Below are 72,089 nucleotides of genomic sequence, written 5' to 3'. Positions count from 1 at the left end.
ATGAAGCGTTGGACAACACTGTTGGCCTGTGACCAGTAAGGGGTACTTTTTTGATGTTTGACATTTATGTTAGTGAGAAACTCTTTAAACTCTCGGCTGTTGAACAGTGGGGCATTTTCAGACTAAAAAATGAAAGGGACACCATGTGCTGCAAATATGTCATTTAATGTCCCAATGACTTTGCCATATGTGTTTCTGGGTTTAGACTTGATACCTCCTGAGGCACAGCCAGGAGTAGGTACATTTGCTCGCATTATTTTTTTTAACATTTGTGTGATACTGTGTTTTTAAAGCACTTACTGCCTCTTGGCACTTGATCTTCTGGGGTAGACAGGCCCGCACAGCGGAACTAGCGCTGACGCGGGAGAGTCTTTCCCAAAACTTTTCGCCGCCATTGCCCACGCCCAGACAAGGGACACGCCCACTCTGAGGCCACGCCCCCGCCACATCATTCATAAGCACGCTGATTACAAGCGGCGCTGTTTAGACTTGATACCTCCTGAGGCACAGCCGGGTGTAGGTACATTTGCTCGCATTATTTTTTTAAACATTTGTGTGATACTGTGTTTTTAAAGCACTTACTGCCTCTTGGCACTTGATCTTCTGGCGTAGACAGGCCCGCACAGCGGAACTAGCACTGACGCGGGAGAGTCTTTACCAAAACTTTTCGCCGCCATTGCCCACGCCCAGACAAGGGACACGCCCACTCTGAGGCCACGCCCCCCGCAACATCATTCATAAGCGCGCTGATTACAAGCGGCGCTGTTTAGACTTGATACCTCCTGAGGCACAGCCGGGAGTAGGTACATTTGCTCGCATTATTTTTTTAAACATTTGTGTGATACTGTGTTTTTAAAGCACTTACTGCCTCTTGGCACTTGATCTTCTGGCGTAGACAGGCCCGCACAGCGGAACTAGCGCTGACGTGGGAGAGTCTTTCCCAAAACTTTTCGCCGCCATTGCTCACGCCCAGACAAGGGACACGCCCACTCTGAGGCCACGCCCCCCGCACCCTAACCACACTATAAATATGTGCTGCAGCCGGAAGCGCAGCGGACGAGCGCAGCGGGCGTGACGTCTGCGCGCCAAAGGCGCGCTTAAGGCAAGCTCGTCTGCGCTCGTCCGCGCCCGGCCGGGCCCAGGGTCCACTTCCCCTGGTCGGTGTGACGGAATTAGGCGCGCCTATAGCTCAAACTTTTTACATCAGCTACGCCCACCGATTTCATCCAGATGTGGCCTTCCTAGACATCCCCTGGAGATCCCTCGCTGCTGCACGCACTGTAAATCAGAGTTAACTACTATCACTACTGCCAGATCTGAGGTAAAGGACTACTCCATGTTTCTGCTCAATTGCAGGTCTCTAGTGAAACATTGCTCAGAAATCTCCTTGCTTTTAGATGAACATACACCGGATGTGATATTTCTGACTGAGACCTGGTTAAATCAAGATTCTCAGCCGGATCTGGCACAGGCCATTATTCCAGGTTACCAAATAGTGCGGGCTGACCGCCTGCTGGGCAGAGGCGGCGGCCTTGCGATCATTTATAAGGAGAGTTATGTCTGCCGCCGCCTGACGGAGGAGATTGAAGGCTGTGAAAGTTTTTCTTTTGCGATTGAGTTCTCCCTAATACCTGTTTTACTGGTATTCTTATTTATCGTCCTCCTGGATCTATTGGACAATTCAACACCTCCCTTTTGTCAGTGGCATCCCAGCTGGTTGTCTCTCCCTCTAACTTCACCTTACTAGGAGATTTTAACATCCATTTCGACAACCAGCTGGACCCCACGGCATTAGAGATGTTGTCAAGTCTAGCTGCCATCCAACTAGAGCAATTAGTTCCCTCCTACACGCATGAAAAAGGTCATCTTCTAGACCCGATTTTTAGTAATAGTGACCAACTTAAAGTGGGCACTATTAGTAGCCTTCCTTGGTCGGACCATTTCCTGATACCCTTTACTTGGACCACTAGTAAACCCCACCCATCCTCTTTTACATCTCGGAAAACCCGAAACTGGTCCAAAATTTCTATAGATAACTGGACGAAGGCTCTCAGCACCCCCAGACCTATACTCTCCCATGACCCGACGGCAAACAATAATAAATACAACGAGTGGATCACTGCCTCTCTTGACCTAGATCTCCCTTCACATCTATGTGGATCAAAGAGGCTGAGTAAATCAGCACCGTGGTACACCGAAGACCTCAAGGACCAAAAGCGCCTCTGCAAGAGACTAGAGAGGAAATGGTGTATGACCTACAATCCTACTGATAAAGCTACTTACAGGGAAGCCATCAGGAACTACAAATTGACAATAAAAACTTCACAAGCAGCCTACTACAATGATAAAATAACAATGGCTAAATCCAAGCCAAAAGAAATATGTCGTTTAGTAAGCTCTCTGATAAAACCTCCTCCGCCCGCCAAAGATAATAGTAGTTCCCCCTCTAAATGCAACGAGCTGGTTGATTTCTTTTTTCAGAAAGTAAATACAATTTACCTCTCCTTTCCTGATCCAGCCATTCTCTCACTCTCACATCGCTCGGACTCAGCCTCTGATACGGTAACCCCCTTTCACAACAAGCTGGAGTCCATTCCACTGTTGAACTTGGAAACATTGGAGTCGTTGGCCCATCAAATACAATCCCGCTCGCCGTGTGACCCTGCCCTCCCGGATTCGCTGGGGTTGGCCAGTAAAACCATTTTCCCTGCTCTCCTGGAATTGTTGAACTCCTCCATCTTGAGTGGGATGGTACCGGCGACATGGAAGCATGCAATGGTACGGGCCCTGTTAAAAAAACCTTCCCTCGACCCAGCTAACCCTAGCAACTATCGCCCGATTTCTCTGCTCCCATGGGCATCTAAGATCCTGGAGAAGCACGTCAATACCATTCTGACGAAGTTCCTCGAGGAAAACCATCTCCTCGATGCGTCCCAGACAGGTTTCCGCCCTAAACATGGGACAGAGACTGCTCTACTGGCTGTGACTGAGGAGGCGAGACGGATCCTGGACCGGGGGGGGGGGGGTCAGTGGCAGTGATCCTCCTCGATCTAAGTGCCGCGTTTGACAAGGTACATCACAAAATTCTGATGAACCGTCTCGCCGACCTGGGAGTGTCCGGAGAAGCCCTGGTTTGGTTCGAGTCTTTTCTTTCGGACAGAACCTTCCAGGTCTTTGACGGCACATCCATGTCATCAAGCAGGCCTCTGGGGTGTGGAGTTCCGCAGGGTTCATCCTTGAGCCCTACGCTCTTCAACGCATATATGAGGCCGCTGGCTGGGATTGTTCGTCCGCATGGCATCAACATCATTTCCTATGTGGACGACACCCAGCTGGTGGTCTCCCTTGCGCAGAAGAGTGGCCTCCAATCACTGCCCAATCTAGCGGCGTGCCTGGAGGAAGTAAGGAGTTGGATGATGAGCTCTTGTCTGAAGCTCAACGACGACAAGACCGAGCTCATGCTCCTGGGCCCGGCGGCTCCCTCTACTATGGATCTGTTATGGCCCGCGAGCATGGGGGCGGCTCCTGCCCCCAGAGATAACATCAAAAGTCTGGGGGTATGGTTGGACAAGTCGCTGAGCCTCAATACACAGTCCACCAAGGTGTCGGCCACCTGCTTTGGCCTCCTCAGGGTGATCAAAAAAATTCTCCCCCTTCTTCCATTTGAGGCCAGACAAATAATCATACAGGGCCTTGTCCAATCCCGCCTGGACTTTAATAATGCCCTCTATCTTGGAGCCCCCGACTATACCCTGAAAAAACTCCAGCGCGTTCAAAACTGTGCTGCCCGTGCGCTACTGAGAGTTCCACGAAGAACTTCAATAAAAACTGGCCTAAGAACTCTACACTGGCTGCCTGTTAGGGACAGAGTGAAGTTCAAAGCTCTGTGCATTGCTCATCAGACCCTCTGGAAATTGGGTCCGGGAATCAATCGTCCCCTGATTTCTCCTTACCTGCCCAACAAGGTGCTTAGATCCTCGACTGCATCGCTGGCCAAGATTCCTAGAATCTTCAGAGCCAGAGCAGGAGGATGCTCGTTTTCGTATAATGTGTCAAGATTGTGGAACACCCTTCCTTTGCACCTGAGAAGCAACCCCAACTTGACCAGTTTCCGGAAACAGCTTAAAACCTTTTTGTTTCAGTAACTACAAACCTCCTGTTCCTCTGAGGGTTTCTTGTTTATTTCAGCGCCTGGACACCTCAGGGCAGCTGTAGCGCTTGATAAATTTTATTTTCATTTCATTTCATTTCACGACAGGTCTTCCACAAGGGGAAATCAAGAGTACTCATCAACAACTACAATTAGATTATTTCCATTGTTAAGGGGCACAATGAAATCAACTGCAATCCTCTCTTACACCTGCTTCAGGATGTCAGACTTAACTAATTGATGCTGCATTGTTTTGGGAGATAAGCAGCTACAAAAATGACATTCCTTTAATTATCTTTCAACTCTATTGTCAGTATGAGGAACACACACTAGTTCTCGAAAAGATCTCTTGGTGGCAACAACCCCACGATGACCCTCATGGGCTTTTTCAATGACTTATTGTCATAGACTCTCTAAAATGACAATTCTAAAACCTCTTAATATAATGCCTTCTTGGGAAACAGAGAGTTCCTTGCTCACATTTTTGAACTTTTGCTATTTAAAATCAGCCGTAAGTAGTTGAGTGTGTTTCTTCCAGGATCGCTGAGCAGTAATGTCTTTGAGAACACACATATCATGAACTGTATTTGTAGCAGCAAGAATTTGCTCCACTGAAAGAGCTGCCAGTATGCTAGACTTGACTATAAAGTTAACATAGGCATCAACCACTTTAGAGTTTGTACTGTGGTATTGTACTAGCACTCGTGATTTTATTCTTTCTTTGTTTGGCCTATGCACATTAGAGTAATAATACTCTTGTAATTGCAACCCCCACCTCTCAATGCGAAGGGGCATCTTGGTCTTCGGATTCCCAAAAACAGTGAGTAAAGCCTTGTGGTCAGTGACACAGGTAAAGTGCTTTCGGTATACAAACATATGGAAGTGTTCACAAACCCACACTATAGCTAGACTTTCTTTCTCAGGTTGGGAATAAGCATGTTTGGTCTGCAACAGACTTCGGTTTTGCATAAGCCATAATGGACCTTTAAGAGTAGTCATATCCAATGTACCGGGCATGGATCGCATCCAACCCCACTGGTATAACATCTACTACAATCTTAGTTTACAGTTTTGGATCATAATAGGCCATTTCACTAGCGTTCTAAATTGCATGTTTGATTATCTGAAAGCCTTGATCACATTCAGGTGACCACTTGAACACAGCATTCTTTTTTGGCAAGTCTCTCAGTGGGGGCACCTACTGGAAAAATCATGAATGTACCTGGAACAGTTACTGGCCATGCCAAAGAAGGATCGCAGCATTATCACATCTTGCAGTAGTGGACGAAAAGGCTTGTATTTTACAAAGTGTGCAAAAGGCATACTTGTGTAAGGGCTTTGTCATGTTTCTTTCTAGTGCCCCAAATTCCAGTATATCATTGCTATAATTAAGAGCATGTGTGACAGGCTGCATTATGCGGCGAATTACATCCTGAAAAAGTTTGGCAGCTGACAACACCCCAAAACGTAGTCTTTTATATCTGAACAAATCAATATGGGTCAAAAAGGTGATAATATACCTTCAGTTTTATTCAGATTGAGTTGATCATACCCCTTGCTTAGATGAAAATGAAAAAAGACTTTGGCACCATTCAGCTGTGTAAACATATCTACAATGTGCAGACCTGGAAGTTGTTCTCTCTCAATTGCCTTGTTATCTTGGCGCATGTTAACACAGATGCTCATGGCACCTCCACTGTCCTTTTTGGGCACTAACCCTAAGGGTGAAACCCATGGTGTTGGACCAGTAGAGCGTTCAATGATATCATGCTTGAACAGCATTTCCAGTTCTTTCTCAACAGCTTCGCACACTTGAAAAGCAATCTGACTATGTCATGGAGCATTAGAACAAATGTCTTCACTGATATGAAGTTGCACTTTCACAGTCTTAAGGTTTCCTAGTCCATGAAACAATGACTGGAATTGGGAAAAGGGTCAAACCGCTCTACTGGTGTTGTTGGACCTAACAGCAGCTTTCGACACCCTGTCCCCTGCAATCCTGGTAGACAGGCTGAGGGCGATAGGGGTCGAGGACAACGCTTTGAATCTCCTTTCCTCTTTTCTGCATCAGAGACAGCAGAGAGTTAAATTGGGCAAATTTCTGTCTCCCTCCCAGGCGGTGCAATGTGGGGTCCCACAGGGCTCAGCTCTGAGCCCTGTATTATTTAACATATATCTGACCCCCCTTGCTAAAATTATAAGATCTTTTGGGTATCAGGTACTCTCCTATGCCGATGATACTCAGATCATTGTCTCTACTTCCCGACCCGACACAAGACTCTGCCCCTAAATTTTGAGCTTGCATGGAAGAGGTATCTGTATGGATGATACGTAACCAACGTAAGCTAAACGGAGAGAAGACTGAGGTCTTGGTCTTTGGTGGGAGCCATGAATTGTGGAATGATGACTGGTGGCCTGTCTCACTAGGGGACTGTCCCCAACCGGTACGAGCAGCCAGGAATTTAGGTGTCATAATTGACCCGCCCCTCTCCTTCAACCGTCAGGTCAATAAAACAGTGGCCACATGCTGTACTATTATTCGGACATTGAAAAAGATCGCCCCCATCTGTCCCCGGAGGCACGTAAACAGTCAACGGTCGCCCTGGTATCTTCCAGGCTCGACTATTGTAACGCGCTATATGGTGGTATTAACAAGAAAGCGAGTCAGCGACTTCAGGTAGTTCAAAACGCTGCGGTAGGCTGGTTCTCAATCTGCCCAGGCGCTCATCGGCCACCAAGGCGAGAAAAGACCTCCACTGGCTGCCAATTCAGGCCAGAATTTCTTTTAATCTCCTCTGTCTGGCCCACAGGGCTGTATATGGACCAGGTTCCGAAGGGATTAAAGCTTTAGTCAGCCCCTACATCCCCAGCAGATCCCTTCGCTCATCCACCAAAAACCTGCTCACCATCCCTAGATTCAATAAGGTGAAGTGGGGAGGAAGAGCGTTCTCCTTCTTGGTGCCCAAACTGTGGAACACGCTCCAGCCTCAACTCTCCAGCCAACCCTCATTGATGATTTTTCGTAAACTTTTGAAGATATGGCTCTTTTCCCAGGCTTATTAATTATTAATTATTACTATATCTCCTTCCTGTTTTGCTGTGCCTATCTGTTTGTTATCTGCGCCTTGATGCCCCTTGGGGTTAAGTTATGCGCATTATAAGACACCCATTCATTCATTCATTCATTCATTCATTGACTAACTATGTCTGTATATGCATTTATGGTGTAGTTGACGAAAATCAGACCACTGCCTGCACCAGTACTGCCACTGAGTACCTTTAAGAACATGAATCAGTGCTTGTCCTTAAGTCCTTAAGTATACTTGTGTTGCATGGTTGCTACAGATGATCCTTGACTTTGCAATGGCATGGAGGCAGCTCACGGGTATACTTTTGTCTTCGAAGGTGTGAGATGAGGGACTGGTGACCGATTATTATACTTCTGTGCCGGCAAGATGTTTATTGATGCACCACTGTGGATGATAAAAGGTATGGAGCAACCATTCACCTATAATGTGATCTTGGGGCAATGTCCAAAGGAACATGGTTGTTTCATGTGGCATTCTTGCTTGGACATGTACTCTTGTCTGCATTAAGCCAGTCCACATGCTCACGTTGTTTACCAGTCGGCATCATCATGGCACTGCTGCCATCTTATTCACTGTTGCTCGACAAAGAGATTGAGGAACCTTTGGAAGATGAATTCGATGATGGTCGACCTCGTTTAGTTTCCACTTGTTTCAATTGGTGTCGCAGCTTGGGCTTGTGGGGGTGACTGGAGGGTTTCTGGAACTTTCTGCTGTCCATTTTTCTTCGCAACATGACACAGTTTCTCTTTCGCTTTGCAAACCCTTACAAAATGGTTTTCATTTCTGTAGCCTTTGCATGTTTGTCTAATGGCGGGATACTTAACTTGGTGCAGAAAGGAGAATCCACATCAGAAACACAATTTCTTTTTCCTTGGAGACATCAATTTATTGCCCTCAACCTTGTGTCTCTGCTTAATTTTCATGTTCAATGCTGATTCACTCTGGGCTACTCCGACTTCCATATCAGCAGCTTGTCGATCTACACATTCTTCTGCTCTTGCAGCCATGAGCACTCTCTCCTGACTGAGTATCTCGTGCAGCATCCGTCATGTGAAAGAGTCAGAAAGGCAACCATCAATGACTCTGAGACAGATGACTTCTTCATCATTGAAATCATTGAACTTGCAGTGCTTGGTGAGGGCTTCAAGTCTTTCAGCAAAGTCATCCATCATTTCTCTAGCTTGCTGTCTGGCTTGGTTGAAGATGTACCTTTCATTGTCGAGGTACGGCATTGGATTGATCCTGATTCCTAATGCCACCTTAATCTGCCTGTAAGATGTTTCATCAGCTTGTAGTATTTTCTTTAATGGTTCTTTCACACTGTCACCTGCAGCGTTCTTTAAATATTTGATGATCATTTTATCATCTGTTTCTCTAGAGTGGTGATGAAATCGGCAACTTTTTTGATCCAGGCAGTGCATCAGTCACAAATATTCTGCTTTCTGGCAGTATCGAATGGAAGTGGAGGTTTCAGGAAGCGGTAATGTCATAGCCAGTTGTGTACCTCACTGACGTTGAGAGTAAGGTCCTCTCCGGCGCAGTCAGCTGTCTGCTTGACTGGCACTATCTACAGTACTTGTAAGCCCCAGCCACAGGCCTGTATCAGTGTTGTTGTGGCCTCTCTGATGTCATTTGGCCTCTTTTTCATCTTAGGTAGCGAGTAATTGTTTAGTCTCCTGTGCCTGGCCGTCACCATTCTTGACCTTCTGCATTGCACCTGCTTATCACTGCCTTTAGTGTTTTTCGCTACCTGAATGATTATGCTTTTGCCGTGCTTTTGCACCTGCCTATCGCTGCCTTCTGTGCTTCTCTGTAAATGTTGTTGCTACCAACAGTGCTATCGCACTATATGTATGCTGGGTCTTTGTTATGTTGGGGTGCAGTACCTCTTCCTTCGGCGTTACCAGCAGGTTCTAGGCCGAATGTGACAGAAATTTCTACAGGGCCTTCGCCTTCTTCAAAAGCCTTGCACTGGCTAGAGTGTTTGCTTTCACTCCACATACGTCAACCGTCAACTGCTTCACTTCGACTGAGGCGCGCATGACACACACTAGCAGTTTGCTGGATCTCAGCAAACTCTCAGAGTGAGCACTCGTATTACTTGAGTATGCAGATCCCTTAACCAGTTATAGCATTCTCCCCATCCTTGTAGCATGCAAATAACCATGCCACACACAGAGCTCTGTAGTGCACGTCTTTATTCTTCAGAGCACAGCCTTCAACTAACTATGCGCCCTGCAACATAAACTTTATTAACCGCACCAAGACACACAAACAATGATGTCATCCTCCAACGGAGTACATCAGGGACCAGTAGGGTCCTGCTATTCATATTTACAAGACACTACAACACAGATCATACTTGTGTGCTCCTTGTAGGCAAAAATGTAACATGTGAGGTACAAGTGAAATTCATCATCTTTCTAGCGCCTTCAATTAAAGAGTGCTGCTTAATTTGAATAGGATATTAGATTGCCCCTTGTGGGGGAATGATCTAACAAATGCTTAGTGCAGAAATATTTTCTCAAACTGCTGCTGATTCTTTGTACTGCCAGAGACAGATACCACGTTTCAAAAGAGGACCTGCTTTCAGCGTGAATCAGCTTTTAGATGTTTTGCAGCTGCGATGCCAGTTGTCATAAAATGTATATGCTGAACCACTTGAGCCAACTAAACATCTGTTAGTTATCGGGTCAAGTTAAGGCGGGAAGTCTGCACATTATGTTGGAGATCGTCTGCTACAGAAAATAATGCACTCCTGTAGCAGCTTTCCAGACCTCACAGAACAGCAGATTCCGCTCTTCTTTGAGAAAAAATGATATATACACAATATGTTTTAGGCTGCTGTAAAGGACCCTGGTGTTAAAAATCCTAGCAAATGCTTTTATTAGCCATTGAAGAATCAGTAAAAGGGAAGAAAAGTTTAAAAGGCCAAAGACTGATCCATAAAATAAAATCTCAGTCTGTCACACAGCAAACCTTGAGGAGGGCTGCACATAAGCCAAAAAAACAGGTGGCTCCATTCATTTGTCAAAAATAAACAGATTTCAGAGACTTGAGGCTTCAGAATCCATAGAAGTGACATTTATGGGGCTGGAGAAAAAGTTTCGGATTTTGACTAGAACAAGGAAACAAATGTTCCTAGCCCCAATACTTTTTAAAAGTACATTCAAAGCCGTAAGATAATCAGATCTTACCGCTTTGAAACGGTATCATATGCCGATGATGATACCCAATTGCTGATAACTTTCGTCCCTGACCCTTCGGACACTATCATCCGGTTCAAGAATTGTATGACCCACATTGACAGCTGGATGGGTCAAAACAAACTGCAACTGAACAAGAGTAAAACGGAGATAATTCTGTTTGGCAGGGCTGAAGACCATTGGTCTAGCGACTGGTGGCCCCAGTCACTGGGCCTCTGCCCATCTCCTAAATCAACTATATGTAATTTGGGAATCACTATCGACAATAAACTGTCGATGAAAGCTCATGTAAACCGTGTCATGGGCACCTGCTATGGCATCCTACGCAATCTGCGTAAGATTTTCAAGTGGCTACCAATCGAATCTCGCAAGCCATTGATTCAGGGCCTAATTATGAGTCGAGTGGACTATGGCAATGCCCTACTGGCTGCTATTAACAACTATCTCTTTGCCAAATTACAAACCAACCAAAAACACTGCTGCCAGACTTATTCTGGATCTACTTAGGAGATCATCTTCCTGTGCCAATTTGAAATCTCTCCACTGGCTACCAATCAGGCTGAGAGGCAAATTTAAGCCTCTTTGCTTCATACATAAGAGTCTCTATCACATTGGCCCAGGGTACCTAGGCAAAAAGCTGCGTAAATACCAGCCCACCAGAACCTTGAGATCTAGCTCTAAATTCATTTTAACACCTCTAAGAGTGCACACCGCGAGACAGGGTGGTCGGTCTTTTTCTTATCTCGCCCCCCATCTTTGGAACAAGCTTCCCCCACATATCTCGTCCATCTCAGATCACATGTCCTTTCGTTAGGAATTAAAAACCTGGCTATTTCCCAACTCATAGTGACCCGGTGAGCCTTAATGTGTCTGCAAGTGCCCTGAGTCCTAACGGATAACATGTTGCGCTATAGAAGACTATCTGACTTTGACTTTGACTTTATTACCTTCTTGGATAGACTAATGTGGAGACACAGTGCCTAAGAGTGAGACAGACTGCTTGTCTCAAGAGGTCTGGCCATGATCCAAAATCTTGCTAGAAAGTAGTCAACTGCTGTATAAGTCGAGTGTTTATTTCTGCTGTATGAGTTTGTGAAATCATTACAAAATAAAATCAGTTCACATCCATTACACCCAGTTTTATTTCAAAGTAAGATTAAGTGGGAAATATGTTTTTCTCATCTAATGTTAAGCATTGTGTACTTTTTGGTAACAATGTAAAAGGCATATGTCCTTTGAGCTAAAACACTATACTAAGTGCTGCACTGTAAAAAACAGGGATCACTGACTAAATATCGAGGGACAAAATATCGACTACCCAAAATATAGATTCCAAAATATCGACAGACAAAATATCGAATTCCTATCTACAAACAGGTAAGTACCATAATATCGACCCCCAAAAATTGTTTATATATATATACATTATACAAATATCGAATTTCTTAAAATTAATGTAAAATTTAAAAAATATTAAAAATAAATAGCTAAAATATACTTAAAAATACTTAAATTACCTTAAAATTATTAAATAATTAATTTAACTTATATAAAAAAAATACAATCATATCTGTTAAAACATATATATATATTACCATAATATTAATAAAAAATACACAATATTATTACCGTAGGATAGCGGAGGTGTAAAAATTACTATTCCCACTCCTGGAAGTGCAACAGTAGGGAAAGCGTTGGATAGCGTAGGGGTAAAAATTACTATTCCCACTCCAGAGAGTGCAACAGTAGGGAAAGCATTGGATAGCGTAGGGGTAAAAATTACTATTCCTACTCCACAGAGTGCAACAGTGAGGAAAGCGTTGGATAGCGTGGGGGTAAAAATTACTATTCCCACTCCAGAGAGTGCAACAGTAGGGAAAGCGTTGGATAGCGTAGGGGTAAAAAGTACTATTCCCACTCCAAAGAGTGCAACAGTAGGGAAAGCGTTGGATAGCGTAGGGGTAAAAATTACTATTCCCACTCCAGAGAGTGCAACAGTAGGGAAAGCGTTGGATAGCGTAGGGGTAAAATTTACTATTCCTACTCCAGAGAGTGCAACAGTAGGTAAAGCGTTGGATAGCATATGGGTAAATTTTACTATTCCCACTCTAGTGAAAATAAATTAATATAATTCTTATAATTATCAATTAATTAATAAATAAAAAGTAATTATCAATTAAGAATTAATTCATTATCAATTAAAAATTATTTAACAATTTGTTCAAAATAAATACCAATAATTTAATTAACATATTTAATTATTTATAATTAAATTCCTTCCCACCCTATTCCCCTATAAACCTACAACTCACTACAGAAAATAAATTAATATTATTCACATAATTATCAATTAATCAATCAATAAAAAAAAATCATTTAACAATTAATTAATTACCAATTAAAAATTAATTAACAATGTATTCTAAATAAATACCAATTAATTAATTAACATATTTAATTAATTATAATTAAATTACTTCCCACCCTTTTCCCCTATAAACCCACAACCCGCTACAGAATTAAATTACCCAATAATTAAATAACATAAAATGAATTACTTAAAATAAATTACAAAAATATATACACTTTACACACATATACTAACATAAAAAACACTTTAAAAATTTCGATATTAATAAAAATTCGATATTTTTAATAAACTATATTATGTACTTCGATATTTTGACTTTTTTTAAATCGATATTACATTACTTACCTTCAAAACGATATTTTTGATGTCTATATTCTGTCCATTCGATATTTTGTCCATTCTATATTTTGGACTCGATATTTTGAGCAATTAACAAAAAACAGACCACCATTTTTAGGTCGAGCCTTAGCGCAGAGCGCATGTGTTGCTCTAAGGAGAGGTCATCTTGGAGTTGATCAGCACTTTTCACAAGCTCGTGCTTGTGGCTGTTTTGTCCTGCAATATTTTGATTGGTGTTTGCATGCGTGTTCCTTAAAAGACAGCTCGCAATTGGGTAAAGGTGGGTGCATGTCCCGCCTTTCCCAGCAAATGTAACCGCCCACGGCCTAGGGCTTGCGGTTATGCGCAGAGCGGCATCTGTTTCCAATTATCGTAATTGGAAACAGATGGCCTTTTACTCGCTCTCGTGCGCACCACTCGTTCTGTTTCTACTTTTCCTCGGCCCAGTGGCCATTGCACGCGCTGCTGCTCTCTGTGCGTGCAGCGGTCGCACGCTTCCTGCTTGGGCTGTTTCCCCGTGTGAGGGGACTTTTGCACCCCGGCAGTCTTTTAAAGCTCCTGCAAGTGTTCCCTGGACAGGCTGGAGTCTGACCTAGGCCCAGAGGCATTGCTGGTGCAGGAGAGATCGGGGAGGGATACCTGGGCTCCCCAGAGTTTCTTTGCGTGACTTTAATGTTTGCATATTTGGCTGGTGTAAAATTCCTCCCAGGACACGTGTAATCACAGAGTCTTCTTTGTGGTGTGCTCGGCTGATCGGTGCTTGGAGCGACTTTGGTCCGCAATGCAGTTTAGGGGTCCCTTAACCTACCCACGTCTGTCTCCCCTATGCCAGTGCACGGCTCACCCGGCTGGCAGTAGAGGCGGTGTGCTCACCCCTCCAACCTATCATGGGTTAATCCTGCCTGGGAAGGGCAGGGGTGTGTTCGGCATTCCCCTGTGCTCCTTTTGCAGTACACAGTGTGGCACAGCGTGCTTGAGGCTGCTGAGTGAGAGGTCCTAGCAGTGCCCGGCGAGCAGCCCCAGACTTCAGCAGCTCACACGGTCATAGCAGAGGAAAGATTAAGGTGTCCACATGCAACGCGACCCTCTGCCCCCTCCCCAAGTCCCCCTGGGAGCTCCCGACCTAGGAAGCCGCTGTCCGGGGGAGACAGCCAAGGTAGGCATCAGCCACTTAGAAACCAACATGTTTAACTTTGTGTGTGGATAGCGTTCCGCTGCATAAAACTCTTCTTACCTGCTGGGATTCTGGTTGCTGTTTGTACTCTCGGGCCTGTACAGAGTCCCCTTCAGCCCAAGGTAGGGCCACTAATCTTGGGTCCCCTAGATAAGTATTTCAGCCGGGCAACTCGAGATATTGATAAAGAGATTGCATTAGCTGAGAAACGAGCCGAACGTAGGCAATCCATCGAACTCCTTAAGCTTCCTTTGGAGAAACGGCCACCTTCGCCGGCATTGGTTCCTTCTTTACCATCTATAACCCTGCCAGTGATAGTAGAAAAACCCCATGCCTCTTCCAAGTCACCTAGTTTGTCTGGAGTGGAAGGCAAGCTAGAGTCAGACCCTCAGACCGTTAACATTACCTCGGTTGTTGTCTTGACCACCTTGCCTCCGACTTCGCCTTCTATTTCAATTGATTTTTCTATTGGCGAGGAAAATACAGCCCAATTGGATGTGTCACTCCAAGCGGTTTCCAATAAACTTCGCACCAAAAGAAAAAGACACATCACCTTGAAGAAGAACTGTTTTCCTAAACATCCTAAGAAAATTAGGAAACTTGCAGTAGGTCTGGGAACTCTTTTCAATCCTAATGGGGTTGGTCCCGGTGGGGATCAGGTTGTTAAGGACGGAGTCACCTCGGTTGATTTTGTATCTAACCTTAGTGATCCTCCGGTGACAGGGTCGGCTGAGATTTCATCCCTGGATTTACCCTTGCTTCTACAGCTGGAGAAGCTGATGAGGTCTCTACTGACCCCCATCGAAGAACGAGTCAAAAGGCTAGCTGAACGATTAGATTGCTTTGAGCAGGCTACCTTAGATAACTTTTTCTCAACCAAATCCCTAATTAAAAACCACCCTAGGACGGGGGACAATAATAATCCTACTAAAATTAGTAGGCCGGCAAGCAGTGTATCTGCTACTGAGCCTCCTCCCCCTGTTGTTATCACTACAAAATTGGGGCCCCGTCTTTCAGGGCAAATCCTGAGGATTATTTCCCACCCATTAGACCACTCACGGGATAATACTTCCCAACTTAAAAAGCGCCCAGATATTGTGATCACGGCCACTAACGATAGATCTAAAACCGGAAACCCTGGACCCAAAAATCCCCACGCCTCACTTCAAATCCCGATGACCTGCCCTGCTGCTCTCGCCCCTAGTCTGGCTGGCATAATCCCTACTAGAGCGCCCCATAGGATACCACCTATGAATCTGCCCCCAGACTCCTACCCCTTTGTCGCTATCCTCACCAACGTACCACCATTGTTGGCTGGGCAGAGTGAATCCTTCCAGATGCTGAAAAACAAGACAATACACTGGTTACGGACTAATAGACCACTGCCCAGGGGAGTGGATGGGCTGATTATTGGTGTAAGAAGGACAGGTTGGGTAGGTTGTACCCCTAAGTGCTTGGAGGGGGATTGTATAGTTGTTAACTTTAAAGATCCCTGGGTAGCACATCTAATTACGAAGCAGAACTTGGGCACAAGTAGTGCCGGAATTGGTGTAGTCGACCTAACCTTTTTCTACCCGAGACCACCAGGTATTTATTTCGGTGTAACCCCAGAAGTGGGTTGTTATCATAACTTCCCCTCTCTGGGATTTGACCCTTTCACTGTACCACATCAGCAGGGAAATCATTATAATGTACCAACCTTTAACCGTTTTGAAGTGATGGCAGATCCGGGGTGGGCTAATTGACAACATGGCAATAATATCCAGGGATTGGGCTATGAAGAACCCAACCTAGATTATACTATGTCTAATTGGGAAAGCATGAATTTTAAGGCAATGTGTGGGGAGTCTGTATCAACCCTTGGGGTACTAGAAAATGAGGATCTAAATGAAACTAGTACTAACTGGGGAAGTAGGAATATAGAGGCAATGTGTGGGGAGTCTGTAACAACTCCTGGGGTACTGGAAAATGAGGATCTAAATGAAACTAGTACTAACTGGGGAAGTAGGAATATAGAGGGAATGTGTGGAGAGTCTGTAACAACTCCTGGGGTACTGGAAAATGAGGATTTAAATGAAACTAGCAATGCTGGCACTCAGAAGGTTGTGTATAATAATGAGGACAAAAACCTAGATGAGGAGGGGAATGTAGGAATCCTAACTAGTTATTCTGGGGCGCCCACTGTAGGATCAGCTTCCATAGATGGTTCTAGTGCAGGCAAGATGGTCAAATGGAATATTGCGGGACTAAGAAGCAAGTTGGCATCCCAAAATTGGATAGACTTCATCAATGGTTTTGATGTATGCCTATTCCAAGAGACATGGGCTTGCGATCCTATATTCCTTCCTGGCTACTTAAACTTCTCATCTCCGGCTAGCAAAGGCGACAAGGGTCGACCTATGGGGGGTCTAACAATTTGGATACGTCAAGGCCTACCCGTAACGATCAAAGCGGTGGAATCGGGTTGCAATGATATCCAAATGATCAGAATGGTAGCAGACCATTGGGAAGGACTAGACATTTATAATGTCTATGCTAGGGGCAGTAATAGAGGGAAGTCACCTATCCTAGAGGCTCTGTCCTCTCTTTTGGAAAAGCAGTCCTTGGGCAACAGAGTTATAGTTGCTGGCGATCTAAACAGGACTTTTGAACCCCTAGATATCTCTGACGATCCTTTGGGGCGAGAGGAAGATACGCAATGGGGCGTCCCAACTTTAGATCTGGCCCCGGTGAGGCGGTGGACAAACGACATAATACGATTGAATGCCATCTGCCTGGAACAGGGACTGAGAGCTCTAAATGGGAGAACGAAGAGTGACAGGGGAGGCATCTGTACATTCGACAATGGTCGTAGCCAAAGCCGGATAGACTATGTCCTTTGTAGCCTGAACTTGTGGCAGCTAGTCTGCGACATGGAAATAAAGGGTAGATTGGAGAGCGATCACAATCCTCTCTGTGTGGCCCATAACTGGTGGCCGGGCACAATAGGGAATCTTCAATTGACCGAAGGTCCGCTGCCTGAAATAACCAACGACATGCGTAGATTGAACTGGCCAAGTGTACTGGCTAATGTGGAATCCATGGCATTTATAATTTCTGAGGTGGATATTGCAATCACCGCTATGGAGGATGCAACTCCAGTAATCCCAGGGTCTAGGGAAATAACTGATATTCATGATAGACTCTTTTCTCTTCTAAAACCGCACTTCCTGAGGCCCCGCAAGACTAATGGCAAACAACCACCTAGTCTAGCCAAGTGGTATAATCATCAGTGTAGGGAAGCTAGGATAAGTTTGGGTAGAGCAATTCAGAGTAGGGATAGGGTAGCGATCAGTGGCGCTAGAAAGCATTATAAGGCCAGCCTATCCCTAGCTAAAAAATTATGGAACAAACAACATTGGGCCAAATTAAAGGAGGCCTCGGGGGCTAAGGATTCTAGGTTATTCTGGAATATTGTCAAGTGGGGTAGAGGTGGAATCCCAGACAAACCCGGTAACAATGTTCCAGAGGGTGCCTGGGTAGATCATTTTAAACCCCAGTATGCAGAGATTGCACAGTACAAGGATGTGGAAGCAATCTCAGCTGTATATTCTACTGGGAATGTATTCACCCTCAAAGTAATTGAAGGTGCTCTATGCATTGTCCCCGGATGAAGGGCCCCGGGTCTAGATGGCGTACCAGCTGATGTTTTCATTAATGATAAGGCTAGGTAGGCCAGATATATATTTCTTTTGGGAAACGCTATTGCGAAGGGATCGGCCGTCCTGGAATTGTAGAGGGGAGCGATCATTATACCCATATATAAAAAAGGGGACCGGTCTCTTCCAGTTAACTACGGGCCGATAAGCTTGATTGCCACTGTTCAAAAAGTGGTAGGCAGGATGGTGGTCAATAAATTGATGGATTGGGTTGACGAGAACAATGCTTTGTCCCCTTATCAGGCTGGTTTTCGGCGGGCCGCCAGTACAGTTGACCAGGTGTTTCATTTTGTTCTGCTACAGTGGGGGACGGTGGTGCTTGGCGAAGGCAGCCTGTATGTTGCTTTTGTCGACATGAGGGCTGCCTTCGACCTGGTCCCAAGGAGCGGAATGGGTCTTCCGGGAGAGATACTTACCCTGATAATGAGGTTGCATGAGAGCAACTTCGCTAAAATACAATGGGGCACGAATGGCGAATCCTCTGTGACTTCCCGGTTGATCGCGGAGTGCGCCTAGGGTGCGCAATGGCTCCCCTGCTTTTTTCATTATTCATAAATGGGATAGTGGCTCGAATGTTGGACGCTAGTGTAGATACGCCTTCGTTGGCGGGCCTCAGGGTTCCGATCCTGATGTTCGCCGACGATACGCTAATTCTATCCAAAACTCCATGCGGCCTGCAGCAAGCCTTGAATATTTTTGACTCTTTTTGCGGGGAGCACGGCCTGGAAGTCAATGTGGGTAAGACCAAGCTGATGGCCTTTGCACCAAAACGTAGACTCAGGCCAAAAATATTCTTGAACAATTGAATTGAATTGAATTGAAAATTCCATTTGTATAGCGCATAACCACCCGAAGGCCTCGCAGCGCTAGGGACTGAATTCTGTGTGCGACTGCAGGGGAGGATTAATGCGCTTTTGAGAACAGATGGGTTTTCAATTCTCTCCTAAATGACATCAGGTTGCTGTTTTTCCTGAGGGACAGGGGCAGGGAGTTCCATGCCTTCGCCGCTGAATAGGTGAAAGAGCGGCCGCCCCATCTGGCTCTCTTGATTTTTACTTTGGTTGCTAGGTGCAGTGTCTGCTAGAAGTGGTTACTGTATTTACCTATCTCGGGACACAGATAATAAATGACTCGAGATGGTCCCAGCACATAGAAATGGCGGTCTTGAGGCACCAACAGATTTCGGGGGCACTTCGGGTGGAACACAAAAAATCCAAGTCTAAACCAATAAAACCTGCTTTGGCAGTATATGATGCCACGGCTCTTGGGTCTGCCCTTTATGGGGCAGAGTTGTGGGGTTTTGGGAAGCTCCTCCCCTTGCAGATCTCTGAGAACAGGTTTCTAATGGGAATTACGGGACTCCCGCAGAGTACCCCACTGATTCCCCTTGGTCTTGACCTAGGGAGAAGAGCAGTTAGTGACCTAGCAAGGTTGCGCCCGATTCTCTACTGGAGACGCCTCTGGACTACCCCGGAGATTCGGCACTATGCACAGGGGTTCTTGGCCATGATAAATGCTGATACCTTTCACAAGATAGTTTGGCTAAAAAATCTCAGGTCTGCCCTAGGCGATCTTGGTCTCTCAAATTTATGGGACAATCCAACCGGGGAACTCTTTCCAAGCAAAAAAGCGATTAAAGATCTATATTGGGATCGGGTTGCTGAAAGAGTTTGGAACAAAACTAAATCCGACTCCATGACGGGGAGCTTTGTGGTTGCCAAACTGTATCCAGTTTTGGAACCCTATTGGGACAGCATAACTAACCCTGTGGACAGGAAGCTTTTTTTCCAGTTAAGATCAGGTGCTCTTCCATTGAGATCATTGACAGGTAGGTGGAGGAGTTCCTCCACCTTATTCTGTCCAGTTTGTGGTGCATCATATGAAAGTATAGGCCACTTTTTATTCTCTTGTAAAACTTATGCCACCCCGAGAAAAGTTTGGTTAGTCCCTGTTTGTAAAAATCTAGGGACATCCAGGGGTGTTGAGGCCTTACGAATCATTTGCACTTCCACCCATATGCCTGTAGTCCTAGCAACAGCTAAGTACCTGGGGTGGGCCTGGTCTATCAGACGGAGGGTCCTTCTCTAGAGTACACCGTTTGGGGTATTCTATTTGGCATCTGTGCAATTATGTACCAAAGTCTTATGTTGCTTCTTTGCTTTGATTAATTGTCCATGTCGTTATGATTCTTTTTAAAAAAAATACTGTATTTAATGAGGAAATATTTTTTTTAACGATGTATTTTAAATGTATGTTTGTGCTTTTATGAGTCTAATCCTCGAATAAAGCTTTTGTAACGTAACGTCACTTTAAAATCAGTACTATCCTACCTTAATCAGGTGTTTTGGCATGTATGCAGTCTTAAAATTAGGACTGCAAGTTCTAAGATGCAAAGAAAAAACCTGGACTGGATTAGCTGCTCATGTGATACCCAAGAACTCTGAAAAGGCCAATTTTCGCAGATGTTCATTGTACAGATTCAACCTTCCAATAAAATAAACATCTCCCCTTGACCTCTTCAGGGTCACCAGCCCCTCAAACCTAGACTGATAACTTGAAAGGGCTGAGAGGTATACAAGTGCCAATGGATGGTTCATTTCACAGCGTTCTGATCAAGATGGCTGGCTCACATATTCAAACACTGAATGACAGTTCTTGTTCTATTTGGCAAGACCTTTCCTTAACTCCTCCCTATTGGACGTGTGGATCTTCATAATGAAGGAGAACCCCTGATAAGGAACAGATATTTTAGGAAGGGAATCAGGGCTCGACTGCGATTTGAAAGGAACTATTTTTGTGTTGTTCTATTTTTAATTTTCTTGGGGGTAGATCCTCTCCAAGCTTCCTTGCAGGGGTCTGACTCGCTCACTTTCAAATGTGTAGGTATTGGTCCGTCTGATTTATTGTGTTCTTTGGCCTGTCATTCATTGCTGTTCTCTGCAAGGATATCTGCAGGTATGACTGGGTACCCTGATGCACTGTACGGTCATTATTTGCAATGCTTTAAAAGTTGATATATCTCAATACACAATGAAAAAAGTGTTTTAGTATGCATCATTTTCCCTCAAATTTTCTTGGGTGAGAACCCCCCCCCCCCCCCCCACCCCCACCTCCCAATCCCACTTAAAGTGGTTAGTCTTGATCGCTGCACTCGCTCACTATTCACCAGTGAGTCAGAAATAAATTGCCAGAGCAGTTTTGTGTTCCTAGTCCAGCCCTGGCGCAGTCTTGGTATTTAGCACAATTTTGTGCAGCATCAATGGCATGCATGCATGAATGCATCTCCATCTATCCACTCAACACCACGAACAAAATGCCTGCTCACAGAGAAATTTTAAGACAATGGCAAAGTTGGATCTGGCCCAGCGTTTCAGAGAGCCCCCTGGTAGTCACAGCTCTGTTCTCAACAAAATTCTCCAGATTACATTGAATGATCTTTAAACATAGATTGTTTTAAATAGCATTTTCCTTTAATTAATTTTTAATACTGGTGATGTGTGGGAGTCTATTACAATTTGCAGAGAAATATTGTTTGTTTTTCAACATCATGTAACATCCATAAAAAAGTTTCTTTTAGATCATAACAGAACCTCACATATGAGAAATGGCAGTCGGCTGCGGAGATTATTTACAACAATATTAGTGAGCTGCTGCTATATTACAATACTGAAAACACACAACACCATCCCTGATGGGGACACGTTTAGAATGTGGCCCAGTCTGTCTGTGCAGTGTCGGCGATCTGCCCAAATAGGATCATAAATTAAAAGCTGGTCTGAACAGGGACCCCAAAATCCTTAAAATATCACTCCCTGCCCAAGTCTACCCTAGCTAGCGACCGCTGCACCGCTCTAAAAGCCTAACACCTGCTCTCAGTCCAGCTGCGACCACTGTTTACACTACAGGGTCACGAGTCGGCTTGTTAGCCAATCAGCACTTCGGAGTTCATTGCAGTGCGTTTAGATTGGCTAAAGTTGTCTTAACGCTCCAATTAAAGATCTCTTTACACAGCAGGAGTTTCGCCCCCGCCTATCAGAATACTAGAATATGTACAGATGCTGGATTGGCTGTCGTGCGACCCGGAAGAAATTAAAGACAGATGTCGCTAATTCAAAGAATCAATGGACTGGAAATCGATATGGATTAAGTTGAAATGACGGTCGGTGCTTGTAAGTATCGAAGAGATTGCCACCGTAAATGATCATGTTTGGTGTCTTTAACGCTCACGGCTGCCACAGGGGAACTGGAGCCGGTCTGTTCGTCTCTGAGTCGATGTGGCGGCTGAGATTTTGGACACTGTGGTACTATGAATGATATAGTTGCAATTGTGTTATTTTGTTAATCTGTAGCGAGTTCGTTTACAGGGCCAGCGTTGCGAGCGCAGGTGCTGGTGCTGGTCTCTCCATTATTTATGCAGGGATGTTTGGGGGAGGGTCACACAAGGCGATGCTCTGTTGTGTCGCATAGATTTACATTTTTGTTGTTCCATTGTATAGTGGGCTATTATGCTTTATCAGTAGTGTTTTGGTATGCTCACCAGGCACACCTTTATTTCAGCTGTGTACACTTGATGCGGAATTTCTGTACCAGATTAATTTTCCGAACCACGCAGATCAACAATGGTCGGAACAAAGCGACGGGCTCAGGCCCCCCCTGGCAAATGCCCTACAGACAAATACGGTAAGGCCGGTTTATTTTTGGATTCTGTTTGTAAAGCACCAACCTAGATGAAATTATTTTCAGGGGCGTAGCTCGGGGGGCTTGTTGGGGTGTTATACTCCCTCATAAATTTATTTTCACATTAATAGTTGGTGCTTTCAGTCGGGGATGGTGAGGTGTCTGTTATTTCACCTACAATTTTTGCATGCAGACACTGACGACAACAACACACGCTTTCTTTCTCTCGCTCTCTCTCATTTGTTTTGAAAGCCCCAAATAATGTTGATTATTAAACAAAATATTGTTTCTCTCATTTAGTAGTACTAGCAATCAGCGTTCCTCTTTCACTGCCTCTTAAGCTCCTCTCGTGCGCCCTACTTGTCGTATAAGGTATTTTAACATTATATGTTCCATGGTTGTAAGGAAATCTGAAGCTCACTCGCCTCCCATCTTACTTGGGAAGCTACGCCTCTGCATATTTCCTGAAATAATGGTCGCTGGTGGTTGTTGGGATGATGCACCTCAAGGCATGCAAGTAAATATGTACGCAGCTGTTTTGAATGCCGGAGCCAAGCGCTATTGGCATGGGTAAGATTCTCGTATCCGCTTTTGATGTCGGCGGTTGATGTGGTATGTAGTGGCAAATTTTACCAAATTACGCATGGTGACTTCTTTATGACAGTATTGCTAGTTCACGTGTAATATAGACCGTGATTTGCCTCTGGCTGCCCCAAAAGATCCACCCAGACACCCTCTTTGATCCTGAGTCCTTATTGTTTAAGGACACCGGTGGTTATGAGGGTGCATCGGGCATCTGCCGTGTATTTGTTTCCCTGACACATATAACTGATAGTTAAACCTGTACTCTGAAGTATGCATTGTAGATATTTAAAATATTTGCAGCATTTCAGAAGCATAGAATATTTAATCACTGGTCACAGAGCTTTCCGCACTGTGATTGCAGACTCTGAGAGAGCCATATTCTTGCATCAAAGTCTGTGACATAAACCTGATGACTGACCAGCTGCTCTGGTATCACGTCCTTGGGCTGAATGCAGGCCCTCGGTGGAGCATTTGTTTGTGTTTGAGCGAGCGTGTGCATCTGACTCGTTTCTATAGGTATTGCACCCTAAGGTGATATGTGATTTAATGCTGCAATATTTCAGGGGTGTTTTAGGCTTGTTCCTATCTGTATATGGTGTTTCATCACAGGAAGTGCTTGGGGCAGACAGATGGCAGCTGTGTTATGTTGATCTGGTAAGGGGTCACTCTGAAACTGTAACGTGCTTTATTGTGAATTTGGGTAGAATAGGAAACAGTTGCTCTGCAGTGTACTAGACTCATAAAAGTAGCTCCTTTTTATAAATTGATCCAATGCTAACCAGATAAAAGTTTAGGAACTGCTTTTGGAGAATAGAAAAATTCTGGGGTCGTGGTTTCCAGTAGTTCCTTCCCACTTCAACCTCCAAATTTAAGAAATGGTTCTCATTGTTGTGTATTGAAGGAACTGGTGTGGCATTGATTCCACCAGAGGCAGAGAAGGAACATGAGTATTCTTATTACTTCTGTTGACTTGCATACTAAACAGTCTGAGGCGGCTGCAGTTACAACTGGGTTGTCCTAAAACAGATCTGTTTTAAAAGCTGATTGGGAGTTTATTTTTTAATGTTTTTGATGATGCAGTATCCGCAATTTTCATGATGGTTAATGTTTTGTATTAGCTTATCATAGTAAAGTAATGCACAGTAAGTAGTAATTGAATGTTTGTAAGTCGAGGGATCTAAGGTTCTCGGGGATTATATAAGATTTAGAAATGTTTGAACGGCAGGTTCAAGGAACTCCTTGCTTGTTAATGTCTTGAATCTCAAACCAATTTCGTTTTGTAGCCTTTCTCCCGGAACACACCTATTGTACTTCAGTTGAAGCTAAAGCAATCTCGTGCCTTTTCCAGAGATATGTACCCATTGCTGTACAAACAAAGATGACAGTGTAGACTGTTGTTCTTTATGGACACTGTCAAGTGCGGGGGGTAAATTTGGACAGACAGTTCTGTATCTTCGCCTGGCTCCGTTTTATTTGTTGCTTCAGAATCATTGGGAATTGCCTTTAAGTCTTTTCTCTGAGTTCAGCAACTTTCTCTGTTATCACAGCTCTGAACCGTTTACAAGTATTAAACCGACTGCAAACTGAGGCCCCCCAAAAATGCCTCTGGGTCAGGCAAATGGCATTAGAGTAGAACAGAGAAATGTGGTAGTTGGAAGAAGGTTGGGAAAATCATACACTGACTGCACCATGGTTTTTGTGGCTTTGTTTTCTCTCATTTGTCCTTGTTTTTCTTCTTAGCGCGAAGTGAGGCTGAAGTGAGACAACTGCAGAGTCTGAGAGAAGAAGCAACCTGTTCTATATGTCTGGAATATTTCAAGAACCCAGTGCTGGTAGAGTGTGGACACAACTTCTGCCTCTCCTGTATTACTTGTTGTTGGAAGGGCCTGACTACAAACTTCCCATGTCCTCAGTGCAGAGAGATCTCTCCAGTGAACATCCTTCGCCCTAACAGACAGCTAGCCAATGTGGTGGAAATAGCCAAAAAGCTTCCTCTAAACTTGATGAAGGTTCAGGAGGGAAATATATGTGAAGAACACGATGAGAAGCTGAAGCTGTTCTGCATACAAGATAAGGAAGCCATATGTGTTATTTGTCGAGAGTCTCGGCAGCACCGGCTCCATGCTGTGGTTCCTATAGCAGAAGCAGCTCAGGAGTACAAGGTATGTGATCAACAATTCGTATTTTGTACTGAAGGTTCCACAGCAGAAGTGCATTAAGAGTATGAGCTGTTTATGGAACAGGCCTGTACCCATAGGTCTCAAGCTGTTGGTCTCTGGGATTAGTCAAGAGAGCCTAGTTTGTGACCAATATGGAATGGAATTACATTTATGTGATTGGTCTTCAATCGCTGTCTCACACATTTGGCCAGAATGGTGAGTCATAAAAGTTGTATTTATATTTATCTACCAGTAGTGCAAAGAGTATGTCCAAGAGTATATGGTATGTAGATGTGGTGTGTAAGCATCCCACCTCCCATGCAGAGTGCAGTAGGTATTAAACTGTGGCAAGTTATATTGGGCATGTTTAAGACCCTTTATAAAGGTGTAATTAACAAATCTCAGTGTTGCCATTGTCAAAATCCTTATAATTTCCAAGAAGGAAAGAGTTACTTCATGAGGTACATTTCTGTGTTTTAATATATTATTGTGTGTGTTCGTTAATATATGTAGAGATCAATATTAGAGTTGGATGTCAAGAGAAGGTTAAAAAAAAAAGCTATCAAGGAATAATAAAAATGACAAATCAGTTTAGCCTGTGCCTTTCACTTTATATCAAGGGGTTCTAGCTTAAGCGCGGACATGGTGACTCCCAGCAACAGAGGAGGTAAAAGCTTACTCCGCTCAATTGCTAAAAGTTCAAGAACAAATATCTCTGCCATATCTCAGTCTGAAAAGAACAAGTGTTCAAACCAAAAGCAGCAGTCAGCAGTATTAGGCTGGGGACAAGAATATAGAAAGAAGATCAAATAGTCTTCCAAGATAGGATTACATTAGAGTTGAGCAGTCCAAGTCCTTAGAGAACCAAGAAACTTAATGTGAGTTTGTAACTGTTGATACACAGATATAGGTCACTCAGGTTAAAGAGTCCATGGGGGGCCAATTCAATCAAGCATATTAAAATACAGTCCATGAAAGTGATGAATGATCAAATACAAAATCTTAATGGGAAAATAATACTTTTTGCTGTACCTTCTGGCAAAGCCTATTAAAAAAACTAGACAAGTTGAATATTCAAAATGTTCCTGACCTGATGTAGTCTTATGTACAACGAGAACATTGAACAATTATGATATCCCTCACACACCAGCAATGTCAGTTAAAACCGATTTGAACAAAATTCCTAAAATAAAAACCATAAAATCATAGCTGTACAAAGATCTTGAGAAACGGAAATTGGACAACTGAAGACACTGCTAACTATTTTCTCACTCGTATAACAGTGAAGACTACCTATTTTAAATCGAGACACTCTTTTTACTTCTTTTTGCAACAATACCTGCATTCTCAGGAATCAAATTAGGTGACTTTGAAGCAGTTGAATTCAATTCAAGTCCAAATTTATCTATCAAAAATCGTGAAGAACAGATGAGATAAATGGGTTCTTCACCAGTTACTGTAATTTTAATCATGACCCAGCAAAACGAATTTCTTCAATGGGGCATCAAACATGCGTACAGAACCGAAAGCAAATATACTACCCCATTACTCTGAAGTACCTATAAATATCGAGATGTAAACCGAAATGGGCATTTAAAAACCCCTCAATCTTTAGAAATACCTTTGGTCCAATCACACTCCCCAGAGACAGAAGGAACATTTCCATCACACACCAACAATACTGAGAAAGAACATGCAATTTGACGCTTCAACCAAAAGATGAGAAGGCACAAGCCCCTAACAGTTGGGCTTGGCTCCCAGGCACCTACTCTCTATGAAGATCATAAAAGAATAACACAATAGGAATAATATAATTCATACAAAAGAAGGTTATCTACTTTCTATGGTGTCATTGAAAAGTGCTGGCATTTGTTAATTATTAACAAAGTTGGGAATTCATGCAAAATTTGTTCGTACAGGAAACTTAAACCAAGGAAGAACGCCTGCTGAATAACTTTACTACTATAGTAAAAACCAGGCTCTCTTGGGGGCTGGCAGCGTTTACCACTAAAAGGCTATATTGCTCTTGGACAGTAATCCCAATTGATTATAACTATGTTTTAGTCATTGATCTAAAATTAAAAGGTGTTCCTAACCTACGAATTATTCTGTGTAATATCTGAATAACACTTGAGGCCTTGTGAAAACGATCAACACAAGCAGCTTTATTTGATCGCATTGAGAACTAACAATCAGCAAATGCCGATGTAGAGTTTATTTTGGCTGGAGATTTAAATTAACTTGTAGACCCGATTTAATTGAAACATGATCCACTTAAAGAAGTTAACTTTTTTTGGGAAAATTGCCAAGCATGGCAAGAAAACCCACCCCAGCATACCGGTTACCCTAAATGGCCATTTTTCACCTGGCATCCACACCAGACCTAGTCGTACTGTGAGGAAAGTACTACATTTCTTAGGTTACACACTAGTAACCCTTTTTTTCTTCTACAGTAAACCAACTCCTTTCCCATAATTCCACATAATGAGTAATCCTTGGCCCCAAGTTACTAAGTTTAAATGCAACAGTTTTATGAAGACCATTGTCTCTGAAGAGACGAAGATAATAAATATCAGAGTAAGAAGAGAAAAATGAGGTGGAACCAACACTCGGAAGGGAAGTACCAATACATGAGACATGTACATTTCCAAGAACTATTAAACAACATGTGCATTCTCATTCATGACAATCCTCGTTACACACTGGACAAATTGCTTACATCACTAGTTGATTTTTATATAACCAAAAGAAAAAAAGCTATATCCATTAAACGGTGCTCCCACAATAAGATTATCAATTACTCTTGGTTTTTAGATTACCTGGGATCAATGAAAATAGAGCTTTATCAACTTTAAAAAGTGACATGCCCAGTTGGGAACGCCCTCATCAAAATTAGAATTGAAAAATCTAAGATGAGGATACATGGAAAAATGCTGGAAAGAAAGACATTTTTGAGGCGCAAAGATGGCATGGCATCAATACATGGGCTGCGACATATGATGCAATACAATTCTGGGGGTGCATCCGCGACTCGAGCCGATCCGAGGAGAGGGTTATTTGTGTCCTCCGTAATACGACCCTGGACATAAGAGAATACGATCATAACAGCCATGAATTCTTGAAGAAGTGATAGTGCTTCAGGGCCTAATGGAGTACCACTTCCAGCTTTAAAAAAAGATGTGAAGACATGGAAGATGCTATTGATGCAGATGTACAAGGTATCTCTAAAAATGGAAAAATTCCCGATGCATACAAAACATTTTGACCCAGTTTGCCTTTAGGGTGGAATCTCTGGGATGTCTGCTCGGAACGAGTCTATGCCTCTACACATATAGTTCTGATGTATATTGGCAATACTCTTGCATAATTGATCAGTCCACCCATTCGAACCAAAATGGTATCATGGTAACATCTTAACTGGGCTATATCTGAACTATTCCCATTTGTCAGTGTGGAATTGCATGCTCACCAGGTAGCTGGAATAAGATGACCGGCAAAGTCTTTGAAATATACGGGCATTAAGGTTCACACTAAGCGGAAGTTCAGTATTCATTGAATATGGGTAAAGTAAAAGATGGATTCTGGACCACTTCACTCTGTGATGGGTAGATTTTCTCTAGCTAAGATGGAGTTTCTGCCCCACTGTGTTTGTACTGCCCTGCTCTATGTCCCCTTTACCAATGCACCTGTTTAACAAACTGAGCAGCTTTTGGTCTTTAAGGCTGGGCCAGCAAACACAGAAGGGTAAAGATTGCAACACTGAAAATGTCTTAGAATAATGAATAATTAGGTTTACCACACATGTAACTATACTATATGGCATCTCACCTGCAGCATGCACTATGTGGTTAGGTGATACTTATCAGGCATCATAAAATCGTAAAGTTACCAGATCTGCAGGTCTAGTGAGTTGAAATATCTACTCAGCCTAACTGTAATACGTTTGACCCATAAACTGGGCTCAAATGGTGTGATCAGAGGCAAATATATTATTTCAATCTCATTTTTCTTATCACATGTTAGGGCACCTTCAGCTATCTGAGTTCAGCATGTCTGCTGAACAAAAAAATGATTTTGTTTGGTTTAATAGACCAAACGTTTGCTCCTTTTATTAAAAGAATCTAGCCCACATGTAGGGTACATATGACCCCTAATTTGCCTCTTAGTTCACTAAGTGTAATCGGGACAGGAATATTTCTCAGTTCATGTTCAAAATGTCTTACTTGTAATATATTAATTACGCATGACGTAGTAGTGCACCGACATTTACAGACAGCACATTTTCCATTAAAATAGCATAGACTTTCCCACTGATTTGTATTTTTAAGGCTAATACTACATAGCATTGAAACAATGTGTGGAAATCGGGTTTCAGCAAATATCTATCGTTTGCACATCACCAAGTAAAGTGTTCTGATCTGATTTGATCCTATCAAAATCCTTGTGTACACAAATCGTCTAAATTACCCAAAAAAGTTTTCAGTCGCTGCCATTTCTTTAAATATTTGCACACTTCATTTACAAGTCATTTAAGTATGCTGTTAGGACTATAGGCTACCATTTCTTTCTTTGTTGCACACTGCCTTCCTTGTCAGACAGTTCAGGTTTCAAAATCCTCTAACTTTGCAGTCGAAGAACAGTGAACATTAATCGCCAAGATAAAATAAGCAGCAATTTGTAATAAGACATAAGCTGACCTTTGACCTCTGCATAGCAAAGGTAACAGGATAAAAACATGATTTGAGGACATCTTAGTTACTCATTCGCTTTCTGAATGAACCGAGACCCTGCTCCTTGCCAGCTCAAGCTCTCTCACCAGAAGGGACCAGTAGACCCTAAAAGTAGCTCGCCCTGAAATTTCTCGAGGCCTGCTTGTGTTATGTGGATTTGTAAAGGGCACTTTGCCAGCTCAAGCTCTCTCTCCAGAAACTACAAGTAAACCCTAAAAGTAGCTCGCCCCAAACTTTTTCGAGGCCTGCTTGCGTTATGTTATGTGTATTTGTAAAGTACACTATCACCGTGAGGGTATCACTATGCTGAGGTACGTTCCTAGATCTGCCATTAGTAGGTTGGGTAATTGGAAAGCAGGTTTTCGGCTTCTTGCGGAATTCAAGAAGAGAGGCGGAGGCTGTCATATGTGGAGTGAGGCGATGCCACATTGCTTTAGGAGCGAAGTAAGAGCATGCTGGTCCTCCCAATCTAGTTTTGTGTATGGGTGGGATGTTTGCGAGTAGGAGTCTTGGGAAGTGGATGTGGTTGGTGAAAGGAGATGCAACTTTTGGGTACGTGGAGCTTAAGTTGTGTAGTGAATTGTATGTGAGGAGTTTGAAATGAGTGGGTTTGTGTATTGGGTGTCAGTGGGCTCCATGAAGTGTGGAGTGACGTGTGGGCAGTTGAGGAGGAGTCTGGCTGCCAAGTTCTGGCTGATTTGATGTCTTCTAGTGAGTTGGTTCGTTCTCCCAGCATGAATGGTGTTCCCGCAGTCCAACTTGCTGGTGGCATGGACATGAGTGACAATTTTCTAGTAATGCTTAGAAGTCATCTGAAAAGCTTACTCTTCATCTTCAGGGTGTAGAAGCAGGATGCCGTGACTGTGTGACTTGTGCAGTCGTGTCCAGTTTGCTGTCAGCGTTTATTCTTAGGTTTCTAGTGCGAGTGCTTGGTGTGGGTCAGAATATGTCCGGCCACCATTTGGAATCCCGTTGTGAGGTGTCTTGCCAAAGATCACTACTTGTGTGAGCACACACACATCAATGTGCCTGCTGTCACTACATCCGGGAAAAACATGGACTGCCTTTGCTAGGGCACAAAACGGAGCCCGATAGAGACCCGTTTCAAGGCCCTCTCTAAAAAACTGCCACTGCTCAGCACCGGTGAGCCCCAGCCCACTTAAAGCCCTGCATACAACTAATGCTGTTCCTCTGCCTGCATTAGTGCTGATGTGTTCGAGTTGAGAAACACAAACATAAAGAAAATCTTCAGTCAAAACACTCTCATATAAATTGTTTCTGACTGCCGAAACTACTTGTTGAAAAGTCCAAAAGTTCACCCAAGATTCCTTCCAACTCCTCTTAAGAAAAATCAAGGATGAAAAAAAAATCTATACCACCTTTAACCTTTAGGGCAGCAGTCTTTGCCTGAATATTCTCCCACCATAACTGAGGAAGTGGTCTTCTAGTGGGCATACCCAAAATGACACCTCTCAAAGCCGTCTGACCTGCATCACCACCTCAATCCTAAAGGAACTCCACTGGTGACGAGTAGAGGCATGCATTCATTTATGGAATATCTAATCCACAAGCTACAACCTAGGTTTATCGACCTACTTGAAGGACAAGCTGAAGAACTACAGGAGCTGACTGAGGTCAAATCCTGCAGTGAAGTTTCTTATCCAAGACGTAACACAGTCTTCCATCTTTGAAGAAAACAGAAAGAATTGTCAAACATGAGAGGGAGAAAATGTGAAAAACCGAACAACTAAAATATATGTAAGGCAAAACGATAGGAAACAAATATACTTCTTCAAAACAGTCCTTAAACCTGATTGGCATGCAAGAAACCCTCTATATTTTGAAAGTGAGCGCCCACCAACCTCTGCAACACAGCTTCTTAGTTGCTTCTTCTTCGACATTATACACAGGAAAGAGCACCTCCTAGTTGCTGGTAGCCAAACCCACAAGTTACACCTACATATGTTTCAAGTTCCATGCCCAGTAACCCAAGATTTGATAGCAAAATTGATGAGGTGGGTGTCTTCCAGAACTTTATACCCAAGTACGTTTAACTGCTACTGCTGTTATGACTGAATGCCAAATAATCCCACATTTACCAGCCCAAAAATTCCTGAAAATGTAAAAGTAGTGCCTAATTGTGCTTGCGGTGAATCATAACTGTCGAGCAGTATAATTTGACACTCATTGTACAGTTGGAGAGTCATGTTAAGTGTACATTGTAAGTATCAGCAGTTTAAGGATTTTTTCTGTTGCGCTGCATAGGATACGATATCAGAGTAAGAGTTTGTAAAGTGAAGCAAATAAATCAATGGCGCTGTTTTGTATCAGAAGTTTAAAGAGATAATACTGGGGCCACAGTAGAAATACAGTGGGATTTTTACAATTCTTACCTGTTAAAATCTCCCCTGTACTGTCCAGTTACGAGTACTATTTTTTTTATTTTTAAACCACACTGAATTCCCTATTCAGTGCAGTTTTACCACACACCTTTACCACCTGCTTTAAACCGGTGGTAAATGCAGGTTTGTGCCTGTGGATGGGGTTAGGAGAAGGAGGAAAGAAAAAGCAAGGGACCACCTGTTGGGAAAAAAAACACGGGATGAGGCGTGTGTGTGTGTTTTTTCTGGCTGACAAAATCATGTTTGGTACTCCAGCACCTGGTAATCAGATGAGTAAAATCAAAACGTAGAAAAATCAATGCATACAATCAAATTGCAAGTTAAAAAATTATTTTTGTTTAACTTTTAATTGGGCCCATAGTGAGTTTTGTATGAGGCAAATTTGCATCTGCCGGGTTTTTTTGTTAACTACTTGGATAGCATTCTGTTTTTTCCCCTCACATTTTCAGGATAAACTTCAGACTGGCTTGATCACTCTAAGACGAGAGGCTCAGACTCTTTTGGGAATGAAGACCAAACAGGAGCATGAGACAAAGGATCTTGAGGTATTTGCTCTCTCCATGTCAATTAACCCTCAAACTCTGCCTTACATTTGCATGCAGAAACGCACCTTTCGTTTCTTTACTGATGGTGTTGGGGGGAGTTAACATCTAAGTTGTCTTTTGTACTCTTGTCATCCTCTCGTCACTCTGTGCACCTTCAGAAACCCCTGATCTAGGAACTCAAGAAAAGAGAAAGTCAATGGACAGATTTGTCTTAAGATGCCAAGTCTTATTGTAACTGCGAGGCTCAGCTTGTGGGCCTGTACTCTCTTTAAGGCTGTACTGCTAATCTGTTTTTTATTCCTCCAGTTTAAAATAAAAAAAGTTTCATAGGCTACATTTAAAAGTAACATGCATTGTATAATTTCAAATATATTGCTAAATAAGACGCTGACTGCTTCTTGTAACCAATTTTAGGAGCTCTTGTATAATCATTGTTCACCTGTTCTGAATACCATAACTCTAGGATTACAAAAAGTAACTTTACATTTCTTTCTTTTAATACATGCTCTGTTCCAGGTAACATTTGAGTCCCAGCGCAAAGTAATTTTGTGTGCTTTTGAAGAAATGCACAGCTTTCTTGAGGAAGAAAATGGTCTCCTCCTTACAAGTCTGGAAGAGGAAAGAGAAAAGTTTCTAAAGATCATTGAACAAAATATCACTCATTTAGAAGAGCAGTATTCCTCACTCAGGAAACTAATTGAAGAGATTGAGGTGAAGTGCCAGCAGCAGGATGTGGAGTTGCTGAAGGTAAGCAGGACATCTGGAAACTAATGAAACCATCTTTATTCAGTAATGTAATCGCAGATTGAGCGACAAAGGCTCCATAACCGGATCTTGAGTTGATGAGAATTGAGTTGGAATTCTCTGGAACTGAAGTAGTAGCCTTCCAACCTCCGAAAACTAATTTCAGAGCTGGGAAAGTGTTAAGTGTAAGAGAGAGACCTATTTCTAGTAGGGCATGAGAAATTAATGCACTTGAGGAAGATTCTGACCTAATTGGTGACTGATTGCTAAGAGTTTGAACACCGTTAACCAGGGTCTGCATACCTCTGGAGCCACGCTAGTGACAAGGATCCATTAACCCTAAAGGAAAACCAGCAATTTTGTATTTAATTTTGAAATCGAAAAAGGGCAGTGCTTTTGGGGACCTGAGTCAAAAGGCCAGGGGCAATTCTTCCTCTGCCCTGTTGTGGCTCCTTGCATCCTGTAATGGTAGCCACAAGTTTTTTTTTCTCTATGGGAGCCTGCCACTTGGACCCAACTTTGGTTCTTGGACCCGAACTGATTGACAGGAAGAATACATCTCCCTATGCAATCCGATGAAATCCAATCCAGGTGCACATACAAAATAAAATAGGTGTCGGCAGCAGTTGCATCATCATGTTTCCCCCTTCCCCCTTTCCCCCTTCTCCCATGTATCAACAAATGTAGGTCCACAATGTGAGATGTAATGACCTGACCAATGCTTGTTTAAAAGTTTTGGTCCCTTGATGCTCTGCGAACTAGTGGTCCTGATATCTGTCTTGCTTAAAAGGGTGCGTCAGTTTGAGGCCTAGCAGCCGCAGCAGTATTGTAAAGCTAATTTCTCACTGAACTTATGTACACCGACCCAAGAAGAGGCACTTCCTCGATTGAAGTACCACCTTCATGTCAAGTTGGGTGTAATTCTGTAAATTTCTTTCTGTGTTTAGGAACAACGAATCCTATAGGAAATGTTACCTTTTTTCACTGCCGCAAGCCCCCCTCCACCATCTTTATAGCTCCGCATTAAGCGTGACTCAAACCTGAATCCGCCACGGGATTTTTTGTTTTTTGGGGTAAATTTAGCAGTTAGATTAATTGAATGATGTATCCTTTAATAGCAAAACATAAAAAGCAGTTTGAATAGAAAATCGGATATCACCAGAACTACATAGGTGCTTTCTCTGCTTCCAAGTTGTATATGCACAAGTACAAAAAAAGGCAGCTGAATGTTGCTGGTGGTGTAGGAGAGTGCTCCATTAAGGAGTTATAGTTAAATAGTTAATGCAGTGTGGCGAGTGAGGTGAGAAGACTGTGTACTGAAGTTCGAAAGTGATAGTAATTAAAAGATGGTGCGTAAGTATAAATGTGAGTGAGAAGTATGTTTTGCAGTAATATGAAAGTGGTGCGTGAATGATAATTTTAACAGATCAGTCTAAGTTATTAATTTGTTATGGTTGTGCAGTGTAAGATCTGTTTGGCGGAAATACATTACAAATAAGTACGTAAGTGATGCATAAATGATAGAATTAAGAGATAGCTAAAACTGTACAATTTCTAATGTTTCTGGAGCTTAATTTGGGTTTGTATACCAAACATAAGGAAAGTCTCCCTATCTAGAACTATCGCCTAACCTTAGTGTTTTATTGTGAATTTCAGTTTAGTAGAATAGAGTGTTAAGTGAAGTGTGGTACAGTATTGTGGTGCACAGCGTTGTAAAGTGTGCTCTGGTACTGTATATTGTGGTATAGTGAAGTGGAATGAGGTATACTACAGTACTGTATAGTGGAATGCCATACAGTAAAGTGGCAGAGTAGAGTCTCATACAGTGGAGTGACTTAGAGGAAATTCTGATAGACTGACTGGCATTTATTAGAGTGGCATAGAATGTAGTGGTGTACAGTGCACTGGTATGCAGCAGTGGGATAGCATAAAGGGGAGTGTGGTAAAGTTAATTGATGCCCTGTAAATATCGTACAGTGTATTTGCATATACTGTAATGGCGTGGAGTTAGACCGTGGAGTGTTGTATAGTTTAGATGCCTATATTGGAATATATAACGTACAGTGGAGTGGCGTAAAGTGAAATGGCGTACAGTTGAGTGGGTTGTACTAGGGTGCTTGAGAGTGCAGTGGGGTAAAGTTTCCTGGTGCGCAGTGGGCTTACGTAAAGTGGAGTGTGGTACAGTGTAGTGCTGTAAAGTCAAATTTCGTATAATGGAGTGGCATATATTGGAGTGTCGTATAGTGCATTGGTGCGGAGCGGTATACTTTAGACTACTGCGGGGTAGAGTGTAGTACAGTACAACAGCATATAGTGGAGTAGCATAAACTACAGATTGAGTGCCATCTAATTTAGTAGTTTAATGTCATAATGTTGAGATTAGTGGTGTTAACTGTTTAGATGTGGAGTGCTATATAGTGGAGTAGCATACAGTACAGTGCCGTCCAACTTAATCGGGTTAATTATACAAGTGTACAGTGTAGTCGCGTACAGTGAAATGTGGTTTAGTAGAGTGGCGCAGAACGTACTCTTGTAAAGCGAAATAGCATACAATTGATTGTGGTACAGTGCAGTGGCATATAATATATTTCAGTACAATACAGTGGCATAGAGATTTGTAGTGGAGACTGGAATAGTGTACACTCCAGTAGTGTATCATCAAGTGGACCATACTGGAATAGCATGTAGTGGATTAGCGTACATTAGAGTAGGGTATAGTGGAATAGCGCTGAGTTGCTATCACACTTTAGGGGCATCTAGTAAAGTGGCAGACAAGAAACTGTATTAAAATGCAGTGGTCAACAATATAATAGCGTAGAGTATACTCGTGTACATTGCAGTGGTGTGCAGTTTTGTTGAGTTGAGAGGAGTAACGTAATTAGCATAGAATGTATTGGATTATACTGTAGTGTTGTAAAGTGGACTAGCGTACTGTAAATTCCGTGCAGTGATGTAAAGTAACATACAGTTGAGTGGCGTAAAGTGGGGTGTGTAAATTATAGGAAATATAGCATTAAAAGGCAAAGATATAAAACGAGCATTTGCAATGCAATAGGTCTCGCATTAGGAAAGTTTGAGCTATTGGTACTGTAAATTTGTTTTTTATTTGTTTTGTTTTTGAAAATAGCGAAATTAATAGCTTTGTCATTTACAATGCCAATAGTTATAACTTTCGCAAATGTGACACCTATAGCATTTGTAATGCAATATGTGTTGTATTTACGTGGCTTACATGTATTGATATTACAAATAACAATGGCTTTTAATTTTTTGTTAAACATTACTACTTAAAGAAAGGTTATTGTAATTTATAATGGCAATAGCTTAAACTTTTGTAAATAACTTTTGTGAAGATTATGTTCAGTGTATTTTATTGTGACGCAAATCCAAGAACAGAAGTCAAATATTAACATATTTTTGTTACATTTGTAATAAAGCTTGAAACATTGAGAAAACATATTTGAACCAGGTGTTGTTGAATGGTTGCACAGATTGATGCTGTGGTGGCGCTGGGTGATGTTGTGATGGCGAACGAGTGATGCTGTGGCTTTCAGTGATGCTGTGGTAGCGCATAGTGATGCTGTGGTGCTGAATGAAGCTGTATGCTATGCTATGTTTTGCTAATCCTATGTTTTGTTATGCTATGCTATGTTTTGCTATCCTATGCTTTGATTTGTTATGCTATGCTTTGTTGTGTTTTATTATGCTATGCTTTGTTTCGCTATGCTATGTTTTGTTATGCTATGCTATGTGGTATGCTATGTTTTGCTATGCTATGTTTTGTTATGTTTTTTATGCTATGTTCTGTTATGCTATGTTCTGTTATGCTATGTTCTGTTATGCTATGTTCTGTTATGCTATGTTCTGTTATGCTATGTTCTGTTATGCTATGTTCTGTTATGCTATGTTCTGTAATGCTATGTTCTGTAATGCTATGTTCTGTAATGCTATGTTCTGTAATGCTATGTTCTGTTATGCTATGTTCTGTTATGCTATGTTCTGTTATGCTATGTTCTGTTATGCTATGTTCTGTTATGCTATGTTCTGTTATGCTATGTTCTGTTATGCTATGTTCTGTTATGCTATGTTCTGTTATGCTATGTTCTGTTATGCTATGTTCTGTTATGCTATGTTCTGTTATGCTATGTTCTGTTATGCTATGTTCTGTTATGCTATGTTCTGTTATGCTATGTTCTGTTATGCTATGTTCTGTTATGCTATGTTCTGTTATGCTATGTTCTGTTATGCTATGTTCTGTTATGCTATGTTGTGTTATGCTATGTTGTGTTATGCTATGTTGTGTTATGCTATGTTGTGTTATGCTATGTTGTGTTATGCTATGTTGTGTTATGCTATGTTGTGTTATGCTATGTTGTGTTATGCTATGTTGTGTTATGCTATGTTGTGTTATGCTATGTTGTGTTATGCTATGTTGTGTTATGCTATGTTGTGTTATGCTATGTTGTGTTATGCTATGTTGTGTTATGTTATGCTTTGCTATGTTGTGTTTTGTTATGCTTTGCTATGTTGTGTTTTGTTATGCTTTGCTATGTTGTGTTTTGTTATGCTTTGCTGTGTTGTGTTTTGTTATGCTTTGTTGTGTTTTGTCTTGCTATGCTTTGTTGTGTTTTGTCTTGCTATGCTTTGTTGTGTTTTGTCTTGCTATGCTATGCTTTGTTGTGTTTTGCTATGTTTTGTTATGCTATGTTTTGCTTTGGTATCCTATGTGTTGTTTTGCTATCTTATTCTTTGTTTTGTTATGCTATGCTATGTTTTGCTATCCTATGCTTTTTTGTTATGCTGTGCTGTGTTTTGTTATGCTATGCTATGTTTTGCTATCCTATGCTTTTTTGTTATGCTGTGCTGTGTTTTGTTATGCTATGCTATGTTTTGTTATGCTATGATATGTTTTGTTATGCTATGCTATGCTGGTGAGAGTGAGTGAGGGTGTGTGAGGGTGAGGGTGTGTGAGGGTGAGGGTTATTGAGGGAGGGTGAGGGGTGTGAGGGGGTGTGAGGTTGTGAGGGGGTGTGGGTGTGAGGGGTGTGTGAGGGTGAGGGGTTGTGAGGGTGTGGGGTTGTGAGGGTGAGGGTGTGGGGTTGTGAGGGCCTTGGGCCCGCCTCTCGTGCAGAGTGCAAGAGGGGGGCACCTGGAGCCCGGGTCCCACCTGCACTGCAGGGGGTGTAGGGGATAATGTTACGCCACTGGCCATAGCTTTTAAGTGACTTCAAGTCATGTGAGACACGTTCAGTAAACTCTTGATTTTTTTCAGCCAGTGCAAGACCTTGCATTGTAGATTTACTTTTTCAGCGTAAGTAAATAAGAATAACAAATTTAAAGGTAAATTTCTCCTCCCCAGTACCTCACATACAAATAAACATAGTACATCTGAGTGTTTTAAGTAGGATTAAAAAAGTGTGTGCGTGTGGGGGGAGTGTTCTTCAAAACGGGCGTGGCCTATCTAATTAAGGGCATTGCTTAAACACCTAACCTAAACATCTGTGCTTAGCATAGTGTGTTATCAGACTTCTATTTTGCTGCCTCTTTGTTTTATCGCATCCAGATACAATACAACAACTGACATTACACCTGAAACAAGCTTTGACATTGCTTGTTAGTTGCATAAAATAAATAAGTAACAACAAGGACTTTGTTGTATAGTAGTACATTGAACATGCTTCAATTCTGTGCTGACTGTGAAATAATGAAAACGAGTCTCTTTGAAGCTACATCAAAGGCAGAGATTTTATTTTCACTCTTGAGTGTGAGGGCAAAAATGGAAAGCGGGAAGGGGACCCGTCTCAGCACCTGCTTTACAGAGCGCCAAAGGGCACCCGGCCCACTTAAAGCTCTGGCAACACCAGCGTCATCAGGGGGCGGAGATATGTTATGCAGGTGCCTCTCGAAGAGTACCAGGCACAGAGGTGATTGAGGACTAATGTGGTGGATGAGAAAAGAATGTCACATGAAGGCGAAGCACACTTACCGTATTTTCCGGCGTATAAGACGACCCGGCGTATAAGACAACCCCCTACTTTGCTTGATAAAATTTAGGTTTTGTGCTATACTCGCCCTATAAGACTACCCCCACTTCCAGCGCAGTCCTGCAGTATTTCAGGACCTCCTGCTGCCTCATCTGCCTGGGGATTTGGAGGCGCGTGTGCAGGTCAGTCTAGGCAGGAGTGTTTGAGTGCCCGGTCTTTAGAGCAATCGTGCAGTGTCTGCCATTTATTGCAGTATTATACCTCTACTCGTACCTTGTACGCTTTTATAACCTGCACACTTATCACGTTTTTCTCTTGTAATGTACCGATTGCTACCTCATGTATTTTGGTTGCTCGCTATTGTCACTTTTGAACCATGTAACTTAACGTTTGCTTTTTAATTGTTCCTATTACCGGTTCCGCTCCACTGTGAAATACGGTTTGTGTCAGAGCGCTTTACAGTACGGTAACAGTATTGATACCAAATGAGGTTCCAATATCCCCCCAGCCCCTGCGGTGCGAGGGGAGGGGGAGCTCTGGCACTGGGCGCTCTGGCACTGGGCACTGGGCACGGACGGCGGATTAGAGCCCCCCCCCGCTGGGTCGGAAGCGTGGGCGGGAAATGGTGCTCGAACTCGCAGCTCGAACTCGCATCCAAGATCAGCCCCTCGCTGATTTTGGGTCGGAAGCGTGGGCGGGAAATGGTGCAGCTCGAACTCTAACTCGCATCCAGATCGCCCCTCGCTGATTTTGTTGGGGCCGTGGCATACCGTAGTTTTCTAATCCGAGGATGGATGTAGAAGCAGTCTGACACCTTCAGGAGTAGTCCGCGCTATTGAAAAACACATAAAAACAGACAGTCTAATTTGGCATCCGGCGTATAAGACGACCCCCGACTTTCCAAAACATTTTCAGGGGTTCAAAAGTCGTCTTATACGCCGGAAAATACGGTAGTCGCTTCACTTTTCATGTTACACTAGTTCAATTAAATGCTCACTAGTGAAATTAAAGTCACTTGTGCATAGCTGGTGACAAATGCATGCCAGGTCATTTTAAACCAAAGAAATTTTAGGTTGAAGAAAGGAGTGGGACTGGTGACACACATTTTAATTCGCATGGCAATAACATTGGAAATGAATCGTGAGGTGACAGTGTGACGGCAAAATGCTGCTGAAAATGTGGGAGACTTTACGGGAGTGTTGTAGAGCGAAGCTGAGAAATGTGGCAGACTCGTCTGTCTCGCTCACCACCCCCCACACACCAGTAACTTGCCAATGGTGCACAACTCTCAGTGATGTAAAAGGAAATGTAGAAGCGCAGGTGCTCACTCTATAGAGTACCTGTTTCCGCCAGATAAGTGCTGGTATTTTCCTATTAAATGAATGTGTCTGTCTGTAACAAAACTGGTGCTCCTGTACTTCGCGCTATATGAAACTCAAAAAAAACAAGGGGACAATCACCAACCCCGTCGGCTGCTGCGACAATCCTTCATGGAGGCCAGCTGATGGAAGCAGCATTAGATATAGAATTGTTTCCGCTTGGCGCCACACTGACGTCACGGTTGTTTTGATTTAGTTGCTCGCCGTGAAATGGATCCAAAAAAACACAAGCTCAGCGCAACCGGAAGTTCGGCAGCGTGAAGCCGGTCGTGGGGCGGGACTTCCGCCTTCTGCGTGAAGCCCGCATCCACGGAGTGCCAGAGAGCAGCATTGGTGACGCGGGCGGGGCTCCCATGCCTGAGGGAGAGCCCCGCGGTAGCTGCCGAAGTCAGGAGTGGTGGCGATGCGGTGAGTAGGGCTTAGTTGTATGGGGGGGTGGGGGTGTGTGTGTGCAGGGGGGGCTCGGGGGCTCCGGCGGGTGTGTGCGTGTCTGTGTGTGCGTGTCTGTATGTGTGCGTGTGCAGGGGGGTGGGGGGGCGGCAGCGTGTGTATGTGTGCGTGCGCGCCTGTGTGTGTGCAGGGGCTGTGGGCTGGCTGTGTGTGTGTGCGCCGTGTTTGCATGGAAAGCAGGGGCTGTGTGTGCGTGTCTGCGCAGGCTCGTCTGAGAGGTGCGCTCCCGCGGTGAAAACTGGAAAGGAAAAGCGCGTGGCACATTGCTGTCCACATTCCCAGATACGGGCAACATAAGGTCTCGAGCAGACTACGCTGCTCGACCTAAAAAAGTAAACCAAAATATATATATATACTATAATATGTAAATATTGGTGGGTCCCAAAAGGTGGTTAAATTCAATACATGTTGCTTAATTTATTTCATTGCGAAATGTCATTTCGATTTGGTGAAAACTTGCTAGATTAGATATTGCTGCCACTCTGTGAAAAATAAACATATATATATTACCTACTGGCAGTCTCCAGTAGGTAATTATAGTTAGGACCTAGTTTCCATAGGATAATCGTTTTTTGTTTTCCCAATAACTGGCGCTGGTTGACGAATCTTTGCGCAATTTTCGAAACTAGTGGCCCGCTCCTGTCTTGAAAGTTTCGGGGTGAATCGACAAGCGGGGGCCGAGGAAAAAAGGTGTCACAAAACGCGTTTTCCTCATGTTAATTTCAATAGGAAACTTTAGACCAAGCTACAGCCCACTGCTGAACAGAATTACACCAAATTTGGCACAAAGGTAGCCCTTGGTTCAGAAATAGACCTTTTTGTTAAATGGTGTAAATCTGTTCAGTAGTTCCTGAGAAATTAGAATAAGAACAAGTTTCGATATCTGGGGCTGCGCTGGGTTCATGAACCCTCCCGAGCTTCACTGAGAATGGCTGCCAACACTCTAAACCAGGAAGTGTTGACAGCCATCTTGTGACTCGGTAGAACCAAGTCACAAGAAAACAGTAAAAGATAAAAAACAAGAAACGGGGGCAGGGTAGAAAGACCCTGACCCCCTAGGCCTGTTCAAGGGGTCCCACAAGACCCCCAGGGCCCAAAAAAGCAGTAACAAAAAATAAATAAGGCGGAATTCACGTTTGGGTCGCAAATCCCCCAGAAATAAAAAAGAATGGCGGGCTCCTGCGCCTCATTTTAATGAGGCCCCCGCGTGGGCCAGTTCCCGGGGGCATTGTGAGAAAATAACAGCGAGGCCCCCGGGGGACCGCCACCTCCCCGGGGCTATGTAGATTATGTGCGGGGGGCACGTGCCCCCGCAGCCCTGAGGTCCACCACCTCACCGGTGCTTATTAAGAAAATAGTGCGTGGGGGTCCCACCCCACCCCCCACGCTGCTCCTGGGACCGCCTCCTCCCTGGGGCTTCATAGAAAAAGGGCGGGGGGCCTTGCAGGCCCCCCAAGCCCTGGGGACCGCCACCTCTCTGTGCTGTAATAAAAAATGTGTGTGGGGGGCTCGAGCCTACCCCAAAACTGCCCTGGTTACTGCCCCCGGGATTTAAGTAGTTGGGTGGGGGGGCCGCGCAGCCCCATTCCTAGAGCACTCAATGGCCCTGGAGACCGCCCGGGCTGCCTCCTGCAGTGTCTCTGGGTGCCCACCCCTGGGACACTGCAGCTTCTTGTGCGCTGCTGGTGGGGCGATGAGGTTCTCTTGTGTCCTGAGGTCCTCGGGACACAAGTGGACTTCAGCGTTCGAGCAGCAGTGCGCCAGAAGCTGCCTATGCAGTGTGGTGTAAAAAGGTGCGTGGCCTAGAAACAAGTCTCTGCAACGCAGCTCTATGGCATTTACTGGAGGTACTTGGTGGGCTATTTTGCCACCAGGGACCTTCAGGATTCAAGGTGACTTAATAGGGAATTTATAGTTAGAAATTAGCATTTATGAAACCTTAGAAATTCACTGGAAAAAGCATAGGATTGAAGCACGTTATAATTAGAAATTTCCATTAAAAAAAACAACATTGAAATTCACTGAAAAAAACCATAGGTTTCAAGGACGTTCTAGTTAGAAATTAGCATTTTAGAAACCATTGCAATTCCCTTAAAAAACCATAGGTTTCAGATACGTTGTAGTTAGCTCACCTAACTATAACTCGCGCCCCCGCAATGCACTGCTGATGATGTCACGACATGGTTCGTGACATCACTGATGGCATCATCCACGTGAAAATCTGATGCACCTCCTCACACTCTAATATAACCTTTGATACACCCACTGTAAAATAACTACAATTTTCGAAACCACCTACACACCAATACCAGTTACTACATACTCACTGACTGATTCCAAGGTCTACACCCACATCCTTTCATTCACCCATACAATCACTCATACATGCAGTCACTCATCAATACAACACTATCATATGCACTCATACACCTATACAGCCACTCGCACACCACCACTCATCCAGAGTTACCACACACCTAGTGAGTCATGCAAAGCATCAATTACACTTCCATTTACTGACCTATACAGTTATACACACACCACATCACTTATTCAAACCGAAACCAACGCATACTTACTCTTATACAATCACTGATACAAGTACATACCCATCCATACAGCCACTCTCACAAGCACTCACTCTCACAGTCATTTATTTTCACCAACTCACATACACTGCCTTTTACATATGCAGTTACTTAGACATGTACCATTGAGATATATATATATATATATATATATATATATACACACTCCCATACAGCTGTTTCCACATGCACTCTTGAATCCATACACCCAGTGAATCAAACCTACACCACACCCCCATTCAAATACTCAGGCAACCAATCGATAACCCTTAGACACTCATGTAGCTACTGACCAACCCATGCAGCAGCTTATACAACAACAGACAGACTCATACAGACATTCACACAGTTTAGTCACTAACCCATCCATTCAGTAAGACACATGTAATCACTCACTTAAACAGTCCGTCATGCACCTACTAAATCTTCCATCCAGAAATATCTACACCCAATGATTCTTCAATACACCTTGGTGTGTGTATATGTATATGTATATGTGTGTATATATATATATATACTTTATAGGAACACACACTGGATGATGTCATCAGTGATGTCACTGACCATGTCAGGAATAATGTAATATGTGACGTCATCAGCAGTGCATTGAGGGGGCGCAAGTGATAGTTAACTGAACTAACTATAACGGAAATTTCTACTGTTTTGTAAGAGTGAAATGTCCAACTAACGATAACATCCCGGTAACCTATGTTTTTTTTTCCAGCGAATAAATGAATCTGAAGTGTGTGTGTGTGTATATATATATATATATATATATATATATATATATATATATATATATATGTATATGTGTGTATATATATATATATATATATATATATATATATATATAATTTATTCACAACAGGTTTCCCCGATCCCGGGGATGGGCGGAGTCGCAGACACAAACGGTGATCACTCGCTTTCAGTTCAGTTTCAGTGTTTATTACACAATGTCATTGGGGGGTCAAACAAAAAACAACCAACGCGTTTCGACAGCGTCCGCTGTCTTGATCAAGTTCACCCTTATGAGCTTTTTCAATCGTTCTTTCAGGACTTTGGGGCTGAGTCCTGTAATGGCAGCCACAACATTAACTTTCAGAGTTGCAGCCAGCCCGAACACTTGGTAGCACAGTACCACAATGGCATAAAGTAGAAAAAATCCCTTGCTAATTAGAAGACCCTATCTTTTTCGTAATTTTTTAAGTACTAACTGCCCAAATACACCTAACTTTTACTGAGCATTTACTCCTTCGTGCCTTAACAGGTTTACACCTTGTCACAAAAACTGTACTTCCTTAGTAAAGTTGTCGTTTGATGTAATCCTGTTCAGCTGTTTTTTTTTCTGAATCTGAAAACCGTTTCCTTTGGGAAGCTGAGGGTAATTTGTGAAACCGCACCAAAGGTATTCAGGAAACACAAAAACACTCTTCCTGTGAAAATTCTGACCTAACTATATCTACACAGTGACGCCCACCACTGTGTAAGATAGATGGGTGTAAATGGAAGTACATTGCCATTAATGGGGTTCTGGTGACCGCATAAACCACAAGGTCAAGCGGTTTGTATGTTTTCACCAGATCCCAGAGTTGGCAATGTATGACCTTTTTACATGTTATCTATTATGTATTTTTCACAGCGATACAGGGCAGGTGTCTACTGCAGGAATCTAATCATAGAGTTAGTGGGCAGGCGTCTACTGTGGGAAACCAGTCCGAGAGCTGCTAGAGGACAGGTGGCTACAGCACGAACCCAGCAGGATGTGCAGTTTCTGATAGTTTGGCCATATTCTTACAAGTAGAAGAGCGGCATTCCTCCGCAACTCTGAGCTAGAGAGATGGCCATAGCATGAACCTGACCACCAGGTTGAGCTGTTGAAAGTAGTAGATGACTAGCAAGCAGCACAGCTAGATTAGCAGCTTCAACCTTCTCGATCAGAGGCATAGATATTTGGCATGCCGCCTGGATGTGTTGGAGTTTTATCTGTGTATAATAAGCCTTGATCTTTGTGTTTTTTTTCTCTTTTTAGGATGTGGAGAGCCTTTTGAACAGGTTTGGTGCTTTTCTATTAACCACTCTACCTATTGTATTCTTTCCATGGGATGTCCCTCCTTTCTTCAGTTTGTCACAGTGAAGATTTTGTTTCATGTTTCCTCCTTGGCATTGTTTTATACCAATCCTTACTGTCCTTCCACTTTCATCTTATAGTAAATAGTTTGTTTCATCATATTCATTGTGGACCCCCCCTACATGTTATAGTTGAGGGCTCTTGTTTACTCTGTACTCCTAGGAGCTCTCTCATTTAATGTGAAGTTGAACTTTGTTGTCCATACAGAAGAAGAGCTTTGATCCCAATATATTTTACGGTTAATACTTCTCTTGATCCTCAATTCTACAAGGCCACAAGCAGCACCCTCATTTAATTCACAGTAGATGCTTTCTGTCCACCAGATCGTTAGGAGGTCGATGATGCATCCTTTTAATATTACTGGTGCATCCCTGTCCTGCCTTGCCTTCTGAGTTTTGTCCTGTATTTGATAGCAGAAAGCTTATTTTATGTCATTATCCTATGATGGCCCATGTACGATTTGCATTAAACGTGCCTAAGCAAGTCCAGCGATATTGACTATATATGAGGATGTCCTCATTTATGTGATTCCCCTAGCAGTTTGTAGTCTTGTTTCCAGCTCTCGTTTATTTACATTTATAATGAGGCAGCAATTTGGTCAATATCTGTTTGTTAAACTTTTGTTTATTTCTCAATAATTCAGTAAAAAAATTTTTGGTAGGTGTGACAGCATGAAGGTTCAGGAGCCGGAATCTGATTTACAAGAGAGGGAGAAAAATCTGCAGAGTTTTTCTGCAGACCTGAGGAAGTTGATACTGGAATTCGGAGGTACATAATTAGTTTTACTATTTGAAACCTAAAGTCCGAGATGACTGGATCATGTTGAATTAAAGATAATCTACAAGTATGTAATTTTATTATCCATTTTCCTTTCTTTGGCTACTCAGGAGAAATCACTGACTCCGCCAGCGTTGATCCCATCATAGCACTTTTTTCATATACTCTCAACTATGGTGCACCTCAATCTCACTGCTGTACATTATGGCTAAAATAAAATTGACAAAGCCAGTAGATCTCACATAGGCGAGACCTATTGGTTTTGCCAGTGCTTGTTTTAAAAATCTTAATTTTTAACAGTATCTGCATTACAATTTTGTAAAGATATTGTCAGAGATCATTCATTAGTAAAACACATCCCCTTTTGGTGAATATAATTTCAGCGCCTTGGACAAAAACAATCCACTTTTATGTGTGTGAGAGTACTCCTCCCATGGTCCCAGAGTCTTCTTATTTTCCCAGAAGAGCCTATTACTTTTAAGTGGCTTCCTTCGCCTAGGCACAGTAATCTATACCTCTTGCCCATTTGCAGAAAGTGGATCCCTCCCCCTCGCTACTGCCTCCAATGGCATGTCGTGCCTTTTTTTGGCTATCAAGAAGCCAATTGCCAGCAGTAGTTGGGCCTATCTGATGCATTTGTGACCTACCATAATGCTTAGCAATTCCACTTTGGTGTCCATGGATGGTGATGGAGTTCCAAAACTAAACCGCCCTCCGCCGCCCGGCTGATGCACATGTTCCCAGTAGTGAAAAGTAATTGGGCAACTCCATATTGTGTGTACGAATGTACCATGGGCCTGAACACACCGTAAACAGTTTGTGGTCGGAGCGCATTCCGCCCCACTGCCCAAGCAAAGCAGTGTGGAAGTGGACAAAGCAGGTATTGAGAGTTGGCCAGCACACTGGAGCCAGTTTTTTTGCCTCCGCCTATACCTTATCCTCCAGCCCTTCAAACTCCTGCTCCTGTTTTTGCTTCAGCTTTCTCAGGGTGTCGGGCGAGTTAATTACTAACGATTTCTATACTGTGGACATGCCCTATTTCCAGATTTTCTCAATAATCTAATTAGGCTCCACAGGGTTAAAGTTTGAAAGGGTTGTCAACTTATCTTGTAGGGTTCTAAAGTGCGATGCAACTGCAAAGATTACATTTTCTTTTGTACAGAAAATTCCTCTGAGACCTGCTCAGATGAGACCTATATATTCTCCTGGCTTGTTATGGTCTCTGCCCCCACCCTGCCTTCAACAAAGGCCTCCACCCCATCAGCAAAGTCCTCCCCTGCATCCTCCAAACGTCCATCGGCTCCGCCTCATTCCCGGAGGCCTGGAAGCACGCATCTGTCCACGCCCTATGGAAGAAGCCCTCCGGAGACCAGGCCATGCTTGCAAACTACCACCAACTTCTCAACAACATGCAATCTGGATTAACAGATGGCACTCGACTTCTCAGTGGCTTTTGATGCAGTCTCTAACCACATCCTGATAGACGACTGCACAGGTCCTGATTTAAGGGACCTGCCCTCTAAAGGATTTGCATATTATTATTTTTTTTTGTTTGTTTTTAAACCTTTATTATAGCATTCAAGAAAATACAGGCATGGGCCTACAACCGCGGGGGCTGGCCGCTAGATAGATTAAGACCACCGATATTACAGTACTACACAGCCCATCAGCCGACAACCCAGAGGTTCGGCGGCGATTCAGGACAAAACTGGTATAAGAATGCAAAATTAAGTTTCAGAATGAGTCAGAGGTTTCGTTTTATATTATATGAGAGAGGATCAGGTGCCATACAATCAAACCAGATAATGCGGGGGACAGGGTAAGAAACAGGATAGACACATAATAACCACTGTGATGGAGAATCGGCGCCAAAGGATACAGATCGATGCAAATGAACACACAATATACATTCCATGTTGCGCCAATTCTCGGAGCCTGCCCACCCGGAAATCGGATATCAGAAAAGCATGAGCACTAGATACAAGCATACGAGAAAAGTCCGGATGATTCGTAGCTATACTGATCCTTAAAAAAGAAAAGTAAGGAAAAGAAAGGCCATAGAAAATAAAAAAGGCAAAATAAAAAAAAAAACGTCCAGCCCCCCACCCTGCACCCCTGCAGATGGCTACAGCCTAATCCCACTAGCAGCGTGCCGGTCGCCCCTAATAACTAAAACCCTAAAGGAAGGAAAAAGAATGGAGGAGGGCATAGACAGTCGGGCACCCAGCCCCTTTAGACCCCCGCCAGATACAGCCACCCCCTATCAATAAAAGAACACTTATGACAACAGTATAGAAGAGAGTAGAGGGTACCGGAAAACACCGCCAGCCTCTTAGAGCAAGCAGTTACAGGTCGAACACTTGTGAAAGGCACTAATACCCTTCCCGACCTAGTCAATCCTAACCTTGGCCCTTCCGAACAAGAACACGGACCCCTCCCATCGAGACCCAAAGGCACACAAAGAGGTAATAAAGGAGAAAAGAGTCATCAAAAAGCAATCCATGGCGACTCGCAGGCAGTAGGTCCACGGGAACCTTAGACGCTGAAGACCTCTCCCTCCTGGACGAACAGTCCCAATGTATTCTGCACAGGAGTCGTAGAGTCACCAAGAGAGGAGAAGACGACCACAAAGTGAAAGGAAAGTCACAAACAAAATTCTCCGGGAGGGGAACGCCTCTTGATATTTCCCCAGCCGGTACTGGCAGAAGGTTCGGTGATACCATAACATCCTTGGGAACACCGCCTCCCAGGGCACCATCCGATGGTTCCAATGCCGGTTTCCTCACGGGGCTCTCGCACGGAGTCAAAATGGCCATGGCTTGAACGGCTGCAGATTCCTGTTTCAATCATAAGGCCGGGTCCGGGTCCACCAGGAGCATCTCTGATAGGCGCGAGTCCAATTTGCTCATGGAGACATCAACCTGTGATCGAAACGCCCAAATTTCCGCCAGTACTGACTTCAGCGATGGCTCATGCATCGTACGATCCACGGTCTCATGCCCGATATCAGCCCCAATCACCTCCCCGGGTGAATCCGGCATCCTCGGGGGGGACAAACAGGATCGCGAACATACAGATGCGGAGGGTGACCGGTCTTTACTTGCGGCCACGGTCCACACCGTTAAGGCCGCAGGTCAGAGGCCCCGAACCACGAACCCCGGCAGCCCCGATACCGGGTCCGCGGGACGGGAACCCCCACTCACAGCCAGCAATAAGCAGGATCACTCCTCCATCGATAATGAGCAATTGAAACGATCACCGCCAAATTCGGGCTTAAACAAAGCCTCCACTCCGGTTGACCGGACCCAGCCTGGTTCTTCTGGCCGATGTTGTTGCACTGCAGCCCGGCTGTGAAAGTACTCGAGGCCCCGGCTTCACCGCTGGAGCAGGCCGCAAACTTCAACACGACAGAACTTCTTCCAACAAGCCGATAAAAGTTTCCGGATTTCACCATCGGAGTGCGGAACAGTTCATGCACACAGAGACCGGGCGTAAAGTCAGGATAATGTACAGGATATCGCGGCGGGTTACGGAGGTCGGCGGAGCCGGAAGCCTAAGCAGCCATCTTGTTTGCTGACGTAGCTCCTCCCCCCCCGGATTTGCATATTCTTAACTGGAAGAACTTAATCATCCTGTCGCCTTACTCCTTTGAAGTATGATAATTCATAGTCCGAGTACCTCAAGGCTCCTAGCTCAACCCCACTATTTCAACCTCTACATGAGCCCCACTGGCCAATATTACCTGCTCCCAGGGAACCAACATCCTCTCCTACGCTGACCATTCCCAATTTATTCTGTCTCTGTCTGACGTATCCCCAACACAAGAAACAAATTCAATGCCTACATGATAAGTGTGGCCACCTGGATGAAGTCGAACTATCTCAAGCTGATCATCGACATGACCAGTGATGGTTTTTGGAAAAGATGCTTTGTTGTGGGATTCCACCCACTGGCCTTCAGACCTTGTACCTGCCTCCATCCTCCAGCCCACAAGCACAAAATGTCTGGATACATCTGCCTGTGGATTCCTTACCTTTTGAATTGCAGGTGCATGCTGTGAACAAAAGACTTTGGTCTGCCACCAACTCTCAATTCTCACGCACCAAGAATTAAAGTCAAAGCATTAACTTCTAATGTGAAAGGGAAAGAGAAAACTCATCTGGTGGCAGAAATGCAAAATGTGAAACCAGTAAACCTAGTATCAGTCCTTGCTTCCCCGAAATTGTGCAATACTAGGCAATTGGTTAATTTCACTTTGCCCTAGATTTCTTCATTGTCACATATTAGAGCTCCTTAAAATATACAAGTTCAGGATGTGTGCTGTACAAAACCTTCTCTTGTGTTTTATTTAATAAACTATATGTTCTTCCAATTATATAACAACCAAGGATACACACAAGGTGCACCTGACAAATGACTCGCCTCTTGGTTCACTAACGTTTTCAGAATGGGGGCAGCCCAGTGCTGCTGTTCACCAGGGGGCTGCAATTAAACGCCAGGAGGGCTGCATGCACCCCCTTGGCCGTACTTTGAGTATCCCTTCACTAGAGCATATAATGAGGTAATCCAGAAGGCTGCAGCCTCCGACAAGGTTCCCAGTCTCACTGGATTCAAGCTAACCCGGATGATGAGGGGTGATACCCCAAAACCCGCCCCAGGATGCTTGTTTCCCATCCAGTGAGGACCTGGCTTGGTATTTCGGGCTGGATTGTTCCCATGAGGCACAGGCTCAAGACTGATATGCATATGGCTGGGTCTAAACTGCGCTGGCATGGTGAGCAAAAGAATGATGGATTTCACAGAAATCTGGGGGTGAATGTTTGAGTTGCTCTCATTTTGTCCATTATCTGTGTGTCTCTTTCCTCCCACATTATTGACCTGCCTAACAGCCAGGAGGAGGATGATTTCCAGTTGGAATTATTTTCAAATCCGATCACACTTTCTGGTGTCTTCCGGCGCTCAAGGGTATTTTAAAGTCTGCCCCTAACAACTTCAAAGAGCCTCCAAAGCTAGAGTAGTCGCCCTTAGAGTTGTAAAGAAATGGTAGCCCTCTACCATGCATACATTAAGGGTCAACTTCCCCCAGACTCTCCGCTGGTAAACTTCAACCACAAGTGTGCCTCTGTCCAAGCCAGAGGTGATACTCCTCCAGATAATGTGAGCAAGAAAATAGACTTATCGTGCAAGTGGGTGGCTGTAGGAGTGGCAGCCCATTTGCGAATAGCCAATTGTGTGGCACTCCTGTAATGCTACAATAGGAGGAAATGGAGGAGCTTAAGCATCTTCCTAAGCAGTACAGAAAATGGGTAGGGAAGGGGAGGAGCTAATGTCTTGAGACAAAGGAATTTCCTATTCCAGCACCCAATGTGCGTTGAATTATGCAAAAATAGGCTCTATGGACATTAACACAAGTGTTATACTTCGGTGCAACACCTGCCTTCGTAGCGCCAGGTTCAACCCCAAGGTACAAATGCAGCTCATCCACCTACCTGTTAATGGGAAGGACCATTTCAGGCCTCAGGTTGAAGAGCTGCTTGAAAAGATCAAGATCTGGAGACTGCAAAATATATGGGCGTGCTTCAGTCTTCTCCTTACTACGCCACCAGTTGGTGAAATGGGGATAGTGGCAGAGGTGGCTCCTACTAACACTGCCAAGCAGCGACTTGCCACGCGCCCTTAGATCGCATATTACCTCTCAGGGGGAGGTTACGCGATTACCTCTCTCATTCGGTGGAAATGACTTAAGAAGAGTTAGTCCTAACTGTGATCCAAAACTGCTTTTGCCTCGAACTACATAAAACCCCATCATACCATCCATAACACACATCTTCAGTTAGGAACACATCTCCGTTCTTCAGGAGTAGTGTGGGCCCTACTACAAAACAGCACCGTAGACCTTCTGCCCCTGGAACACCCATGGAGCGGAGTGTACTCTCTACTGCCTAATTTCCAAAAAGGATCACTCCTTAAGGCTCATTCTCAATCTAAGACCCCTGAATCTATCTATCCGTCAGTACCTTTCTGCACAACAGCACTGCAGGATAAAAACAAGGACCCTTTGTAATGGTGCTCTATCTCATGGCTGCTTGTTTCCTCATTCCCATTCACCTCCTCCATCAGAGATACCCTCACTTTGGGTTAAGTTAACAGCACTTGCAGTTCAAAGTACTCACCTTCACGTGCCCCCTTGGCACTGTTTTATGAATTATGACCTCCTGCATTGCCATCATCCCTCACGTGAGGCTGCCATGCATCCACCATCCACTGCACTATGGATGAATTTTACCTATGCTTCTAGACCTCTCCCGCGGTGACCCTTAGTGACATATGCCTTAATTTCTTGCCCACAAACTTGTCCTAGTAGATCCAACACGGGCCAGACCGCTTTGGTACTCCACCCTTCTAGAAAGGTCACTCACCCACCAGGAGAGGCATCCCCTCCCACCCCCCAGGCTGGACCTTCTCACACAGAGGCAAGGTTGGGGGATATTCTGGGCAGCTCAACCTTTTGATTTGGCATCCTGAGATGCTTGAATGTGGATACTTTAACCTTCCTCAAGATTGTATGGCTATCGTGAAGGAGGGCTGTTGATCCACAATTCGTGCATACTACACAGCCTAATGGAAGAGGTAAGTTTATCATTGCATCACAAAAAACCTGGATCTCATAAAACCCTCTGTCCAGGATTTCATTACCCTCCTCTTACACTTACAAAAGGAAGGCCTTTTTTACATATCTGTTCGCTTCCACTTAGCCGCAGTCGTGAACTACATGCAGAACAGGGAACACAGGTCCCTCGTCATAATTCTTGTTGTCAAAGCATTTATGTAGGTCCTCAAAAGGGTCATACCTCCCAAGAGACTCATCGTTCCTATGCGGAATATCAGTTTAGTCCTCACCATACTAATGGGTCCATACTTTGAACCTAAAGCCACACATGCTACAAACAGAAAATGCTACTTTTTCTGTAAGCATGTGTTAATAGCATGATGTGTTGTAGATTCACATGCACTCATCCTCCTTCCCGGAACATGTGTTTTTGTTGCAAATCTCTAAATGTTATTATTTTCCACAGCACATTGCATTTTATATACATCTTAATGTTCGTTCATACTCCATTTGTACACTCTCACGCGTTGTGCGGAAAAAAAAATCGAATCTGGAGATGGTGCCTATACACATTGTTCAGTAAGAGGAGGAAGTTCATTATACCTTGTGACATGAAAGACTTCTGTGAAAAAAAATATGTCGGAGGCCAGCATTGAATTGGCAAGAGTATGCTAAGCAAGTGAATACTATATAACAAGAAAGGGCCTGACTCTAATCAGTAAGGCTGAGTCCACTAAACCAACAACCAAACAAAATGCCAATACTGATGAAAAAAGTTTTTAACAACTGAGTAGTTAGTACAAGGATAGCCAAGCACCAATGCGCTTATGAATTGCTTTTATTTTCAAAAGATATATTTTCTTTTTTTGAAAAACATGTAGGGGATGTACATACAAAGAATGGAAGACAAATGAATATTTAGTACATACTGTTACTTCCTATCATAACCCATTCAAATGTTCAAACATTCCAACTCCACTCAAACGGTCACCACACTAAACAAACACCACACAGTCCTAGTAGGCCAATCGAAATTTTTTGAAGAAAGGCCAAACCACTAGTCAAACAAAGTGCTATTTGGGATATTAAAAATGTGCACCAATTTTTCTAAATAAAACAATTTTTAACAGTGCACCAACAGTGTAAATCAAAATACATGACCAATTGTTTGGTAGTGGAAAAAGAGAATGTTTAAAAAAAAAAAAGAAAAATCCTTTGAATATTGAAAATAAAAGCAATTCATAAGCGCATTGAAGCATGTGAATACAGCAATGCATGTTACAAACTGGTGCTTACCAGGAGGAGTACAATTTTCCATGCAGGTACATAACTTTGTTTTTTATTCCAACTACCTAATGTAAACTTACTCATTTTGTTGTCGATAGTTCCATGGGTGAGTTAGATTTGGTGAGTTTAAAACTTGTGATCAGCAGATAAATTAGGTGTCCGTGGTGAGAAATTCTCTGCGTTACTTTGCACTCTCATGGAAGAAAGTCAGTGCTTTTGTTTCAATCACTGACTGAACTGTTAAATCAAATACACTTTGTGTTTTTGAATAAAGCTTATCATAAAAACTACATAAAATGACATCTCTAAGTTAAAAGCACACCTTTAAAGAAAAACAGGTCACTAAAATCAATGAATAAAAACACAATGGATAGAAACAGGCGTAGTCCTCCCCTGAAAACAATAACATTTCTACAACTGCTGCCTACGTCTTCTAACAGCCAATAAATATTGTGAAAATACCACACCTGTACAGGTTCGGTAGCGTTTGCAAATAGATAAAAGCTGGGCGACATTGCACAAATCCAAGTTGTTTTAGCAGAGGCTTAAAAAAGCATTTTCTCAACTCTGTATAAAACAAACTGAATATGAATAGTACTTGGCTTAAAAATGTTGTCACATGGGCATAAGTCAAGATCAGAGGCCCAGTTATTAATATTTCGAAAGGTCGTTGGATAATTAAAAATATCCAGCCGAAACCTAGTCAGGACGAATCTGTGCCGATGGGTAATTACATTACTGACTGAACTGTAACTGCGATGGTGGCTGGCCAGTAAAGCAATAAATATTCAGCGGTAGAAAAGTGGAGGTAATAACAGATTTTCATTTTATTTTTCCCACAGAAAGATTTCCTGCTGAAGTTGGTAAGTTTGTTCAGTAGTACATATAAAGATTTCATTGTGATAATTGAATTTGTGTTCTTAACAAGTCTATATGTTTCTTTTTCCGCCAGAGTTGAGATGGGCCCGCAGCTTTACAGGTAACTGAGGATGCTCCTCATTTTATGTTCTCCCCCACTTCTTTTCTCTGTTGGCCTGTGACTTTCCTAGCATCCCTTCTTTGCAAGACCCATTGGGCAGTGTGAAGTGTAAAACTGCACTTAGGATTAGAGTTTACCATATTATGCTATCGTGTTTTCTTGTGTTTACTACTTTGATAATGTAAGCAACAAACTATATGACAAGTCTACCTGTGCCTCATGGAAATGTTCTGCTGCATCCTGTTAGATAGGAGAAGGCTCAACTGGGAGAGGATGTAGCCTTACGGCTAGAGCGGTCGACCTCGAAGCTGGGGAACCAGGTTCGAGTCTTGGCAACAACGCTCAACATCCTGTAATTCCGGGCAAATCATTGAATCTCTGAGCCTAACAAAAATGAATGTGTCCTTCTGTAACAAAACTAGTGCTCATGTAAAGATCTCTGATACCCAATGTCTCGGATCTAGTTTGCGCTATATAAAACGCAAAAAATATATATATATATATTTATTTCTACGTATGCCAGGGAGGAGGACAAATAGCTATCCTGCTGAGTGGAACTGTCTGGTAGGTTTGTGAAAAGTGATATGATGAGGTAGGTCAGTTCGGTGTTGGGCCATGCTTTGTATGTGTGCATGAGGATTTTGAAGAGTGCCCATTTGTAGACTGGGAGCCATTAGCGGTTTTTGAGCTTCGGAGGATGTGGGTGCAAAGGTAGTTTGTGTGTGAGTTTGGCTGCTAAGTTCTGTATAGGCTTCAGTTTTCTGGTCAATTGTCTATGATGCCTACATGGAGCTTGCTCGTGTTGAGGGCCTGGGTGACTCTTCAACTACTAATAGGAAGCCACTTGGAAAATATTCTTGGGTAGCTTGAGTGTGTAACAGAACTCCGAGACTGCGTTCACTTGGCTAGTTGTAGTGAGCTGGTTGTCAGCTACTATTTTGAGGTTCTTTGCATGCTTGGCCGAGTTGGGAGTGGTTTAGAGTTTACTCTGTCACCAGGTAGAGTCCCATAGCAAGTCAGCTGGTCACCAGGTGGAGTCCCATAACAAGGTTTCGAAGATGACTGTGTCCGTCTTGTCTGTGTTGTGCTTGAAGCAGTTGTTTTTCTTCCATCTGGCAACTTCAGACATGCATGCAGCAAAATTGGTCTGGTTGTTTGGTGCATTGTTGTAGCGGGAAGGATGAGCTGGGTGTCATCTGCATACAATATCAAATATACTCAGTGGGAACAGGTGGGGCTGTGTGCGTTGAACAGTGTGGGACTGAGCAGCAATCTTTGTGGTACTCTGCAGATGGCTGCAGCAGCCAAGGTGAAAGGAGTCAGGCCCACTGACAGGGTGCAAAATGAGCACATCCAGTTTAGCACAAGTCCTTGAATGCTTCCATCATGCAGGCATTGAATGAAGATTGGGTGGGAGATTGTCGACGCTGGCCGATAGATCTAATCGGATGAGGGCCGGGGTGTCTATGTCGATTATTATTCGGATGTCATCCGTGGCAGTGATGAGTGGTGTCAGTGCTGTGGGTGGGTCTGAATGCTGATTTAATGGCGTTGAGGAGGTGGTTGTCATTGAATTGTATGACTAGATGTTTGTTCATGACTTTTTCCATGACTAGCCACGAAGTGCAACAGAATGAAATGCTATTAGTTGGCTATTGTCTTAGGGGCGGCTGAGGGTTTCTTTAGAAGAGGGAGAACTGTGGTGTCCTAGAAAGGGTCTGTGTTGATTGAGTAGTTCAGTATTGTGATGAGGGCTGTGTGTTGGTGGGGCGTCCAGACCTTTAGTGAAGACATGGTGCAGGCATGTGTCTGAGGGTGCCCCAGACGGTATGGATTGCATGGTTGCTGTGGACTCTTGGGTGGTAATGGTGAGCCAGGTTGTCAGGTTTGTCATCTATGTGTTGGGTGTGACAGGCAGGAGGGTGAAAAGATGAAGGGGTCTGGTTGGCACTTGAAGTTGTTGTAGATGCTGGTGATGTTTCAGCTGAAGAAGAGGGACAGCTGGGTACAGAGGTCCTGTGAAGGAAAGTCACTGGTGGATCTTGCTGCTGGACAGGTGAAGTCTTTCACAATGGCGAAGATTTCCTTGGTGCTGTTAGCACTACTTTTGATGCGGTCTGTGACAGCAGAATGTTTGGTAGGTTGGTTTTGTTGGAGGTAGCATCTGAGGGACCAGTAGGTGACACCCTGGCAGTGTCCGCATCCGCGTTCTAGTTGCTTGTAGTGGCATTTCGTGCGTCTGAGCTTTTCTATGAACCAGCTTGCATGTCCTCTGGTTCGGGTCAGTTTGTGGTTTTGAGTGGGCTGGGGTGTCTGTGTAGGAGGTGATCCAGGAATTGAAGTTGGAGATTAATTTGGGGATGTCATTGAGGTGTTGCTATCAGTAGTGTAGGGGTTCCATGGACCAGGATTCTTCTAAGATCTTTTTTCATTCTTGTGATATTTTGGCGATGGCATTCCTGCGGTGGTCGGGGAAGAGTAGGTATAAGTGAACGAGGGCGTGGTTGGACCAGGTGATGGGTGTTATGGGAACAATAACAGCAATCCCAACAAGGGCTGTTCAAGCTACACAACCACAATTGGGGATTGCTGTGATTAGCCCAGTGACTGAGGATGCCGCTTATGTTGCAGTTGATGGTGATGTAGAGTTTGAAAGGTGTGTGTTCTATGTTGCTGTTGGAGCTTGCAGAGGTGTTAGAACATTGGATGTGCTTTTTGAAAATGATAGCAAGCCCACCTCCTGCTCAGTTAGGCCTGTCCAGGCATTTGATCTTCTATCTGGAGGGGGTAGCCATGGTGATTTTGAGACCCAACATGGGAGTCAGTCAGGTTTCGAGCAGGAAGAGCAGGTCCAGTGAGTGGTAGTGCAGCAGGTCCCAGATTTCTGTGGCATGTTTATTGATGGTGTGGAAGAGGATAGAGAGTGGTGGGGACCGGGAGTAGGAGTGTCTGATGTGCATGGTTGTTTGTGTAATGTGTGTTTGGTGGGGTAGTTGTAAAGGGGGTGATGGAGAAGTGGCAGGTGCAGCAGGAAAAAAAATTGTGTGTCGGCTAGCATGACTCTGCAGTAAGTGCTAGAAGGTGTGTCGGGTTCAGGGCAAGGAGGGTAGTAGTGGAGTAGTGTGGTGGTAGGACGACTAGGGTCCTGGTGCTGGGCACCAGCGACCTGAGGACAGGCGCTGAAGAACTTACTTTTGGGAGGTCTGCTGTATGCATCTGCGCTGCAGCCATGTTCCAGTAAGAATGGGAGGGAGGAGCTTAAGAGTGGTGGAAGACATTTAGCATGCAGCGGGAAGCAGACGTGGAAAAGGAGGTGGGAAAGGACACCAAGGAAGGAGAAGGGTGCATAGGGGGGCAAAATAGTGGGAGAACGACAAAGCAGTTAGAGGTAAGGGCGGCAGAAACACTAGAGAGCGAGATTAGATTGAAGGAGAAAACTAGGTGTAATGGCTGAGCGTGAGGCCAAAGAGAACACACAAAATCTGGTAGGAGGAATGCTTGCAATTTGTCTAACCACTCGCAATCGCTTGGGGGTAGCATTCTAACCCATCTCTCTTTTTCACACCATGCTACTTCAGTTTAGACCCTGCCCTATGCAAATCAGTCTTCACCCTGCTCCAATAGGAGCAGTCCAGACCGAACTGCAAGGCCAGGTCCTCCCTGAACCAGAACAAAAGCATCCCAAAAGTTGTTTCGCCCTAATTGCTGCTCTTCAGTTTTGTGTACTTGATTTCTGTGGCACAGAGTGAGTGCGAAACCAAAGAGGCCACGGAAGCAAGTAATGAGTGGGAAATTCAGTAAAACGAGGAAAAGAGCGAGTGTGAAGAACCACCAATAAAGAGTATGGAATGCAAAGAAAAACATCAGCTTCAGGGCTTGGCATAAAAATGGAGTGAGACTTTTCTGGAAAACAGTACTTTCCACTGTAATCATTTAGGTCTCTGAGCAGTGATAAATAAATGCCTGTGTCTGCTTATTGTGGTTGTTTCCAAATGGTCAGTCTAGATTGGGTTTACAGCTCTACTGCTGCAGAGCTGGAGAGGGTGCTATCCCAGAACCTCGAACAGGAAGTCAGAAACTGCATTGTCATGTAGGTAAATCACCTACCAATTCTGCACAATGAATCTAATTCCAAGCAGCTCTTTGTCTTGCTAGTGACAGTTCAATCACAATCGCCACATTATTTTTTTTTTTTTATCCTTCTATTATTGAACTGACCATATGCTGCTTCTAAAGAATTCCGTACTTTCACCCTTTTCCCTAGTTTTTACATAAGGTGAGAGTTCTTTCTGCAGTTGCTCTAACTCTCATAGTAAGAAAAGGGGACAGAAAAAAGACTGGAAGGAGCAGAGATAACAATTTTTAACATATCGGGTACTTTAACATAATCCAAAGTTCCTTGCCCAGAGCTTCTTGACCTCTAATTATTATTGTTGTTGTGTGGTGTCCTTCTAGGCACTACCTTTCCATTTCTGTTGGATAGTGTGCTAAAGTATTGAGTGGGGCCTTGTTGTTCTATCATCTCATTGACTAGTGGCATTGGATAGTTGTCAAATCGTATTACTTCATTTACATTCTAGACCGGAATACAAAAACTGACACTGCTATTAGGAATTGGTGCCAAAACAATCCATGAACTCCAAGCAACACAAGATGATTTGATAATGCTGCTCTCTGGCAGTTTCTTTGTGTCAACAGCCTTGATATGCCTCTGAAATGGAGTATGGGCTTTGATGAATTGCGATTCTAGAGGGTATTAAAATGCAATGTTGGATGAGATTGATGTGACTATTCTTTTACCAGGGCTACTAATTCCAGTCTATTCAACAGGCCTTATAACCCCCGTCTGTTCTTGTCTACTTCTCTCTGCTGCTTTCCTCCATCGGAGCAGAGACTATCTGGTTTCCTTATTCCAGGAGGATGAGTTCTACCCCTTTGTCTAGGATGGGCAATGCTACCTCTAGTAGTCTGGAGTCTGTTATCAGAAGCAGGGTAAGGGGTACCATATGACTGGATCTTATGGTGGTCCTTCTACCTTAACTGGTTCATGACAGTACATGGAGAACTGCCACTGTACAGGTGCAAAAACAACAGCTGATGGACAGAATGCAGAACCATGTCATACATTCACCCAAGTACAAAGATCTGGGCCTAAATCCATCTTTTTTTTGCTCACCATGCCATTCCAGTTTGAACCTAGCTGTATGCAAATCAGTCTTGACCGTGTGCCCCACTGGAACAGTCCAGCCCGAACTGCCAAGCCAGTTCCTCCCTGGACTGAAAACAAGCATCCTAGGACCGGTTTCGGGCTGTCAGCCCTCATCAGCCAGGATAGCTTGATTCCAGTGGCATGGAGAGCACAGGACTCACGTCTGAGCATACCCGTCCCACTCTGGGTGACTGTTTTGCCATTGTGCAACATTCCGTCCATCATCTTGTGTGTTTTGCTGTATACCCTATGTGGGAAGGGTATGCCCAGACGTGGGTCCCGTGCTCACTAAGTCACTGAAGTCCAGCTATCCTGGCTGAAGACTGCTGATAGCCAGAAACCGATCCTAGGATGCTTGATTCCGGTCCAGGGAAGACATGGCTTGGCAGTTCGGTCTAGACTGTTTCCATGAGGCACAGGGTCAAGACTGATTTGCATATGGCCATGTCTGAACTGGGGTGTCTTGGTGAGCAAAATAACAATGGATTAAACCCAGATCTGTGACTGGGGGTTAATGTTTTGCCATTGTGCAACATTCGGTCCATCATCTTGTGTGTGTTGCTACTGTATAGGTGGCAAGAGTTACTTTTTGTACAATAGTATATGGGCCTTTCCATTGTTCTAAGAACTTCCTTTCTGGTGTAGGTAGAAGAGGTAATACTTTATAGTACTGGATTGCTTTAACCTGGTGTTTCAGTTAAGAAACCCCACTGGATATGAACAGTTTCTAGGGGTTGACCCACACTTCGTGTTGTGCTTTTTAATGGGGTGAACATATTGTTACCAATCCTCCAACCCTATTTTTCACCTGATCAGTTGGTAAGTAGCATCACGTACATCTGATGCTGTGGATGCCCACTTTAGATAAAAAATGCCTAAGGTTGACAACACCAGTTTAATCATGTCACTGTCACAATATCTCAAAACAATAGGACGAGTTACAATCCTTTCTGTCTTCAATTGTAAACATTTTTCATGGCTAAAAAAACCTAATCCGGTCATCAATATTTCATCAGTAAAGGACGTCTCTTTTTACACCTGTTTCGACTACCTTCTGAAGTAAACCTACTCATCCCCAGCAGGATGAGGAGCAGGCCCCTCTTGTCCCTGATTTTCCTACCACCATGATGCCCTTTTGAATTTATTCATTTCTATCTATGCTTTATTCTTTGGTTGACTGAGTAGGCTGTAGCTAATTATCCGTAGTTCCGTCAGAGGAGGAAAATCCTCAGCCTTTTCCCCTGTCCTATAGATTTCTTTTCTAAACCTTATCCCAAAGGCTTGCTGTTTTTAATATAGCTTTAATATCTAGCATGGGGTGTGTACCTGGAGTAGCTGCTGCCTAAAAGCTGCCCACCTGGCAGGGACTTACAAGTAGCCTATTTGTTGTCTCTGCCTTTCAGGGGCCAAGCAGACTTTATGAGAAATCCCTGGATATCTTTGAAGGACAAAGGACAGCACGTTTGGGTGAACCTTGGCATTGGCTATAACATCAGTAAAGATTGTGGCTTGGACCCGTTGGTTCTGTGACATACCAGCAGCTCTATCATTGAGGGCTGTTTGTAGGGCCTCATTTTCCTGTTATTCAATTCAGTAATGTCCACACATACGTTTCTGAAGACCTTAGTTCTTAAAACATAAAACGCCTTGTATCTGCAATTGGCTTGTAGATTCCTAGTATAAACCAGCTATATATTAGTACAATTCGTAACCACTTATAAACATTCAGATTGCGTCATAGTTAGCTGAAAGTGACATTGTCCCTTAGCGATTGGTCATACATCCACATGTAGGAGTGCTGGGTACACTATGGCATCCTATCGATCCACACTTCTCAGACCACGGTGAGCTAGGACAATATGCAAGACACTATTGGGACAATGTCAACATTATCTTTATTGAACCATCGGAGTAGAAAATGAGTATACAAGTGTGCATCATTGTCAAGAGATGCTGGATGGTTGTTTTGAATGGGCTGCTTCCTCCTAGGACTGCTGTGATCTTCAACCCTCATGCAAAGAAAGAAGAATGGGCTCTGTTGGAACGACTATAACCATTTTCTTTTAAACATTCTTCACCGCAGCCCCCATCCCATTAGTCATACTACTTCGATGGACACCTGCTGTGTTCTGAGATTTTTTTATCTAGGTATGTCGGCAGCATAATATAGCTAGTCATTATTGGCTATTGTTTCATTTGTGGTACGTACTGTGCACCTGATGTTTGGCAGTTTAGAAAGGATCCAAATGCCGATAGTAGATATTTGTGTTTTTAATATAAAAGTAAGTATAATAGTATATTTGGCCAAAAAATCCAGTGGTTGTGGCAACAGTCTGTGATATATTGTCATTCAGTTTAAGGATGGATAGTTCCTTTATAAAACACATTGAATTGTATGAAAGTGCTCTCTTTCCAAGCTGGCTATCCAAGAGAGAGAATGAAGAAATATATAGCATGCTTTACATGCACACATCACTAGACTTGAGACTTTAAAGTAGAGTCTTTTTTTCAGTGTATATCGTTAAAAAGTTTCAATCTAATGAATTTAGTTTTACGCTGATTGTGAAGTTATTCTGATTGCCTAGAAGTACCATGATTGTTTTGAAAGGAATGGCATAGCCATGCTCTAATTTAATTTATTTTTTTCTCTTTAGTGGACGTGATTTTAGACCCTGAAACTGCTCATCCCATTCTTATTCTGTCTGAAGATCTGAAAAATGTGAAGAGTGGGACACGGAACAAGAAACTGCCCAATAGCCCTAGAAGATTTATGTATTATCCTTTTGTCCTTGGACGCGAAGGCTTCAACTCTGGCAGGCATTATTGGGAAGTGGAAGTTGGGCAAAAGACACGTTGGATTGTTGGAGTTTGCAACGATAATGTGAACAGGACAACAAAGAGTTCCCTCACACCCAAGGATGGATATTGGGCTATATTCTTGGTGCATGGCAAGTCTTACGGTGCTCTGACCACCCCTCCATCGCGCATCACCCCAAAAGTGAGCCCCCGAGTTGTTGGAGTGTACCTGGATTACGAGGCAGGGAGACTAGCATTTTATGATGTGGATGCACGATCGCGGCTCTTTGCTTTCCCTCTGTGCTCTTTTACTGGTACCCTGCACCCCATTCTCTGCCCAGATCACAGTGATGGTGGAAAAAATACTGGAGCACTACGGATCCATCAGTAACTGGGAAGGGAATCGAGGTTTTATATGATCGGTATACAGTGTGAAATAAGAGCAGGTCACCTGCTGGCCAAATAACATGCTTTATTTAAGGTACAAGCCACCATTCAGCATTTAATGCTGGGTCTAGTATTCTAGCTGCTAAGAGATGTGCCCACCTGGTTTGACAAACCCGAGGCTGTCACTAAAGGTGGTGTTTGTTTGCTGCATAAACTGTGACTATTATAGGTCCTGGTGGATTTTCATTTCGGAGTCTGTCGCATTCCTACAGTTCTCCATCCTTTGTGAGAACCCTAATTCTATTACTTAAATTATTCAAAATCTGTGTTTTTAATTGTTTTTAAAATACAAGCAGTTACTTGAGTGGGACAATGCATACCTGTTTAACAGATTGCTTATACTTGCGGAACCTCTGCATGTTTAAACTGAAACTTGCACTCATCTATATCACACTGTTTCTTTGAAAGTGCTTTCCAGCGAATTTCAAAGTTCTTTATTCATTGAAGGCTCAAAAATGTGACCTCTGCAACTGTGTAGTGTCTGTCAACAGTTTTCTCAATGCACATAAGGTCAGGGACTGACAGGAAATGTTTACTTGTGCTTAAGATATAATTGACGTTGACAAAATACTACACACAGAGTAATTATTTAATAGACCTAGAAACCAACACTACAACCTTTAGATTAAATATTTTGCAATGCAATGTGGTACATACACTACAAAGGTTAAAATAATTTAGATGACTTAAAATGTCCTTAAATTCCTAATCCTGCACTTCAAATTGGACGGCCTGTCAGTCCTGTTAAGTCCACCAATTGAAATCTGTCTACTGTTAAGTGCACAGGATTAGAATCCAACAAATGCATAGGTTATTAAAAAACAATTGTATGCATAATTCTATATATATATATGCAACATATGCCTTGTGCAATTATATGCATTGGAATCCAGGAAGGAGGGGAGTTGAGAACTGAAAAGGTCACCTGATTGCTGATATACTGCCCACATGATTAAATAGTTCCTGGAGGGTCTTAAATGTTAACCTTCTAAAGCCTGCGCATAAACATATCCAAAAATGACCTCACATCTAGAATCCTTCCAGAAGATGAATCTCCTGAATATGACCTAAAACCTGACTTATTCAGTGCGGGTTACATCCGCTTGAAGGAGTAAGAATTGATGAGTTGTGAGCTGTGAGCTGTAAATACTCCTGAGCCCTATATGGCAGTTCGTTAGAGCAAGCTGTCCATAGGAACTCTTAATCTTTCCTTCCAAAGGTATTGTGCATTTTCTTACCCAGTATGAGATCCAAAGCAGAAAGTGTGCCTCATAACTTGTAAGAAAGTACTAAAATATTATTTAGATACGAGTAATGATCAAAGTAAGTAAAAAGAACTGTTTAAAAAATATAGGAGTCTTCCTGAGCTGATTTGGTACAGCATCTTTAAAACTATCTATAGCTAAACTGACAGTATCTTGTGTTAACACTTTAATTAAAAGCAGACAGTCCCCTCACAAGGCCTGTTTTTGAAGTGGTAGATCAGAAAGCTGCTAACTTCTCAAAATATGTTGCAATGAGTGGGATTTGCAGAGTGGCCACTTGAGTATCACTCAACCCACATTTTGGGAAGTTCTTGACCAGAGTGCAGTAATTACGAGCAGGGTACATTGGGCACTTCATGAGTCCATGAATCTGCCTGTTGGCAGGCCCCTAATATATATGTTCTCATCTTACTACTTGAACAAATATAGTTGCTGCTCGCACCAGTTCCCAGGTAGGTGGACGATGCTGATAACCACAGGCACGATTCAGAAAATATTTTCTAAAAAGAGAGATGTCATGTTCCAGAATTTTGACTCCTCCTTTCAAACATTGTTTTCTGGATGTTGCAACCTATTAGTGCATGCTCGAGCAGGCTTCTCTCAGTTTCCCCCTGCTTTCTCTGTAAAGAGCTGTGAAGTACGACACTGCTGTTTTTCGACAGTGGAGCTGTTACTGCTCTGCTGCCAAATGTGCTTTCCCCACTTATATCGTATGACAAACATGATATTGGGTAGCCCCTTTGACATCATTCCTGTGGACCACCACGCACGCTGTAGCAGCCCCAGATACGGAAAATGCTCAAATACCCCGGAACTAGTCAGAAACAATTCCCTAGCATGTAAGAAACCCTGCCTTTCGGTGTTTCAAAGACACGCCCTCTGCATTAGGAACTTTTCTTTGGCAATAGAGTAAAACTGGTGGCATGCTAGGCTAGAATTTTTTTTTAATCTAATCTAACACTTTTTTCACAAGCTTATTTTGGCAAAAAACCTTAATGGAGAACTCTAAATTAGGCTGGCTTACCATCGGTGGATGGAAGTGGTACTTCTGTCCTCTCATGTACTTGTCAGCCCACCCACTCAACTGTACATGTGACCCTAAGTCTGGTTACCCCGCCATGGAAAGACCACCTTTCTAACTACAAGTATTTGCACTTCAACTTTCTCCACATTCATTTACGATCTAAGAGTTGGCCACTTTTAATGCTTTGGTAGGTCTGTAATCAAACGACGAGTGAGGTGGAACCCACAGCCCCATAGAGAATGGCACAGCCAATCGTGGAACTCTGGATCTGGAAACTTGGAAGTTGGCAGGCTACCTTGACATGAAGAACCGGTCGTTTTTCCTTTTTGAAAATTTGTTCTTCAGAAACAAACCCACATAGAGAAGGATTGGTGCAAAGTGAATGTTCTGTTGATTGTCTGGGACATGTTCAATGTTTTCCTACATGGCACTGCCTTGCTGTCTAATAGTGCCGAACTCCTGTGGGTGAAAAGTTGTCAGCAAGGTATGTATAGACTATTCGCTATAGATTCTCATTGGTAGAGAAGACTACAACTGTGCTGTCGGGAATCCAAATAGGAACTAAAACGAGAGGAGGGTGAATGGTGAAATTTCTATGGCAGATTGCCTGGTGCTTCCTATGTCTAAATGAGGCCCTTAATAGTATTCTGAAACCTATTGGCACCTGGGTCTTTTGAGAGCTAAAGATGCAAATCAGTCCATGTTCCAGCATTAAAGTTCTAGCTTAACAGAATGTCTCCATGCGCAAAAATAATCATAGGACTCGTTTAAGAAAGGAGGTGTTCTTAGGCATTTCTTATGACTTGCATCTTTCATTAACATTTTCAAAAGCTCATCTGCTTTGGGATTTTAATGTTGCTTTGGAGCATGCAGTATTTGAACAGACACCACCGTTATTAAATGGCAACTTGAAAACTAGTTCGGAGTATCTTATTTCCTCGTAGTTACTAATCTTCAGAGTTGGGTAGAAAGGAAGCACTGTACAAAATATCAAATAATTTAACCCTTCATTATTTGCCTTCACGTTCAACTGACGTTCACTTATGAACCTGTAGATTTGTAACTTACCGATTTTGCCTGCCCTCTTTCGAAGCAGAGGCGGACTGTTCATACTTTTGATTTGAAGATGACTTGTGACTTTGCTCCTGGATTAAACTGTGCTGGTTTGTCTGATAAACCTTGGGTTACGTAAGGCAGAGAAACATGCCAGAAAAGCTAGTGTATGCTGCATGTTGACCATATGGTGACAGGATGATTCATTGAGTTGAATGTTTGTCACTGAACCCCTTTGGTCTCCTTTTGTTAAGAGCGCAAATTCGTGGTATCTGCAAAATGCAGAGCTAATGGATGTATTTCATCCATTAGAGCTTAAAAAATCTGATGCAGGAAGTACTCTTGAAAGGTTGGACCAGACTGTTGGGGTGGAGGCGAGTACTGGTTCAGGATTTCTTCACTTTGTCATATGTGCTGTCGTTTATCCAAATGAAGGGACTTGCAAATGGATGGAGAATCCAACAAAGTAGAAGGAACTCATCCAAGCACATCACCTGAAATGGGTAGCAGCATGAAGGGATGATTATATACTGCAGTATTTCTTCATAGAGGCAGCCCCTTCATCATTTACTACCATAGTGGGTTTATTTTGGAGCCTGGTGGGTCGTGTGGGGTAAATTTCCAGTTCTTTCATGGTTGATAGATAAGCATATATTACAGTGTTAGAATGTTGTCCTCTATTGGCTCCAATAGGGTGTTTCCAGGCTCCAAATTTTAAAGACGTAGGGGTTATTTAATGTTTTATGTTCAAATCTTTCAGTTGACTAGTTTAGGTATTTGTTTTCTGGAAGAACAATACTTTGGTTGGCGTTTTTAGTAGCGTATTTTCTTAAGATTCTGGCATTTACTGCAAATCATTTCCCTCAGTTTCTTTGACCTCCTTTCCATCACTGCTCAGGACAGCTCACTGCCTGCCGGGCAATTTGTTGCTGTAAAGCCTAAATCAAAAGGCTATATCTCCTCGATATTTTACAGTCCAAACATTTGCAGTACGTAGAGCAGAAGACATTCATGGTAATTATCTGTCAATACTTGAATCACCGGCTCACAGGACCATAGAGATGAGAACATTATGCAGGTATTAGCATATTGCTTCAATGGTATTTGTGAGTTTACAGTGTCTCTGTGTGTCCGAAAGATTGCACAGGCTCTCATAAATTCATTTTCAAACACAATATGCCTATTCACATGTGGAAAAAAGTCTATGCCATTGTACGTTTATGGACAACCAATGTATAATGCAACGGAAAAAAAAGAGAATACCATTTAAAGAGCCATGTGTGAAAGATGGCTCAACGAGGGGCACGGCTTTTGATTAGATGTCTTAAGTGTTTAAGGATCAGTGTTACTTGTGTCCACATTTTCTTCATGGTTTAGTATTTCATGCGAGTGTTAGGTTGAGGCTTTATAATTGTCCTGATGTTGCAATAATACTCTGTCTTGATGTTTTGTTGTATGTGCTTGTTTTGTTGTATGTGGTATGGATGTTGTGTGTATGTGCTCTTTTGCTAACAATGACTATGTTGTATTCCTCAAAGTATTTAAATAAATAAAAAATTCGGACTATTTACTAATTGAATTTTCCTATTAGAAGCACGAAAAAGATATATCTAAAGGAGCAGTTAAAATACAGCCCATTTTTAGGTAATTGGTTTTGCACATTTTAATGTAATTTGAACCTCCGTTCCCATAGTAGTGACGATGACTTGTGTTTGCAAAAATATGTTCCAAATTTCCTTTATGAACTGACAGTAAATAGGCTGATTGTGATCCCTACCCTGTCACCAGTATATCCATTGTGACACATCGACATGAATTTCTAGAGTCTGGGTGAATTCACCCTCTCGTGCACTATACTGATTGGATGTAGGCAGCAAATCCTCACTTACAGTGAACACATTTTTAATAAATATTCCTTATTTAATAAAGTATTTTGTTGAAAAACTGTTTCTTATTATAGCCTGCTGTGTTCATTTTGCAGGTTTAAGCAGTCTTTGGTTCTGACTCATCTTAATCCTCCTTATGTGATAGACTTTTAGCCGCAGCTTCATTACCTTAGAATATTCCCTAGCCTGAGTAAATCCCCTTGCGCGACAGTAGATGGCTTCGGTCGACTCTGCATGGTGTCCACGCCAAAAGTTACAAGTGGTGCCTGTATAGGCGCCACCGAAGCATACAGACCACTGTTCCTTTTTCGGACCTCAAAGAGGATCCGGGCATTTTGCCAACTTCCAGTGTGCCTTTTTGAAATCTTTTTTTCCAGGAGAGGGACCACATCACTGCGTCTTGTGTGGAGTATAGGACCATGAACCCAAAGGCCATCGGTGTGCAGGCAATTAAGCCTTGACCCTTCGCTATAAGACTTCACGCTCCCACAAATCAAGGCCTCGTTCTCCGGTAGTTCCTGAAAACAGTGGGAAAAACCTGAAAAAAAGAGCTCCAGCAGGACAAGTCTACCAAGAACTTTCCATGAGCAATAAAACTTCAATTGTTATTGAACTTATTCAGCAATTTTTCATGCAACTTTTAGATTATTATAAGTAGGTATCTCTTTCTGAAAACCTCATAAAATCAAGATCTCTAATCTACATGCAGAATATATTGAAGACCATTGTGTGTATCAAAAGTCCCAAAATCTTTAATAAACTACGTAGTTATATCAGGAGACGGCTGTTAAAATATTTCCCAATCTGGTCTGTTTAGAGACTGGCGGTTTTGTTCTTATTGAATTTAGACTGGATTTAGATGGGAGTCCGCAAATAAATTGTCCTTTTAAATCTTCAGATTGGATTTTTCGTATTTGTCCTGCTAGAGCTCCTTTCTGTTTTTTTTTTCACTGCTCCCGCTGGAACTCTTTCTTTTTTTCTGTCTTGGTAAGTCCAGGCTTTAGAGGGACGTATGGGGGCCCCCCTTCTTCATTTTCTACTGTTAGTTCCTGTGCAGCTGACATCAGAAACTGGGTCTACTCCACGGTTCTCTGAGTTTTCAGAAGTGACCCCTGCCCAACTCTGCGAGTTGTATGAGGCAGTGAGGCTCATTTTTGTGTGGCCGAACCCCTCTGAAGTGCCTTTGTGCCCCTTGGGTACGGGACCGTCTTTAACTTGGGCTCCGCAAGCACCCTCAGCAACAATCGACCCTCTGGATCCATTTGTGGATCCAGTTAGGCCCAGGCTGCATCTTAGTGAACTTTTCTGTGGACATTTCCAGGGGCTACGTTCTCGGTGCGGCCAACCTCATTGTGATTCCCAATTCGAAACTGAGCCAAACCGGCGTTGCACAATGTTGTTTCTGCCGCTGACTAGTCCTGTGTGGTCTGAGTTAAAGATTGAGCCCTATTTACCTGAAGGGCTCACTGAGGAACATTAAGGGAGGGGATCTGAGGATCCCTATGGCTACTCTGAACCCCCTAGCAGAGTCCATGCATGATTACACTCAGTACAAGGACCTGGCTGACGCCATTGGTCTGGAAATCTCACCAGACACTGTACTCTTCTGTTCTCCCACAGTAGCTACAGAGGATTGGGCTTCTTTTGTGATGGTGGTCTGGAGATCGGCTGAGGTCCTGGACCCAATGCTGCCCATGGCCGAGGTTAATTGCAACGTTTTGACAAAGATGCTTCAGCCCATGATAACTGTTTCAGGAACCTTCTTGCCCTTTAATGAAGACCTTACTGATGTCCTGCTCGGGCCTGGGCCAAGCCTTGCACTGGCATTACTGTACACAGGACTATTGGCTTCTGCCGATGCACCGCTTCCGGGGACCCAGCCTTCTTCTCCTAGCAAGCCTGGTGCTCCAGGTGTCAACCTCCCAATAAATCCTGGTGCGTTCCCTACCACACCATTAGATGAGGAATCCAAGAGGCTCTATACCTTCAGTAGGATTTTCTCTTCCGCCAGCCTGGTACTGCGGTCCGTGAACACTGCATGGATATTTGGCCATTATTCCCCTACTGTGTGGGATACGGTTGCACAAGTCTTGCCTATGGTTCCGGATGAAGCCTGGACCATACTCTCTCAAGCTATTGCTGTTGGAAGAGATGCAGTGAAGTTCATAGTCCTATGCGGGTTGGATATGAGCGACTTACTGGGCAGAGCCATTGTTTAGACCGTGCCGCTCCAACGTCGTGCCTGGCTGAGGAATACCAGCTTTTCGGGGAATGTCCAGGCATCCCTTATGAACATGCCCTTTGATGGGACTCGCCACTTTGGCGATAAGGCGGTTTCGGCATCGGCAAGATTCAAAG

The 72,089-nt window shown here is 43.4% G+C and overlaps 1 protein-coding gene across 1 annotated transcript; it reads left to right on the top strand.

The window, feature by feature from the left end:
• The first annotated feature begins 22,060 nt into the window (after positions 1-22,060).
• On the top strand, positions 22,061-67,710 carry LOC144756172 (E3 ubiquitin-protein ligase TRIM39-like). The gene is made up of 10 exons (XM_078645753.1): positions 22,061-22,196; positions 22,585-22,707; positions 25,030-25,451; positions 33,030-33,125; positions 33,642-33,872; positions 46,300-46,322; positions 47,060-47,166; positions 55,915-55,935; positions 56,025-56,051; positions 63,915-67,710. The coding sequence occupies exons 2-10, from the start codon at positions 22,647-22,649 to the stop codon at positions 64,445-64,447; spliced, it is 1,521 nt and encodes a 506-aa protein (XP_078501879.1). The 5' UTR covers positions 22,061-22,196; positions 22,585-22,646; the 3' UTR covers positions 64,448-67,710.
• The last annotated feature ends 4,379 nt before the right edge of the window (positions 67,711-72,089 follow it).

The sequence above is a fragment of the Lissotriton helveticus genome, chromosome 5_1, assembly GCF_964261635.1.
Source record: "Lissotriton helveticus chromosome 5_1, aLisHel1.1, whole genome shotgun sequence".
Lineage (NCBI taxonomy): Eukaryota > Metazoa > Chordata > Amphibia > Caudata > Salamandridae > Lissotriton > Lissotriton helveticus.
Note: the sequence above shows the minus strand (reverse complement) of the source record. Positions and strands in the feature narration are given on the sequence as shown.

Excerpts from the sequence above, each read along its gene's own strand:
- LOC144756172 (XM_078645753.1), top strand. The coding sequence starts at position 22,647 with ATGGTCGGAACAAAGCGACGGGCTCAGGCCCCCCCTGGCAAATGCCCT. Across the intron at positions 46,323-47,059 it reads GTGGAGAGCCTTTTGAACAG|GTGTGACAGCATGAAGGTTC; the intron begins GTTTGGTGCTTT and ends AATTTTTGGTAG. Across the intron at positions 47,167-55,914 it reads GTTGATACTGGAATTCGGAG|AAAGATTTCCTGCTGAAGTT; the intron begins GTACATAATTAG and ends TTTTTCCCACAG.